Raw genomic sequence first — 69775 nt, 5'->3', positions numbered from 1 at the left:
ACACCTGGCAGCCTTCCTTCCCCGCCTCTGCAGGCACCTCCAGTTCACACCTCGCTGGGGGGCAGAGGCTGGGCAGCTCGTGCCCTGCACGGGACATCCTGCCACCAGGGCTCGGCGGGGGGTGAGGGGAAATGGGGGAACAAGCCCCGCCCCTCTAGGGCTTAGGCCCCGCCCCTGCCTGGCTGGAAAGTCTCTCCAAAGAAAGCAGGAGCAAGCTTAGAGAGATTCTGGGAACCTCGGGGGGGAGGGGAGGGAGGGGAAGAAACCTCCCGTCTTTGTTTTCGGGGGGGGGGGGGGTCTCTTCTTCCCCCATAGCTGTATCATTGCAGGGGCTTCCCTCCCCCATATCTGTGCGTGTCGGGGTGTCTCCCCTCCCCCATGTCCTTGTCTGGGGGATCTTCTCCTCCCCCAAAGCTGTGTCATTGTGAGAAGGCCCCTCCCCACAGTTGTGCATGTCAGGGGTGACTCCTTCTCCCCCACCTCTGTGTTTGGGGGAGGTCTGTCCCCCATGGATGAGATTTGGGGGTCTTCATAGCTGTGTCATTGTGAGGGTCTCCCTCTCCCACTGTCCGTATCTGGAGGTGTCTCTCCCCCATAGCTGAGTTTTGGGGGTCTCCCCCATTACCATGTCTATTTCTGGGGTGCCTCTCCTCACCATTTCTATGTCTGGGATGGGAGTAACATTCCCTCCTTCCAACAACTTCCCCCCCCCCCCGACCTCCTTTCTCACCCGCAGAACCTGCTGCAATAAACTGGCTTTGATGGATCCCGAATCATGGACCTGTGCAAGCAGAGATCTGGCATCGGAGCATAAAGGGAGCCGGGCTGACATGAGATGCAGGCTGGAAAAAAGCCAGTCACCTTACCACAAAATAAAGACTTTAGCCCTGAATGTGTAGCCTGGCCCATAGATACACTGGGTTAATGTAAGGGCCGATTCTAAACAGAGCTAGCTGAATCCAGGCAGCCACCGTTCACTGAAATCAGGGGGTGCCTGCCTGGGAAGGGGTTATCGGTTATGCCAACAGACTTCTACAGAGCTAGCTTCTCCAGGGTTGCACCAGTTATCCCCAGGTACCTCCCCAGGGTTGCACCAGTTATCCCCAGGTACCTCAGTACTGAGTTAGTCCAAAACACGGAATTGACTAGAGAAGGGCAGGGAATTGACCAGATTCCAATATCTGATCCACACCCCCTGCTGCAAAGGCAGCATGCCTGGCCCCAAACTCCCAATTATACCAGTTCGAACATGCTCCTGGTGGACAAATGGCTTGGGGTAGGGGTCCTAAAGGACGTACACTAAACCAAAAGGGGACGTGACACATTTGCCCAGGCTGGTGTGACCAGATCCTGCTGTCTCTTATCCAAGACCACTTTCCCATGTAGGCAAGGCCTGGGTGTCCTCATAGCAACTTGCACCTGTTTAAAGAAACCAGTTTAAAAGAAGATTTCAGTCAAACTTGGGTTTGCTTAAATCTTAGGCTGATTTAAGAGCATTGGTAAAACTCCTCCAGTTATCCTGGGATGAAAGTGCTTGTACTGCTGTAGGTATTCCCATGCAGGAAATGCTAACTGGTCTAAGACACTTGTGTGCCATATCACTGTAGCCACACTAGTGATTGTGTTGGACTACAGCTATCAGGAAAAGATCCCATCTCTATTGGAGAGGTTCGGCAAAGAGAGTAGAAAACATGGTTTAGATTGGAGTCAAGAGCTGTTTACTTCGCTTTGCAAACCCCAGCCTATAAGTACCCACGTAGGAAGAAAATACTGGATAATTGTTTCTTTGGTGTAGCAAAGATCTCTTAGGAGCCACAATCTGAAAGCTGAACAAATTCAGGATGGGGGAAAATAACTAGCAGAATGACTTTCCCACGCAAAAGTTTCAGGGGGGATTGCCATGGTAGTCTGAAACTGAAAAAACATTAAAAGCAGTGAATAGTCCTGCAGCACCTCAGAGGCTAATAAAACATGTAGATGGTGTCATGAGCTTTTGTGGGCACAACCCACTTCTTCAAGGGCATTGAGTTATAGGGGTCCATGGGGCCTGGGCACCAGGAATCTTCTTGGCCCAGGACTCAGATCCAGCAAAGATCGGGGCCAGGTCTCCCCCGATCCCTCCTGCTTCCCCCCCCCAAACTATTTAAAATGTTCCAGGGTCCCCCGCAGCCACCACCAGCAACACAATGGGGCTAGAGCAGTTGTCTCTATCAACCAGGTCCGCTTGTCCCTCTCACCCAGCTCTGCCTGTTCATGTCACCCAGATCTACCTGTCTCTGTCAACCAGGTCTGCTTGTCCCTCTCACCCAGCTCTGCCTGTTCATGTCACCCAGATCTACCTGTCTCTGTCAGCCAGGTCTGCCTGTCCATCTCACCCAAATCTACTTGTCCCTGTCACCCAGCTCTGCCTGTAGAAGTGGCTAATCTCAGCCCCAGGGCTGTTCCCCCACCCCCAGCACCACATGCACTTGAGGAGCTGAGGGTGGTGAGCCCCTTTGAGATGGAGCTGGGGTGTGGTCAGCCAGAGGGGGCCAGGGCGTGATGCTAGGCCGGGAGGACACCCGTGGGGCAGACACGTTCCCAGGCTGGCAAAGAGCCACAGGGCAGGGCAGGGGGAGCAGCTGGGCCTGTGGCTTCCCATGGGAAACCAGCTCCCCACAGCCAGCCAGGGAAACACCTGGGAGTCCCACCTACTGTGCCCATGTACCTCCACCCCCAACCCCAGCTGCACCATAAATCCCCCTAAATACCCCTAGGTCCCTCCCACTCTTTGCTCAGATAGGGCTAGTGGTCAAAGAGAGATAGGGCATGGGATAGGCCTGGGCTCAGATTCGTTAGCCCTGCAGTCAAGTGACTGAGAGGGAGATTTGTTCCCTTCTGGGCAGGGCCCATCCACACTGCCCTGGCCCTGCCCCAAGGATGGGCTGCCTGAAGGCACAAGGACCGGCCAGGACTCTGCTCTCAGCAGGCTGGTGTTATGCCAGGCAGCTCTTTGGGGCCGCTCTGTATTGCTCACTGTAAGCAGGGTCTGGCCCTATAGCTCATTCCCTCCTTTCGGCAGCCCCCCACCCCTCGGGCTCTCTGCACTCCTGCAGAATCCGAGGGACACAGGCCTTTGCCTCAGCACAGAGGGTGTGTGTGGTGGTATCTAGAGGAGCAGGCAGCAGCTGCCCCACAACCCAGCAGCTCTCTTGAAATGTGTATGGAACGGTTCTGCTCCACTCTGCCCCACCCCCATCCTAGAGCCAGGAGTTCTGCCCTCCCCACTGCCCTCCCAGAGCTGGGGAGAGAACCCAGGAGCCCTGGCTCCTAATTCCTGGCTTGATTTACTCCTCCAGCAGCTAGGCCAGTGCCCACCCTGCAGTAGCATGGAGCATCAGGAATGGGCGGGGGTGGGGGAGGTGTGCCGGATCACTAGGGCAGAGTCTTGCATTCCCCAGAGGCCTGGGAGGGCGGGGCGGGGGCAGGGGAGCGTAGCTGGCCAGGACCCTCAAAATCAGCACTTAGAGGATTTGGGCAAAGCAATCGCCTTAGCCCCATTGTTCTCTGAAAGCCAGGCAGGGGGATTAGCTGCTTAGTGCTGAATGGGACAGTCCATCCTCCTGCCCCCGTATCCCGGCTACAAGCAGGACGGGGGCACTGGCCGGGGGGTGGATCTGGGGGGAAACAAACGGAAATGAACCTGGCAGAGCTCAGAAGAAAGGTGCATCACCAGGTGGCTTGTGTGCGTGAATGACCCCCCACCCCACAGCTAGGCGCTCCCTAGCCATTCTATGCTCTGCACTGCTAGGGTGACTGTTAGTATATGTAGAATGGGTCTGGTGGTTGGGGCTGGGAGCCAGGACCCCTGGGTTCTCTTGAGGCTCTGGGAGGGAAGTGGGGGGCTGAGTAGTTAGAGCAGGGGGCTGGGCGCCAGGACTCCTGGGGAACTCCCCAGCTCTGGGAAGGGAGTGGGGGCTGGTGGCTAGAACCCTGAACTCTAGGGAAATCACTTCCCAGTACTGGATGCCTGTCCCCCATCCCTCTTTCTAGATCAGAGCAGATATTGAGTATTGCTTTGATGTTACTGTGTTAAGCTAGTGTCTAGAGCAGGGCTACTCAACTTTGGAAGCCCCAGGGGCCACAGTGATACTCATAGCACATGCAGTGGGCTGCAATTTAAGTGTTGTTGCATATACATGCATATATATGCAAATAGCTTCTTTCACACTGATGGGCATGAATCTGAAGACTACACAATGCGCAGGCCCTATTTAAGTCAGTTCTGCTGATATTAATAACATGCAGTATTTACCCAATTTCCACCCATACCACCGCACTTTTAATGAGCAATGACAGTCCAGGAATTGAACTACTAAAATGCATATCAAGAGAAGACCAATTATTGACTGCTTTTTTGTTTTGGCTCCCACCCATGGACTGTGTCGAGCCCCGCGTAAACCCAAACTGCTCCGTGGGCCACAAACAAATGGGCCGCGGGCTGAGTGTTGAGTAGGCCTGGCCTAGAGGTTTAAAGAGAGATCAGGGCCCCATCTTGCTGGACATTACCCAGACCCATCAGGATTCATGGCCCATCACCCCAAGAGCTCCTGGCATAGTCAGACAAGGGATGGGAGGGGAAGGAGAGGCATGGAGAGTGGACAGGCTGGGTGGGCCCAAGGCCCCTCAGCAGGCCATGGTAGAGCAGGCCAGCTCTGGAGCCCCTAACCTGTGGGCAGCTCTCTCTCCCCTGGGGCAAGGTCCCATGCTTTCAGCCAGGGGCTGGCCTGGGCTGGCAGTTTCCCTTCCCCTGGGAGGAGGGGAGAGGATGGGGGCTGGCTGTCCAGCCTCTTGGCCTGAGCCCCCCATGTGCTCACTCTTTGCAGGGCTGCCCATTTGTCCCAGCCCCTGAGCTCCCCCGGCAGCAGAAGGGCCCATAAAGCCGCCCGCTGGGAGGGGATGACAGGGGATCACAGCTCCATCCCAAGTGGGGAGGTGAGGAAGGAGACACTCACGGCAGGGAAGGGACTGGGCTTTCCCACAGCCAGACCCAACTCAGCCCGGTTCCCAGACACACACCTTCCCACAGCCAAGTGCCATCCACCAGGACCTGCCCTCACAGCAAGAATGTCCCCCCACAGCCACAGGGGGTGGGCGGGGGGTGGGAGGAGTCGGGGGAGCAGAATAGCAGCTGCTAGGCAGGCATAGATAGATAGATAGATAGATAGATAGATAGATAGATAGATAGATGGGGGTGTGAGGGGATAGACAGATGATGTGGATGGGGTAGCTAGCTAGCTAGCCATATTGCATGTATGAGGATAAATAGATTGTATGAGGATGGATAGATAGGTAGATGTGTGTACAGGGTTACATAGACAGAAGGATGATGGGTGTGTATGGGAACAGGAAGATGTATAGAGTCCTTCAAATTCACGGATATATGCTTAATATCTGTGGGTATCTGCCTCTGTGGATATGGATGCCAATATCTGTGGCTCATTTTTGCGGATATGGTTGTGGGTAGAAATTTTGTATCTAGAACCCTGCAAATTTGCTGATATTCACTTTATATCCATGGGCATCTGCACATGTGGATGCAGATATCTGTGGATCATTTTTGCAGATGCAGATGAGGATACCAATTTTGTATCAATGCAGGACTCTACAGATAGGGTGTACGGGGATAGATGGGAGTGTATGGGGTTATATTGTCCAATGGAGTGTGTACAAAAGGGTATCCAGAGGGGTGTGTTGTGTTGGGATCCTTTCAATAAAGCTCAGTACTCTCCTGCTTTAGTCTTGGCCTTCACAATATCATTTGGCAAGGAGTTCCACCGGTTAACTGAACATTGTGTGAAGAAATACTTCCTTCTTTTTTTAAATCTGATGCTGATTCACTTCATTTGGTGAATTCTAGTTCTTATGTTATAGGAAGGAGTAAATAATACATCCTTATTTACTTTCTCCACACCCTTTATAATTTTATAGATCTCTGTCATATCCCCCTTTAGTCACCTCTTTTCCAAGCTGAAAAGTACCAGTCTTAATTTCTCATCATATGGAAACTGTTTCATACCCCTAATACTTTTTGTTTCACTTTTCTGTATCTTTTCCATTTCCAACATATCTTTTTTGAGATGTGTGATCACCTCTGCCCATAGTGTTCAGGATGTGGGCATCCAATGGATTTATATAGAGGCAATATGAGATTTTCTTTGGTATTAGCTATCCCAGCGTTTTTAACATTGGTCACTTTTGGACTGCAGCTGCACACCGAAGGGGTGTTTTCCAAGAACTAGCCACAACAACTCCAAGATCTCTTTCTTGAGTGGTAATGGCTAATTTAGATCCCATCCTTTTGTAAGCGTAGTTGGGATTATGTTTTCTCATGGGCCTAATTTTGCACTGATCAACATTGAGTTTCATTTGCCCTTTGTAAGTTTGCTTGCCTTTCAACTCCCGAGCATGGTAACATCTATCTTGGTTAAAAAAATAAATTCACTGGTTGGTGAAACTCATAAGGGCAGGCGTGATGACGCTGAACTCCGTTGCAATGTTTGTATGCGTTCTGCATGGAGTCTCCTACACTCCTCATGTGAATCAAAAGTGAATCAGGAGTCACTCCTATGGAGTCACTAGGGGCAATTTGCTTCTCTCTCACCCCTAGTATGGATTGAGAGTCACTCCAGTGGGGTTAGTGGGGCTCGTTTTCCCCTCCCTCAACTCTGGTGTAAATCTGGAGTCACTCCAGTGGAGTCCATTGGGCCAATTCACGCCTCACGCATGCTGGTATGTATCAGAAGCGACACTCCGGTCAAATGAGTGTAACCCATTTAAGCCTCATCTTGGAACAAAGCCATCGCATGCCCATCAGTGAGTGCCAGCGTTTTTATATATGGTGCGGCCTTAGCGCCTAGATGAGTCGCCTCTGGCAGCAACTGAAAGACATCATCTCTCACTGTCATTAACTGGACGCTTTCAAAGGCAAGGGCTAGAAGAGTTGCTCCATTGACCGAGCCACATCTATGCTGGGGTCTAGGCAGGAATAGCTACTAACCCAGGCATGTCCGCGTGCATCTGTGAATGGGCAGGTCGGTTTGTGCATGGTGTGTTTGGAGCTGCTAGTTTGGCAGTGCCCCCCGAGAAAACTCTCGTCTCAGCATTCGGGATTTTTTGGGTACTTCCCCCATTCCCTTCCCCCCGGGACTCACACCTCAGCTTTATGACACTGGGAAGCCCAGCCGGTTGTGGGTTCCCGTGAGATGCGAGCAGTGGCAGGGCCACCACAAGGGCCAATAAATAGCTCACGCTGGCTGATGACCCCTTCCCTGCTTGCACTGGGAAGGGGGGCGATTGCTTCTGACCCACACTACAGAGGCTTACTGGCTCCAGGGGTTACTCCTGCTTTGTGCCCAGTGAAAGAGAGGGGAATTGGCCCTCTTGACTCCAATGAAGTTACTTCTGGCTTACAGCGGAGTAAGGGAGGGGGGAATTGGCTTCCTTATGCCAAATAAAGCCAGTCACATGCAGTAAGGGCCAGATCCCTCCACTGGAGTCAATGGGACCAAATCTCGTCTGGGGTCAATGGGTGTCTCTCCATTGGAGTCCATAGGACCAGATCTCAACTGGGATCAATGGGTGTCTCTCTATTGGGGTCAAGGGACCAGATTCAAGCCAGTGTCAATGGGTGTCTCTCCATTGGAGTCAATGGGACCAGATCTCAGCTGAGGTCAATGGGCATTTCTCCACTGGAGCCAATGGGCGTTTCTCCATTGGAGTCAATGGGACCAGATCCCAGCTGAGGTCAATGGGCATCTCTCCATTGGAGCCAATGGGACCAAATCCCATCTGGGGTCAATGGGCATTTCTCCACTGGAGCCAATGGGCGTCTCACCATTGGAGTCAATGGGACCAAATCCTATTTGGGGTCAATGGGCATCACTTCACTTGAGCCAATGGGCATCTCTCCATTGGAGTCAATGGGACCAGATCCCATTTGGGGTCAATAGGCATCTCTCCACTTGAGCCAATGGGCATCTCACCATTGGAGTCAATGGGACCAAATCCCATCTGGGGTGAATGGGCATCTCTCCACTTGAGCCAATGGGCGTCTCTCCATTGGAGTCAATGGGACCAGATCCCATTTGGGGTCAATAGGCATCTCTCCACTTGAGCCAATGGGCATCTCACCATTGGAGTCAATGGGACCAAATCCCATCTGGGGTGAATGGGCATCTCTCCACTTGAGCCAATGGGCGTCTCTCCATTGGAGTCAATGGGACCAGATCCCAGCTGAGGTCAATGGGCATCTCTCCATTGGAGTCAATAGGACCAGGTCTCAGCTAAGGTCAATGAGCCATAGCTTTAATCTGGCCACATTTGTACCAGCCCAGGGTTTGCCCTAAGCATTCCAAGGTGAACCCCAGCACAAACTCTCCCCCATGGTGACTTCCTGCCCCATTAGCTTGACAATGAGCCTCCCTCCAAGCCCTGCACTCTTGCATATTCAATGACTCTTTCTTCTGTCATGCGTGGGAGGATCCTGTCACCTCTGCTAATGACCACAACTGGCGCCTGCCAGGGCTGTTCCCATGCCAGGCCAGAACAGCTCCCCAGGCTCGGGCAAAGCCTCTGGCACTTCTTCCATTTACCCCAAAAGAGGAGCTGGGTTGGGGCAAAGTCTTAAAAGGTGGAATCACATGGTCCAGACAGGGAGTTTTCACTCCCTTGGGGACTGGTTGGAAATCAGACCAGGGCTGGGGATTTGATCAAAAAGAGGATTTCAACAACAGCCAGTTCTCTTGCTTAATTCTGCCTCCATCCCCGGGTTGCTTTTAACCCTCTAGTGTGTGTGGTAAAATCTATCTTGGGTAAAAAAATGTATTCACTAGCTGGTGAAACTTACAAGCGTAGATGTGGAGATGCTGAAATCCATTGCAATGTTTGTATGTGTTTCACATGAACTTTCCTACATGCCCCATGTGAATCAGGAGTCACTCTTGTGGAGTCACTGAGGGCAATTCACTTCTCTCTTATCCCTGGTGTGGATTGGGAGTCACTCCAGTGGAGTTAGTGGGGCTCATTTTCCCCTCCCTCACTTCTGGTGTAAATCTGGAGTCATTCCAATGGAGTCCGTTGGGCCAATTCACTCTTCATGCTGGCACTACATTCAAATGAGTGTAAATGCAAAGTGAATCTCCTCTTTCAGAGTTTTTGGGGCCTGCTCATGAGAATCACCCCATTGATGTGGGGAATGGGGAGAGGACACCAAAAGGGAAGGCTGTCCAGATGAGGAAGAAGGCATGGGCCATAGGACAGCCATGGAGGTTGGGAAGTGAGGAGGGGAGAGATGGCAAATTGTGTCTGGGGAATGCTGGGTGGTAGCAATAGGCAGGGAGAGGGAGCTGGGCAGTGAGAGTGGTTGGAAGAAATGGGGCTCAAGGACGGGGAGGGTATGAAAGTTGGGGTCAGGATTGTAGGGAAGCAGGGGAGGGGCAGGATAGGGTATAAAAGTTGGGGAAAGAGTTATAGGAAAATTGGGGGCAAAGGGCAAGGTAGGGTACAGAATTCTGGGCTCTGGATTGTAAGGAAGTTGGGGGCAGGACTGTAGGGAAGGGGGAAGAAGCAGGTTGGGGGAGGGAAATTGGGGGGACAGAGTTACGGGGAAGAAGGAGGGAGGGGGTTGGAATTTGGGAGCAGGGCTGTAAGGAAGTTGGTGGCAGGCTGGGGGTAGGGAAGTTGGGGGCCGGCTGGCTATGAGGCAGGGGGGACTGGGGCTGGGACGGGCAGGCTGGGCGCTGGGGCGGGCCCATTCGTGCGCCGCGCCGCGGGGGGGCGAGGGCAGCCACGTTCCGGCGGCCAGATCAAAGCGGGGGCGGGGCCGGCGGGCTGGACCTGCGGGGGCGAGCTGGAGGCGGACGCCGGTTTATAAAGGGGTCGCCGGGACCCCACGGCCCCCCCCAGCCCGGCCGCTACCATGAGCACCAGCGCCCAGTGGGACAGCAAACAGGACAGGAAGGTAACTCCGGAGTCCGCGCGCTTCGGGTCTGACTCCAGCCCGGGGGCGGGGTCCCCGCCCGGATCGCCCCGCTCTTTCGGGGTGTCTCTTTCAAAAGCTGCCCCCCTCCGTCCCCTCCCTCTGTTTTCCTCCTCCAGCTCCTGAAACCATTGATGGAGAAGCGGCGCCGGGACCGTATGAACCGTAGTCTGGAGCGACTCCGGATCCTCCTCTTGGAAGCCACCCAGGACGAGGTAAGCCGAATCGGATTTCCTCCTCGCATTTCCCCGCCGCTGCCCCAAACCGAATGATACATCGCATATTTCTCTTTCTTTCTTTCTTTCCCTCCTTCCCCCCTTTTTCCTTCTCTCTCTTCTTTTTTTGTTGTTTTTTTTTCTTGCAGAGACTTAAAAACCCCAAAGTTGAAAAGGCAGAAATTTTACAAAAAACAGTTCACTTTCTGAGGACCCAGCCTCCAGCAGGTATCCCCTTCGGCGCGCCTGCCCACTCCTCTTCTCTCGGCCTTAGAGCTGGGGGCCGTTGGCCAACCCAAGTTGGGCTCGGACAAGATACGACTACGGTGATCGGCTAGCAAGTGTGAAAAATTGGGTTGTTTCTTGGGAGGGTGGAGGGTGTAGCTTCCGAACCCCCTCATTTTGGGACACGCGGTCACTCTAGAATTGCCCTTTCCCTCCTGGCCATCGGGTGTTCCTTGTGGACCGATAGGGTGGGATTCCCACATGCTTTCACCTGATTTAGGTCTGGGCTGTAGCTTGTTCACAGCAGATGCTCAGCTGGGGCAAATTGGCCAAGCTCCTTTGGAGTCCTAGGGTTTCCCTGGCCTTGGTGTGGAACAGGAGTAACTCCACTGGAGTCAATAGGGTTGGTTGAAGTTCATGAACATAGTGTAGATCATGAGTAACTCTGTTGGCATTGGAGGGGTTGGTTCCCCACGTGTCTTGCTGTAGATCAAAAGTAACTGCTCTAGCATCAACAGGGTTGGGTTCCCTCTCCTCTTGGTGTAATCAGGAGTAACTCCATTGGCATCAAAGGGTGTTGGTTCCCCTGTGGATCGCCTTAGAGTAGATCAGGAGAACTTAGTTGATATCAACTGGGTTGATTCCCTTCTTGCTCAGCTTTGGTGTAGATCAGGAGCAAGTCATAGAATCATAGAACCGTAGAGCTGGAAGAGACCTCCGAAGGTCATCAAGTCCAGTCCCCTGCCCTAGGCAGGACCAAGTCCATTGACATCAATGTAGTTTTACACGAGGGTGAGTAAGCAGGGAGTCAGACCTATGGATGCTCATGGCATTGCTCCAGATTTACTCTGGAGCGAGAGGAGACCGGCTCCATTAGAGCCCATTGGGCTGGTTCTGCACTGCCTTCAGTCTGGATTTACACTGGTTGGAGTTTCTCCTCTTGCTCCAGTGTAAATCAGGAATACCCCGAGTTTAGATGCTCTGTGGGAGCCCTTACCTGGACAAGGCCTCTGGGACTGGCTCCATTGATGGCAGGAGGACTAGCTTGCTTGGGGAAGGGAAGGGAAGGAAAGTTTGGCCCAAGAGTTTTCCAATGGAGTCCCTGGGGAGCAGGGTTGGTGTGAATTTGATTGCAAGGCCAATAATCCTCCCTGATAATTGTGTGTGTGTGTGTGTGTGCTGCCCCCTGCTGGAGAGGACAAATCTGTGAGTGTCTCTGCTGCCCCCTGCAGGAAGGGCTTGGTTCTGGTGTGTATTGCCCTCTGCTGGAGGTAATGGACACTGGTATGTTTGTGTGTGCGTGCGCAAGTATCCCTGCTGGAGAGGACAAACCTCTGTGTGCGTGTGTGTTGGAAGAGGTGGGTTGTGGTGTATGTGTGTGCGCGCACGTGCATGTGCACACACAACCCAACCCCCTTGCATCCATTGCTCTCCCCACTGTGGCTTTTCAACCCTGCCCCTCCTTTTTTTGGTTTGCTGGGCTGCAGAACCAGACCCTGATCTTGGGCCGTGGCCGGGGCCGGCGCTAGGTAGGACTGAGCTGCTCAGTGTTGTGAGCGATCCGCCGCACTGAGCGATGCCGTTGCCTCTGACAGACCCCAGGGGTAGACAGAGCTACAGATTTCTCCCCTCGACCAGCTGCCGCCAGTCAGGAAGGTGGGAATAACGTACAGGAGAGCCCCATAGGAATAGGCAGCCTCTCCCCTGCAGCCTGGTAAGGCCTGTCAGTCTTTGCCAGACCCTGGTTGCCAGCAGCAGCTCATCTGAGCATTCTCTTTCCCCACCTGCTGTCTTTTAAATCTCACCACCGAGTATTTGCCCTGTGCTTTCTGATGGCCATCAGGGCCAGGCACACACACAAACATGTTGCTGTGAGACCGGCTCCAACTTTGGTGTCTGGGCCAGTTTTGCTGTTGATTTCAACTGGGGCACATCCAATTGGTAGGGCATGGTTTGGATTTTCATCACACCCCTGTGTAAATCCAGAGTCACTCTGCTTGAGTCACAGGGCGGACTGCCCTCTCTTTTACCTCATTGTAAATCAGGATGCTTTGGCCAGCTGCAGCCTGCTGCTTGAGTCCTGGGGACAAATGGCATAATCCAGAGTTAATCCACCATCAGTAACAAGCCATTGTAAGCAAGATCTTACTGAGGTCTGTAGCATATTTCCCTGAGGCCAGCTCATCGGGAGGTGCAAATTATCCAAGCTTTGCTGAGAAATTGGCATCCCTGGGTGGGGAACCACAGTATTCCCATGTGACCCTAACATCTGAGAGGCTAAGGAGCAGAACCCATTTACACCAGCTGAGACTCTGGCCCTGCGTACATTCCCCATTTAAAACTAGTTTTTGTCCAGGGCATCAAATGCCACTTATTTCTGGGACTCCCCAAACCCTGCCCTTAGCCCCATGAGTGGGATTTATCCATCCGCTGGCTTCCCTGGGGTGGAGGGTTGGGTGTCCCATCTGGAGCAGTTTGGGGATCGGAGACCACTCTGGGGCACTTGCCCTGTTGCCCCCTTTGTGCCCCTTGCTGCATGGCAGTTTGCTAATTAGCCCCCTTTGTCGTTGGCGGTTTTTGCAACACACCACAGAGCCGGTGAGACAAGAGGAGAGCCTTGTGCAGAGGTACCACAGCGGCTACCGGGAATGCCTGAGCCAGGCCACACACTTCCTCCGCTCCAGCCCAGGCATCTGCGTGGGCAAGAAGGCCTACCTCATGGAGCGCATCTGCCACTGCATGGAAAAAATCACAGCCCAGCCCCGGTGGGAGCTGCCCACCGGGGGCCCCTTCACCAACCCGGCCTACGGCAGGACAGCAGCCCTGCCCCGGCGCTACGCCCGCGACGCCTTGGCCAGCTGCAGCCTGCCGCTCGGGGATGCCGCCTGTGTCCTGCACCAGGCTCCGTCCTTCCCTGCTGGCCACAGACTGCAGACCCTCGCCCCCGGCCGGCCCCAGCCGGAGACCTGCAACAAAGAGGCGCGAGATAAGCTGAACACGTCACAGAACTCTGCCGGCCAGTCCCAGGAGCTCAATGTTTGGAGACCGTGGCCGTGAGGGTCTGGGAACTCCCCCCTGTAAATCCATAGAATGTATATTATATTTTCTATATATTGTATATGAGGAGGTTTATGGGGATGGGGTTTGGAGGGAGGGGGTTTGGATATATAGAGAGCCCTGCACAGTTACAAACTTTGGCTCTGGATCTGCAAATCTGAGCTGTGGATATCCGCACCCACATCGGCGGATGCAGCTCCCCGTGGATATAAAGCAGATATCTGCAGATTTGCAGGGCTCTAGATATATATTGTATATTAGGAAGTTTATGGGGGTGGGATTTTGGGGGAGAGGGTTTGGTGTGGGTTATTTTGTGTGTTTACTGCAACTTCATAGTATTTTCTTAAAAAACCCCATTAGGGTCCTGCTTCCTCCTGTTCCCCCTCTTCCAATGATTTTATTTCATTTTTAAGTGCTCGGGGCTAGTGTGGGTCGTTGAGAAATGTGGGGTCCTGTCTCTTTTTGTCCACCTCTGAACAAACCCTTAGTGACCAGCGGCTTAGCCAGCTAACCTTAGATGTTAAATAATAGCTAAGAAGATCGAGAGACTAGATCAAGAGCCAGAGCTGGGGGAAGGGAAGGGGAGAGGAGTGGGTTTTCCCCCACCTTGTGTATATATAACCCGTCCCCCCTTCCCCAACTGTGTATTTCTGAAAAATAAAAATTCTAACACAGACTCTTAACAAATCTTGGCTCTAATTGTGGGTTTGGCACAAAAGCTGTGGAGGGGAGGAGAGAGAATAATGTTCCCTCTAACCTTTTCCATCCATGTGTGGAATAAATTTTTTGTACATACACCAAGGCATGTGTGAATGTGCACCACTGTTAGAAACACAAACCTAGCTGCGGGTGCTCAGCTAATCAGCTAGGTAGGTTTGGAATCTCTCCTGAGTGGTCACCCAGGTGCTCAGCTTACAGGGAACACTGGAGGTGGATGAAAAGTTGGGAGAGGAGACACATGCAAAAAGAGGGGGTTTTGCACGGTGTGTGTTGAGCCTCTTTGTGTGGGGCATGCATAGAATCTACCTTGCTCCCCAATTGCCCTGGGTGAGTCTATTCCCCCCCATATCCAAGTCTCTGCCCCTAACTTCCCTGTACAGAGTTTACTCTCCCCATCCTGGCCTCTGCCCTCCCTCAAGGTCCCCTCCTTTTTCCCCACCCGTTTTGCTGTCAATATGTGGTACCTCTGCAGGGAATGGGAGGGGGGGTTTGAAGCTCACACTCTGTAGCTTGTTGAAGGGGAGCCGGGGCAATGGGGCAGGATCTGTCTATCAGCAGGCTCTTGAATACAGCGCTCACACAAAACCAGCTACTGTCACTGGGCACAGAAGGAGGCAAATTTCAACTGGTAACTGGGGTGCAGGTCTCGTCGTAAGTTCTGGGCCTGCAGCCTGAAGTCTGTTGCACCCAGGCCATTGGTGGTCATGGTCTAACCCTTCACTCTGTCCATGTCAATATGGAGGCACCCAATCTGAATCCCCCAACCCTCCCAGTTTAGGAAAGCCATCCATCCCCTGCCTCTCATTGGTTAGCATAGCTGCAGGGGGTGGGGCTTAGCTAAGTCACAGCCACGTTGGGTCACTGCTCAACTGCTAGTACCAGTTGCCTTTTCCGTGTTACAAGTGGGGAAACAGAGGCATGGGAGGGTGGGTAAAATGACTTGCCCAGTGGATGAGCTGGAATTTCGACACAGATCATATGAGTTTGCAGGCCTGTGTGCTACCCACTAAGCTGTACTGCTTCCCGCAGGCACCATGCTGTTCTTTTTGGAACAGGGAGGCTCAAATCTCACCCTCCCATGAGCAAGGCAAAAGGGTGAGATTTCAGCCTCCCTGTTCCATTTTTCGCACACCCATCTGTGTATGCTGACCTCTCCCCCAGCCCTGCTCTCCCTGTCTGGCCTGGCATGACAGGAAGATGACGGTGAAGGAGTGGCAAAGGCTCACTCATGCCTTGAGCATGGGAAACATCCTCATTTGGAAAACACAGGATGGAGAAAATAATTTCTAGAGCAGATCTGTGAGCAAGCCATCCTGTCTCGATGGGGAATTTACCAGAAACGGAGATTCCTTTGGGACTGGTTAATCACCCTCACCGTTAAAACTCACACCTTATAAAGTGAACATCTTTCTGGGATGCATGAACAGGAGTGTTGTGAGCAAGACACAAAAGGTCATTCTTCCGCTCTACTCTCTGCAGATTTGGCCTCAGCTGGAGTATTGTGTCCAGTTCTGGGCACCACATCTCAGAATAGATGTGGAGAAATTGCAAAAGATCCAAAGAAGAGCAACAAAAATGATGAAAGGTGTAGAAAACATGACCTGTAAGGGAAGATTGAAAAGAATTGGGTTTGTTTAGTCTGGAAAAGAGACGACAGTAGTTTTCAAGTGTCTAAAAGGTTGGTACAAGGAGGAGGGAGAGAAAAATTATTCTCCTTGACCTCTGAGGATGAGACAAGAAGCAATGGGCTTAAATTGCAGCAAGGGAGGTTTAGGTTGGGCATTAGGAGAAACTTCTTGTCAAGATGGTTAAGCACTAGAATAAATTGCCTCAGAAGGTTGAATCTCCGTCATTGGAGATTTATAAGAGCAGGTTAGACAAACACCTGTCAGGAATGGTGCTTTAATGGTGCAGGTGTCTGGACTTGATGACCTCTTGAGATTCCTTTCAGCCCTGTAATTCTATGCTTTCCAAGTTGAATTTGTCTGGTGTCAACATCAAGCTGTGGTAGACCTACCTCTGCCCATGATCAGCTTGTCCCATTGTAAATATTTGCACTCTGGGTACTTAAATATCTATTTCCCATGTAAAATAGATGGTAAGCCATGTTCCCAGTAATCTTGCTCATCCATGTGCAGAATAACTTACATCACTTCTTTACGTACCAAGTTGCCACCTCTGTTGCCTAGATACCACCCCTCACCTTACGGAAGGGGGGCTTACTTACTATCCTTCATGCTGTCAATCTCGACCCGGTCCTGAACCTAGGTCGGTATGTGCATTAGTTTTTGGGGAGTCTTTGTACCAAGACATTTCTTATTAAGATGTTCCGCTACTCCCCTTTGGCTTACAGTCTGTACCCAGTGCCTCCCTGTGTCCTTCCATGCTCGACCTAACTTACACAATTACACAGTTATCAGTAGGGCCTCTTTCTTGGCTTCTGGGTTACTGAACCAAAGTCTTGCTCACTAGATTGCAGCCCTGTTGCTGTTTTCATGTTACAGGCCTCTATTTAGGCCTGCTGACTCCATGTTACTGACCCTCAACTTACTACATCTCCTTGCTAATTAGCATAGCCACTGGCTGAACATTCTTTGCCTATTGCTCTGTCTCAGGTAGAGAATTTTCCAGCACCAACACAGAGTACATATAACACCACATACAGATATTATACAAGTACATGAATAGCATATTCAGAATCAGAAAAACAGAAGCTTTTATTTGACACCTCACATGGCCCCCTTTGTATAGACTTTGGGACAAACACCTCCCCCCCATAAGTGCAGCAATGGTTTGGCTTCTTTTAAAATCCAGTAAAGTGACAGTGTGAGAGGGACATGTGGGGAGTGTCTTTTTCCTTCTTAGTTGGGGGCTATATCAGGATTTTTTTTTCTGTGGGTCAGTGACCCACAACCCAAAAAAGCTTCCTCACCCCTGAGTTAGAGGAAATGCATGAGTGTGTGTGTGTGTATGCAAAAGCTGTGTGTTGGTCCAGAAGAGACACACCACAAACAGGCATGCACACAGGCTCGGACATGCCATTGTGTTTTCAGGTCTGTTTTAGTTCTGCAGGAAACCACATTGAGGCTATGTCTATACTACAGGGTTTTTTCAGAAAAAGGTATGCAAATTGCAAGCCACAATTTGTGTACCTTTTTCCAATTATTTTATCAGAAGAGGCTTTTCCAACATTTGGCCCTTCTTCCTCTTCTGAAAGAGCGTGTCCGCTTTTTTTGGGAACTGATCCAAAAAAATGGATGGCTGTGTCTACATTGGCACCCTTTTCCGGAAAAGGGATGCTAATGAGACAAGTCGGAATTGCAAATGCCGCGGGGGATTTAAATATCCCCCGCGGCATTTGCATGAACATGGCTGCCACTTTTTTCCATCTCGGGGCTTTGCCGGAGAAAAGCGCCAGTCTAGACGGGATCTTTCGGAAAATAAAGCCTTTTCCGGAAGATCCCTTATTCCTGATTTTAAGAAGAATAAGGGATCTTCCGGAAAAGGCTTTATTTTCCGAAAGATCCTGTCTAGACTGGCGCTTTTCTCCGGCAAAGTCCCAAGCCGGAAAAAAGCGGCAGCCATGTTCATGCAAATACCGCGGGGGATATTTAAATCCCCAGTGGCATTTGCAATTCCGACTTGTCTCATTAGCATCCCTTTTCCGGAAAAGGGTGCCAATGTAGACACAGCCGATGTGTTCCCTGGATGAGGCAGAGTTTTTCCAGGCTACCAGAATGTAGTGTACACATAGCTTCAGTTCTGTTAATCTAAATAGTCCGCTACTGAATACACCTCCCATCCCACCGAAGCAAAACCCGATAGTGATCCAGACAAAGTATTGTTTTTGTCTCTGATTTTCAACTCTTTTGGTACTGGGCATCATAAACACTGATAAATTCCGAGCGGAAATTAAATAAAACCTGAAAATGAAGTATAACTGACGACAGGTCATCTGTGCATATGGAAAACATCTTCTTGCTAATGTCATGAATTCACCAGTACGGCCCGCAGCAAATCCTACAACATAGCTAGCTCAGGGTCCACATTGCAATCGTGTTCTTCCAAAAGTAAATTGAAAGAACAGAGGGGTTTTTCCGGCATTGGTAATCCTCTTTCTACGAGGAAGAAGCCTTTTTCTGAAAGAGTTCTTTTGGACAGGGAAGAGGGAGTTCTTTTAAAAGAAAAGGAAAGAGGAGAAAGCTCAGGTGCCCTGGTGGCCACTCCGTCCATAGGAATCACAGCTTACACGTGAGATAGCGTTCACTCAGTGTGGACGCTATATTTCGAAAAAGCAGATCACTTTTTCCATGTGCTTTTGTATGTGGATGCTCTCTTTCAGAAGAAGAAAAAAGATTCTTCCAAAAGAAGCCTGAAGTCTAGACAGAACCTGAGAGGTGTGGGCCAGGGTATCTTCTCACCAAAAGAAAAGAATTTGGGATTTCCAGTGGATTGGAGAGGCTACCAACCGGCTCCACCCCTTCCACCCAAGGCCCCTCTTTCCTCCTCCTATATTCTCTTCCCTCATTCATTGGAGCCCTAAGCAGCCTCCGCCCCCTAGATGGAGGAGTTCTAGCAGAACCACCCCAAGCATCAGCCCTTCCGCCCCACCTGCCCTGACCTCTGAGCCACCCACTGACACAAGACACCTCTGGTCGCTGGGTTTCCCCAATCACTGTTCTCTCTGGCTGTGTCTAGATTGGCATGATTTTCTGCAAATGCTTTTAACGGAAAAGTTTTCCGTTAAAAGCATTTTCGGAACAGAGCGTCTAGATTGGCATGGACGCTTTTCCACAAAAGCACTTTTTGCGGAAAAGCGTTCGTGCCAATCTAGACGCGCTTTTCCGCAAAAAAGCTCCGATCGCCATTTTCGCGATCGGGGCTTTTTTGCGGAAAACAAATCTGAACTGTCTACACTGGCCCTTTTGCACAAAAGTTTTGTGCAAAAGGGACTTTTGCCTGAACGGGAGCAGAATAGTATTTCCGCAAGAAGCACTGATTTCTTACAGTAGGAAGTCAGTGCTTTTGCGGAAATTCAAGTGGCCAGTGTAGACAGCTGGCAAGTTTTTCCAGAAAAGCGGCTGATTCTGGAAAAACTGGCCAGTCTAGACACAGCCCCAAATTTTTCCCATCCATGTGTGGAATAAATGTTGTGATGTGCACCAAGGCATGAATGGATGTGCACCACAAATAGAAACACAGGCTGTCAGATGTGAGCGCTCTGCTAATCAACAGGATGGCATCTGAATCTTACAGCTTGCAGGAAACACTGCCCCCAACGCAGGGAAAGAGACAAGGCCTGGGAGCAGAGAAACAAAGCAGGAGCCAATTTCAGTCCCGTTTATTGGAGTCTAACGACCAGCGAGGCAGGCTGGGCAACACCTGGCTCACCAGGCTGCATCTAGTCCCAGGATCATGGTTTAATTTCAGGGAATTCCTCTCCTCGCTCGTTCTCCAGTTAGGAACATGCTGCTGGGTTTTCCGGATGGAGAGGAGAGAAAGGCTGGGGAAGTGGCGAGAAAGCCACAAGCAACAGGATCTCTTTAGCACAGGGGTGGGCAAAATCCACTCAGTGGGCTGAATCTGGCCTGCCTAGGGCTTTGGTCCAGCCCGTGAGGCGTTGCCTGGGAGCTGGAGCAGCGCAAGTCCTTTCAGCTGCTTCTATTTAAAGGGTTTGCGCCTTCCTCGCGGCTGGCAGGCAACAGCCACTGGGAACGCGCGAGCGCTTTAAATAGAAGCAGTTGAAAGAGCTCGCGGGTCCCTAGCTCCCAGGCAACATCCTGGCAGCGAGCCCAGGAGCAGCGAGCCCCTTAAATAGGACTCGAAAGGGCTCGCAGCTCCCGTCTCTGGCTAACGCGATGCCTGGGAGCCGCAGGGGAGGCACGAGCCCTTTCAGCTCCTGCTATTGAAAGGCTCCGCCCCATCCATTCGAGGCCCTGCCCGCGGCCCACGACCACTTCAGAAATGTTGGAAGTGGCCTCCGCTCAAAAGTTATTGCCCGCCCCGGGTTAGCAGAATAAAATCGAAATTAAAACAACCTGCTGCATTGCCTGGGAATTGCCCCTTGAGGCAGGGGAGAAAATCTGTAGCCAAACCATCAGGGCTACTGCAAGTGGGGAAAAAGGTCCCACCCCCATTGCAATTGAAGAGAAGGGCATCTGTGCACCAGAGAAACAAAATTTTGGGGTTCCCAGTGGGCTGGGGATATTGGTGTTAGTTGTAGAAACATGACTGGGTTTAGGCCCATCTGGAGAAAAACATCTGGCACGTCAGCACATCAGGGTGACAGAAGAAAAGTCAGATTACAACCGGCTTCATTTCAGGCTATTGTGTGTCTGGTCTACGGGGGCACATCTACACTGTGGCGCTAGTTTGGGATACTTCCGGTGTCCCAAAATAGCTATTCTGCACCTTGACAGTGCACCCGTTATTTTGAAATACCTTTCGAAACAATGGGCTCGCTATTCTGACGTCCCTGTAAACCTCGTTCCATGAGGGACGTTTTGGAACAGCGATTTATTTAGAAATTAACTCGAAATAAGCTACGTAATTCATGTTGCGCAAAGTGCATAGCTTATGTCGAGCTATGGGTGCAGCATAGATGTACCCTGAGTGTAAGGATGTATGCATTTATGAGAGTTTGAACGTGGTGTGTGACTGAATGAACGTGTGTGTGTGTGAGGGGAAGTGTGCAGTATTGTGTTAGTATGTATCTGAGGAGAAGTGTGTGTTTTTTATCTTAGCGTGTTTCTGAGCAGAAGTGTGAGTGTTTTGTGTTTGTGACTAGTTGACCTTGTGTGGTCCCCCCCAGTCTTACAGTTTCATAATTCCTGGACCAGAAGATGTCAGCTTCCACCGTGCAGAGGATCCAGAGAGACCCAATGTTCCCAGCAGAGTTTCTGCAGCCAGACCATATGGCCAGAGCCGTCCCATCCTTAGGATGAACTGGAGAGGCTGCCCCAAACCCTGCACTTTTGGGGCCCCATAGCAGCCACCCCAACTGTTTTATTAACAGAAGGGACCCAAGCAATATTGGGTTCCTGGCGTGGTGGCAACAGGGGTCGCACAGGGCAGTGGGAGCTGGAGCGGCCCAGCAGCCTGCTAAATTCTGCTGCACGATCGTCTCCTGGCTGCACGTGGCTTCTCCGAGGTGGCAGAAAGCAGGGCACTCGGCCCTGGGCTTCTCCATGGTGGAGGGGTTTGTCCTGGGCACTGGACCGGGGGAGGGATTGTCCCAAGCCCTTGCTTCCCATGGGACGGCCCTATGTGTGGCCCAAGTTGGAGGGGCAGCTCTGCAGTGGGGGATACCCTTGCAGGGCAGGGCTCTGTTTTCATGGAGTGAATAGACATTCTTGAAACTCTGGAGGCAGCCGTACAGCGCGTGTCCCTTCTCCTCTCCCTCCCACATAAGGCTACGATGGATCCCGTGCCCCCAGCCCCAGCGGTGGGAGCTGGGAAAGACTGCCCTGCCTTGCTTGTCCATCTCCCTCCCCCCCTTTGATCCAGTCTCTACAAGTGACAAAGTTGCTCCAAAGCGACCCCCTGAGTCTTGACACCTGGAGCCCCTGGGGCAGAGAAACAAAGGCCCTGCTGTGGGGGCAGGGGGCAGCGCCAAAGGGGAAGCTCCAGCACACGCCCAACCCCGGGGGGTCTGGGCCACATGGCCACGAAGAGGCTGGGGGCTCCAGGCTTTTCTCAGGGCCAGGCAGCAGCAGCGGCTCCAGAGAGCTAAGGGATAATCTAGAGTCAGATGGGAACCAGACACAGAGCCAGACACATCAGAGGGGGAGCCGTGTTAGTCTGAATCTGCAAGAACAACGAGAAGTCCTGTGGCACCTCATAGACTAACCGATTTATTGGAGCATAAGCTTTTGCAGGCACAGGGCTGGCCCGAGCCATTCATGTGCCCTGGGCCCCGGGAGCACAGCGCCGCCCCTGAGAGCGCGACGCATGAGCGGTCCCACCGCCAGGCGCGCAGCGCCCCCTGCCCCCGTGTGCCCGGCGCACGTGTGGCCCCTCCCCCAGGCGCGCAGCACATGCCTGGCTTTGCCCCAGGTGCCCGGTGCAAGCATGGTGCCACCCCGGGTGCGCAGCGCATGAGCGGTGCTACCCCCGCCTGGCCCAGCAGCCCCGCATGGTGCCCCCTACAATGGAGCTCCCCGGGTGGTAGCCCGGTCAGCCCGTAGCTTGGGCCGACTCTGCGTGGGCATCTGACGAAGCTTATGCTCCAATAAATCTGTTAGTCTATAAGGTGCCATAGGACTTCTCGTTCTTGCAGACACAGAGCCAGTGAGCCAACCCCCTGCATGCACAGACACAAATAAATGCATGCACACAGTGCATGTCCTCTCAGCACACAAACATGGCCCAAGCACCATCTGGACCCCCGATGTCCAGCCAGTTCGAACTAGGCACACTCCACTGGCCAAATAGACACATGTGGCTAGCGAGCTAGCCTGTTAGACACCACAGATCTAGACCATCCCCGACAGGTGTGTGTCTAACCTGTGCTTAAAAATTTCCAGTGATGAAGATTCCACAGCCTCCCTTGGCAACTTAGTCCAGTGCTTAAACCAACCTGACATTTAGGAAGATTTAACTAAAGTCCTGGTCTACGCTAGGGAGTTATTTTGAAATCCCCTGCCTTATTTCAAAATAATAAGCAGAACATCCACACTACCAAGCCCATTATTTTGAAATAACGGGCTGGTTATATTAAAATCTGTACTCCTGCTTTCCTTAGGGAATAAGCTTGTTTTGAAATAGTTATTTTTGGGAGTTATTATTTTGAAATAAGTTAATTTGAAATAATTTCCTAGCGTAGACATGACCTAAACTGCTGCAGTTTAAGCCCATTGCTTCTTGTTCTGTCCCCAGAGTTAACGAGAATAATTTTTCTCCTTCCTCCTAACAACCTTTTAGGCACTTGAATGGGAAGTGGGGGAGGGGAGCTTGAGGTTAGGAAGAGGGAGAATAGCAAAACAAGAGAGTAAGAAAAATAAAAAATGTGAAGAAAGAAAGAGAAAAATATTGGGAGGGATTAAAAAACCAAGGAAATTGAAAAAGGAAGACAAAAATGTGAGTTTTGGAAAAATGGAAAGAGAGACAAAGAATAAACAAACAAAAAACCAGGAAAATTAAGAAAAAAACCCAGAAAAGAAAAAACTGGACCGATGGAAAGAAAAACAAAAACTAAGAACACAAGAAAGAAATAAAGAGAAAAATAAAGCTAGAAGGAAGCGAATCAAATGGGAAAGAATAAAGGAAAGCAAGGGAAAAGAAAGGGAAAAGGAAAGGGGAAAAGCAAGACAAAATAGATAAAAGAGGGAAGAAAAACAAGAAAAATAAGAAAGCAAGAGAAAAATAGAAGATAGAAGGAAAGAATCAAGAGAAAAATAAATAAAATTAAAGGAAGAGAGAAGAAAAGTAGGAAAGAAAGAGGAAACTAGAAAAAGGATGAAGAAAGACAAAAACCAGAAAGAATAGGAAGGAACAAAATAAGAAAGATGGGATCAAGAGGAAAAATAAGGAAAATGGGAATGAACGAAAGAACTAAATAAGGAAAAAAACAGGAAAGAAAGAGAAAAGGAAGAAAGATAAAAATAAGAAAAATTTAGGAAGAAAAAAAGGGAAAACTGGAAGGAAGAAGAAAGCAAGCAGAAAAGCTGAGAAAAGAAGGAAACATTATGAAAAATTAGATTGAAAGAAAAGAAATATAGGGGGAAGGGGAACAGAAAAAATAGCCCATTAAATCATCTGCAGCTTCTGCAGCACAAGGCTGGGAGTTGGGGGTGGGGGAGAGAGAGAAATGCTGTTTTTTGATTGGACCATTATAGGGCCTAGAGAAGGAAAGGGTAAACATAAAATGCTATCAACTTGCATTGGCCGGGAATCGAACCCGGGCCTCCCGCGTGGCAGGCGAGAATTCTACCACTGAACCACCAATGCATCTGTTGTTAAACTTGTTTGACCTTTGTCCAGAGGTATTTCAATGTAGCCGTTTTTCTTCTTTTGTATGTATAGCAAGGCAGGCAGCTCCTTAGAACACAGGCTCCCTTTGCTGTCTTTTCCAACTGGCTATGCCCAGCTATTGTGCACTGCAAACTCTTGTCCCTGTACTTTCAAAAACTCCTTTCCAGCTTGGGTCCCTCTGTGTCGTTTCATTCCAGAAATACCATTCCTGGGGTTAACTGCTTTTCTCTAGCAAAACAAAGGCATATTGGCACCAGAAGGGGAGAAATTATGCAGTTCCCACTAGACAGGGGATGCAGGTGTCACTGGTATCAACTGGGACAGGTTTGGTTCCCCTGGGGAAAGGTATTTGCTGCAACAGAGCATTTGGAAGAAAATCAGTTCCTACCGGTTTTACTGGAATCATGTTTGCCTCCAGAAGCGATTGCCAGGAGGGGAGATTTAAGGGCTCTTAGGGCATGTCTACAAGGCAGGGTAAAAGTCAAAGATATGCAACTTCAGCTACGTCAATTGTGTAGCTGAAATTGAAATAGCTTAATCTGGTTTTTGGTTCCGGTATCCCAAAAAGCTCTGCCGCGTCCAAGGAAAGTGTCTGCTTTTCCGAAAAGAAAATTAGAAAAGCAGACAGGTTTTTTTGTCATCCCTGTACACCTCATTCTATGAGGAAGAAGGGATGTTCCGAAAGAGGGTTTTTTCCCCGACATTTGGCTCCGTGTAGATGTGTCAAATGTTGGAAAAGCCTCTTTAGGAAGAAAAGCGGAAAAATATATGCAAATTGCTCTTCCTCTGACTTCCCTTACTCCTCATAAAATGAGGGTTACAGGAGTCAGAATAAGAAGTCCTCCAGCTTGCCATTATTTCAAAATAATGGCTTGCTGTGTAAATGCTCTCTTTGATGCTGCTATGTAGACATATTCTTAGGGTGAATCTACACTGCACCCATAGCTCGAAATAAGCTACACAGTTTGAGCTATGGAAATTGCGCAGCTTATTTTGAGTGTATTTCAAAATAAACCGCTATTCCAAAACATCCCTTACTCCTTGTGAAACGAGGTTCACAGGGACATCAGAACGGCAAACCCGTTATATTTCAAAATAATGAGCTTACTCAAAAGACACAGAATAGCTATTTTGGGATACTGGAAGTTTCTGGAAATAGCACCACAACATAGACATACCCTTAGATCTTCTAGTGTATTTCTCACTAGTTGGGGTGGAGATGGAAGACATGTGGGGCGAGAAGAGGGGGGCTTTGGCTGAAATCACTGAACCCCACCCCCTCTACATTATAATAATAAAATACAATTGCTGTGACGCGCAGAGAAATGGGAGGCTTGTAGGTGTTTGAAGGAATGCGTGTATGTGTATGAAAAGACAGGTGTGTTTGTAATGATATGCTGGATGTTTTGCATGGATCTGACTTTGAGAGAACTATCTGTGATGACGCCGAGATTGGTTTCTCTAGATGGGAGCTGCAAAAGACATCCAATGAAGGTGTAAGAGAGAATATTGGAGCAGTAAATTATCTACTGAATGACAAATAACCTTCCCCCTGTGTAATGCATCTCTGCACAACACCATTAACCCAAACCTGATGGTGCAAACATGGAACAACACATGACACAGAACAGCATGACGCACCGAGGAGAAAAACACAGAGGGGGATAAGGCAATGACTCACATAACCGATGCTGCTTTCATTGCACAGGGCGACTTGAAAAGAGCCGCTAATGAGGGTGACTTGATACAACACTTGTTTTTGACCAATAAAAGAGGATAAGAATCAGGCATGGGAGTAGAGTATCAATTCCGCAGGCCCTGGAGGCTTGGCGGAGGGTAGGGGGCAAGGAAGTGGTGGAGGGGTTAAGAACATAAATTTGATGATTCTGAGTCAGACCAAATGTCCAGCTAGGCCAGGATCCTATCTTCTCACACTGGCCAGTGCCAGGTGTCCTAGAGGGAATGAATAGAAAAGAGAATCATCAAGTGATCCATCCTCTGTCACCCATTCCCAGTTTCTGGCAAATTTCTGGCTAATAGCCACTGATGGGCTTATCCTCCATTAATTTATTTAGCTCTTTTTTGACCCATGTTATACTTTTGGCCTTCACAACATCCCCTGGCAAGGAGTTCCACAAGTTGACTGAAGAAGTATTTCCTTTTGTTTATTTTGTTTCTTTGCTGCCTAATTAATTTAATTTAATCAGATGACCCCTCATTCTTGTGTGAAAATAGGTAAATAATATGTTTTTATTCACTTTCTCCAGGCCTGTCATAATTTGCTAGACCTCTATCATATTCCCCCTTATTCATCTCTTTTCCAAGTGGAAAAGCTCCAGGAGTACCTGACATTGGGGACTGTGAGCAGACAGGATACGGGGCTAGAGGGACCTTTGGTCTGACCCAGTCTGACCATTTGTCTGTTCTTACATTCATGGAGGATAGGCCCATCTGTGACTCTTAGCCAAGATGATCAGGGGTGCATCCCAGGTGCTGGTGTCCTCAAATTTCTTTCTACCTTATGCTGGGGATGGATGGCTCAAATTTGGCCTCCAGATTTTTGGGGGCCCTCTCAAATGGAGGGCGATATTCTTTCCAGTCTGGACAGTCTGTAATCATTGTCCTTGTTGTATGTATCCCTGGCTTGGCTCCCATTTGCTGCTGTTCTCTGCCTTTCCTAGGCTGCTGCTACTCTGAGAGGGAGCTGACTATAAGCGGGTGGCCTGGCCTTCTTTCTCAAGCCACAATGTTACTTGGAGGAGAGTCCAGAAAATGGGAGGAAAATTGAAACTTGCAGAGAACAGAGAATCCTAGAATAAACTACTGTGAACCAGCTGTGGAAACAGCTGTCAAATGAGGGCAACATTGACTCTTTAAGCAAGAGCATTGGTGGTTCAGTGGTAGAATTCTCGCCTGCCACGCGGGAGGCCCGGGTTCGATTCCCGGCCAATGCATAGTTGTTTATTTTGTTACATTTACCTGTTTCACACTTCGCAGAGCATCAGAAAGTTTAGTCAGGCCCAAACTACGCCCGCCTCGGCCATAAGGCTAGATCTACACTGGAAAGGTATCAGCAAAAGAAACGTAATTTGCAGTATGCAAATTACATATCTTTTACTGCTTTCCTGCTGAAAGAGGCTTTTCCAAAATTTGGCAAGTCTATATGGTGCCAAATTTCAGAAAAAAGTGCTCTTTCGACACATCCCTTGTCCCTCATAAAACGAGGTTTATAGGGATGGCGAAAGAGTGTATCCACTTTTTTGAACATTTTTCCAAAATTAGTCTAGATGTGCAGTCTAGACATAGTCTAAGAAAGTTCATCTCACTGCCTGTTTTGATGTATCCCAGTGTGACCCTTGTCTCTCCTGTGCATCTCTTCCCTCTCCCTGGCCTGGGAGTTTGTACCCAGCTACAGAATCCTACAGGTGATTAATATTTCACATCCTGTAGTGTAAAGACTTGAGGGAAATGGGGTGAGAGTTGACCAGAGAGACTCCTGGACAAGTTTTTATTTTGGGAGTAGGGATGAACCTGGGGGAGGGGGGGACCACCCCCTTTTGACCTATAGCTAATGATACCTTTGCGCCCTTACCTCCCCCTCCTGCCCTTCAGGCAGCAAAATTGGGCGGCTTTATAGCAAACTTGTCACTTTCAGCAGCTGGATCAAAGGAGAGGGGAATTGACACACACATGCCAGGCAGGCGTTCCCAGGCCCACACTGCTGGAGGGGGGAATTGGGAAACTGATGCTGGAGTTGCCAGGATGGGCGGTTGCAAAGATGACAAAAGGGTGTTTATTCCCCTCATCCCATGGGAACAGAGCCCTGGCTTACAAGAATATCCTCCACTCCAGAGATACCCCTCCAACTGCATTGGTTCATAGATTGAACGCAAGAAAAAGGAAATAAAAGGAAAGACAGAAGAAAAATAAGAAAGATAAAAAACTAAGCCGCTTGAATTTCCACAAGAACGCTGACTTCCTACTGTCTGAAATCAGTGCTTCTTGCAGAAATACGATGCTGCTCCCATTCGGACAAAAGTCCCTTTCGCGCAAAGCTTTTGCGCAAAAGGGCCAGTGTAGACAGCTCAGATTTGTTTTGCGCAAAAAAGCCCCAATCGCGAAAATGGCAATCGGGGCTTTCTTGCGCAAAACCACATCTAGATTGGCACAGACGCTTTTCCGCAAAAAGTGCTTTTGCGGAAAAAGTCTGTGCCAATCTAGACGCTCTTTTCCGCAAATGCTTTTAACGGAAAACTTTTCCGTTAAAAGCATTTGTGGAAAATCATGCCAGTCTAAACGTAGCCTTGGGGATAAGGAGCAGGATAAGGGGAAACAGCCCGTGAGATTTAACTATCCTTTGTAACTATTAAAATACTTGGCCTGTTATTTGGTGTTGAAATTACTTCCCTTTCTCCTCCAGGAAGAGATGATATTACAGAGTGTACCAGGTGAAAATACAGAGCGAAAGTAAATCAGAACCTTGTGGCTATGCCTTGGTTAGCGATTGAATTAGCAGGTGTTACGAAATAGGCAACAATTTTGCTACGGAGCCTCCAATTCTGCATTAGCCAGCTCATTTGCAAAGGAGCATGGCTAGGATACATGTTGCAAACCATTTCTTTGTAATGCTACAACCTCATTCCAACCCCTCCTTGATTTCCTTCTGCTGGGCATAAGCCCAGAAATGCCATCCCAGGTGTTGTCTTCTTCTCCCAGAGGAGACCAGGGCAACTTTGCCCCCAGAAAAAAAGATATTTTGGTGTTACTACTGGATTGAGAACTTGGAATCACTGGGCTGTGGGTATGCTGACTGGAGGGGGAGGGGAAGAGGAGGTATTTGATGAAAGGAAGCATGTGGGTGAGAGCTTCTGGCAAACAGAGGCTAGGGACACCATCCCTGCCCATCCTGGTTAACAGTCATTGATGAACCTATCCTCCCTGAACTTGTGTAGCTCTTTTTGTTATAGTCTCTGGCAAGGAGTTCCATAGATTGACTGTTGCATTCCCCCATTCTTCCTGGCTACACCTGCTTCCCTAGACTCCTCTGGCACCTTCTGGTCCCCTTGGACCTACTACCTCTCTGCATTCCCCGCCCCTGTCACTCTTGGAGCCACTTCCTCCCTGACTCACATCCATCCTCCCAGGTCTCCCACTGCCTTCCCTGTCCTCCATCTAGAGATTGCTCCTAGCCCCCCACTGCTTCCCCATCAATCCCCCATCATCCTGGCCCCTACTGCCTTCCGCCTCATGCCCAGGTTTGCCCCACTTCTTGTTTCTGGATTGGCACTTTCCCCTCGCCCATGGCATCTTGGGTGGTAACCCCCATAGCCTGTTAGATTTTTCCATTTGATTCTTGGTGGTTGAGATGGTGAAGGAGAGAAAAAGAGGCCAGGGTGACAAGTATCTTAGGCTAAAATCACTCAGGCTCTCCCCCTTCCAAAATAAGAGTAAAAGACAACTGCTGTAGGAGCCAGCTAAGCAGCCCAGAGAGAGGGGAGGCCCCAGGCCTGCATCAGGAAGAAAGGGGGGAAATAAGACGGGGCGATGGAAACTTAGAATGGGATAAGATGGTCTCATATCATGGAGATTGGAACATGAGAAAGGCACCAGAAAGCAAAGTCGGACACATCACCAATGAGTGCCCAAATTAGGCACATCCTAGAGGTGTGACTGCCATTCCCACAGCTGCCCTCCTTGCTCTGGATAAGAGACCTTAAAACCCAACATAGCGTCCCCTTTCGCTGTTGGCCTGGCACCATACAGGGTCAGAGGATGCCAATGCCCTGATATTAACCAAACCATCATGAGATTAGGGACTTAGTCTTAGTTAGGGTGACCAGAGAGTAAGTGTGGAAAATCAGGACAGGGTGGGAGCTAATAGGTGACTATAATATGAGAAAAAGCCCCAGGATAGCTGGTCATTCTGGTAGGTCACAAAACCCTCCCCCGACCATTGACTGTTCACACTTGCTGTCTGCTCCCTTCAGGAAAGCACAAGGATGGAAACTCAGCCTGACAGCGAAGGGTGCCCATTGTTAGAGCCCTGAAAATCCAGCTCGTTATTGAAGAGAGGGACGCAAAATTTGCATCAATGAGTATATGACAGAAATTAGCCAAGAGATTAGAAAAAAGAGATCAAGATAGAAAAGGCTGGCAGCTAAATAGATGGATCTAAGTCATCCCCCCTGGGTCTATCCACACCCCCTTCCACACACCTGCCTCCACCTACCCCTTTCCATTCAAACCCTGCAAATTTGCAGATACCCACTTTATATGGGTATATCTGCAGCTCATGTTTGTGGATATGGATACTAATTTTGTATCTGCACGTGGCTCTGGACCTTGTGGCCAATTCTGCAGGGGATTCATTATACTGAGGAAGATAGAAATTCTACAAATGAGAAAAACAAATGGCAAAAGAGAAAAACAAATGGCAAAAAGTAACACCCCTGCATTGGCCGGGAATCGAACCCGGGCCTCCCGCGTGGCAGGCGAGAATTCTACCACTGAACCACCAATGCAACTGTTGAGGCGATTTTCCCTTTGCCATTCTTCTTACAGATGTTTCACCTCTGTTTCCTCCCCCCTCTTTATTTTAGCGTTTTTGCTTTCAGCGCACCCGGTCTTATTAACCTCCTCCCTCTGGAACATCTGGGAGGCTGAGTGTTACAGCCAGAGCATGTGGACCAGGGTATAGACTGGCTGGATGGATAGGGGTTTGTACGAGCGTGAGGGTGTATGATGCTGGTGTGTATTACAAGGAGTGCATGGACGGATGGATAATGGGAATTTCTGAAAATGGGTACATAGATGGATGGCTAGAGGGAGGTACTCGAATAACTAGGTAGAGGATGAGTAAGGATCTAGGGTGCATGGATGGCTAGCTAGATGGAGGGTGTGTACAGATCACATAGTTTACAACAGAAATCAGCTAGCAGCTTAATAGATGGATCTAGGTTATAACCCAATGTAAAGTTATCCTTATTCATAGACACCTTCTATCAATCCACCTACCTCCTCCCTTTCTATACTCCCTCTCTATCCATCCATCCATCCATTCCCAGAAACACGCGCTGTCTATTCACCCCACCCTAATACACCCCCTCCATCTATCCTTCCATCCCATACCCCCTTTATCAATCCATATACCCCACCCAAAACACCCCCATCTATCCACCACCCCAGATCCCCTTTATCAATCCACCCCCCATCCGAATACACAGCCTCTCTCTAGCCACACAACCCCCCACCCTCATACCCCCTCTCTGTGCCTATCCACCCCTACTTCCAGCCCGCCCGCCCCCTACCCCTCGACTTTCTGGCTCCGCCATCTCCAAGCTTCCCACGCTGCGTGCTGGTCCCCAGGTGTCAGAGCCGGGGTAACCGCCCCCTCCCCGCAATTAGCAGATCCATCAGCTCCATCCCCGTTAGTTCCGGGCTGCTGGGGGCTTCTTCAGCCATAAAACCCCAAATGGCCTCTCCAGCTTTGAGCGGAGGGGTGAGAACTTCCTCGGGGCCAAGGCGCCGGTTGTCCCAGCCCCATAAACTCATCAGGCTGCCGCAGGTGAGACTTTCCCAGGGCAGACTTTTTGCTTTTGAAGTAGCACCGATCCAGATACACTCCTCTGTCCGTCCCCCCACCCCTCTGCCGGCCCCCAATCCTCTGTCCGTCCCCCCACCCCTCTGCCGGCCCCCAATCCTCTGTCCGTCCCCCCACCCCACTGCCGGGCCCCCCAATCTCTCCTCCCCCCACCCCACTGCCGTCCCCCGCCCCCCTCTGCCGGCCCCACCCTCCTCTGCCTTTCTAGTCTCACATGCCTCTCTATCTATCCATCCCTGTACAATCTCTCTCTCTCTCTCTGATGAAAAGAGAAACACTCCACCCCGGACCTGCCCCCAACTCTCTGCTCCCCAAGTACCCCACATGGGACTTGACCCTTCTTTGTCTGCTTAACCCCCTGGCTGTTCACACTTTCTCTACTGTAGCTTTCTAAGAAACCACGTAACCGCGCGGTCACCCTCCCTCACCCAGCGGACCCCTCACCCTTTCAGCAGGGGGCAGCGCACCGACACAAACTGGGCATTCACCGGGGAAAGCAGCACACTGCAGGATGGAGTCAGGGCTGAGCTCGGATTTACTGACTCCCATCTCCGTGCAGCCAAAAAGCGCCTCCTGATGGCTGGGGCTGAACCCAACCAGTCGGCCCAGTCCGCCCAGCTTCCATAGGGGGCAGGAAACAGTTGAGCTCCTGGGTTGGGGGAGAAACCAATTTTCTTCGCCCCCCACTCCTTCATGCCTCTCCCGCTCCAGCTCCATACACCCCATCCTGCCCACCTCTCCCTCACGCATTCCTGCCCCCTCTCCACTTCCCTCCTCCTTTTGGCCTCCTTGTGACAGGCACTCCCCTGATCATTTTGGACCGACTTGGCGGGTCCCCTCTCGGCCACGGTTTCAGCGCCAGGCGCTTGGTCCCATGCGTCCGTGCCAGGCATCTGCGCCATGCGCTTGGCACCACCATGCGCCCGAGCCATGCGCTTGGCACCAGCAGGCTTCCGAGCCATGCGTTTAGGTGACAAAATGCTCCCCCTCCCCTCCCCTCCACTCCCTCCTCCAGGCCCCAGCTTTCAGCCCGGCCGCGGGGACGGGGACGGCCCGTGCCAAACTCGGGACCAATTTGCTCTTCACACCTCTGGGATCTTTAGCAGCTTGGAGCCAAAACACCAACCCCAAAGAGCAAAGGGTGGACGGGAGGGGGCAGGTGTCTGGGGCGGGCGATGGGGAAGGAGGGGGTCGGCCGGCTCGCTGGGCACCTGCGGGGGGGGGGGAGGTGTGTGGTGGGTTATAAAAGAGCGGCTGGCTAGGCGGCAGCGCCTTTGTTTCGCCCGGAGACGGAGCAGGGCGCAGGGCCAGGATGGTGACCAAAGGCGCCTCGGAGCCCGCCGCCCTGAGGAAGGTGCGCTGGGGCCCCGAGGGATGAGAGGCGCGTTGGGGATGCCCCGGGTCACAAAGGGCGGGGTGTGAGGCAGGCAGCAGGAACTGGGGGCGGCAGGGGGAGCTCCGGAATGGGGTATTCAGGGGAAGAGGGGAGTGAATCTCTGGGTTGGGGACAGTGGAGGGCAATTTTCGTATGGGGTAGTTGGTGGGCAGCGGGGGTGCAAAGAGGGAGCGAGGCGGGGGCACAGCTGGCTCGCTGGGTGCACGAGGGCCCAGGCGGGGAAGGGGGAGTTCGGGGGCTCCGGGCCATGGCGGGGATAAGTCCGGGAACTCCGGGCCCTGGCCGGGGGAGGGGGAGAGGAGACCGGAGACTCCGGGCCCTGGCTGGGTGGCGAGTCCGGGGGCTCCGGGCGCCCCAGCGCCGCGGGGGGCTGAGGGGCTTTGCGCCTCCCTTGCGCTCTCTCGGCCAGATGCTGAAGCCGCTGGCGGAGAAGCGCAGGCGAGAGAGAATCAACCGGAGCCTGGAGGAGCTGCGGGTGCTGCTGCTGGACCGGACCCGCCAGCAGGTCAGTGCGCCCGGCCGTGCGCCCCCGCCCTGCCTTCAGCCCCTGCCCCGCTCGATTCCCCCTCCGCGTGCCTCTGCCCTGCCCCGTGCCCCTGAGGCCCCACAGAGCCTCCTGCGCCCGCCTGAGCTTCTGCCCTGCCCCGAGTCCCTGCCCCGCTCTGCTCCCCCAGAGAACCCCCTGCCCCACCCAGAGCCTCCCACCCTGCCCCGAGCTCCCAATCACACAGCCCCTGGCCCTAGACACCTTCCACCCAAAGCCCCGCCGCCAGTCCCGGACAGCTGCCTTCACGCAGCCCCCTGGAAGCCCACTCTACCGAGCCCCCCAACCCTGACTCCAAGCACCCCAACCACAAACTACAATCCACACATGACCTGCCCAGGGACCCTGCTGCACCCAGACAACCACTAGCCCCCCCAGTTCTCCAGCTAGAGTCATCTCTGCCCCCAAACTCCTCCACATTTCAGGTAGACACTCCCAGACCTGAGACCTCTACCCCCTGCTTTGCTTTGTCCCACCCAGCACCTGGCCAAAGTCCCCAGCCCCCACCCAGACAAATCTGCCCCAGCCCCTACTCAGACACACTCTGCCTGAAGGCCCTACCTCCATGCCCATGCAGAACCCCTGACACCTTCCACCCTGAACCCCGAGGCTCCCACTGCAGGACCCCCCAGCTCCCTTCCCTGCAGAGCTCACCCCGAGCCCTCCAAACTCCTGCCCCCAGCCTCATTCGTGACCTGGACACCTGCTACCCTCCAGTGCCTCCAGGCGGAGGGGCTTGGGTGGCGTCTGTTTGGATTGGACAGGAGGTTTAGGGTGGGGTTACCTGGAGGGTTGGGACAGGGTTTGTCTGGATGGGACAAGGGGCTCCTACCCAGACAACTCCCCCTGACTCCCCCACCCTCCCAGATAGCTCCGCCCCAAGCTCCCCATCCCACGTAAAACAGATCCTGCCTGAAACCGCCCAGTCAGCCCTACCCTGAGCTCCATGTCCCACCCAAACAGACCTCACCTCAAACCTCAGCAGACAGGCCCACCCTGAGCCCGCGTCCACATGAAAGAGACCTGGCCCAAACCCTTCAGTGGGCCCTGCCCTGAGCCCAAACAGACCCCACCCTAAACTGCTCAGACAGCCCTGCCCAGAGCCCCCATCCCACCCAACTATATCCCACACCAAGCTCCTTAGTCAGCCCTGCCATGACCCCCTGTCTCAGTCAAACAGACCCTGCCCAATTCCCCCAGTCAACCCCACCCCAAGCTCCCTGTCCCACCCAAACAAACCCTGCCCCAAATCCCTCAGACAGCTCCACCTGGAGCTCCCGTCCCACCCAAATAGTCCTCACTTCAACCCCCCCAGTCAATTCTGTCCCAAGACTCTGCCCCAACCCCTCCAGACAGCCCTGCCTGAGTCCCCTGTCCCACCCAGATGCCACCTCACACCCCTCAGACAGCCTCAATTGGTGCGCCCTGTTCCACCCAAACAGACCCCACCCCAAACCCCTCAGACAGCCCTGCTTGGAACCCCCTGTTCCACTCAAACAGACCCCACCCCAAACCCCTCAGACAGCCCTGCTTGGAACCCCCTGTTCCACTCAAACAGACCCCACCCCAAACCCCTCAGACAGCCCCACTTGGAACCCCCTGTTCCACCCAAACAGACCCCACCCCAAACCCCTCAGACAGACCCACTTTGAACCCCCTGTTCCACCCAAACAGACCCCACCCCAAACCCCTCACACAGCCCGGCTTGGAACCCCCTGTTCCACCCAAACAGACCCTGCCCAAGCCCCTCAGACAGCCCCACTCGAATCCTCCATCCCACCCAAACTTTGCCTCAAACCCCTCAGACAGCCCCATCCCAAATCCCACCCAAACAGATCTCACCTCAAACCCCTGAGGCAGTTCCACCCTGAGCCCCCCTCCAAATCCAAACAGACGCCACCCCAACCTCCAGGACAGCTCCACCTAGTGCCTTCTTTCCCACCCAAGCTGACCCTGCCCCAAATACCCCAGCCAGCCCTGTCCTGAGTCCCCTGTCCCACCCAGACATATCTGCCCCAATCATCCCAGACAGCCCCACTCCAAGCCTATAAAGTACCACCCAAACAGACCCCACCCCATTCCTCCAGACAGCCCCACCCAAGCCCTCTGCCCCATCTGGACAGACCCTACACAGAGTCCCACCCCTCTGTCCTGCCCCATCCCCCATCCCACACAGATTCCACCCAAAACCCCCAGACAGCCCCACCCAGCATCATCTGTCCCACCCCCCACTCTATCCAGAGAGATCCCATCCAGAGCCCCCCAGATAACCCCAAACTAACACCTCTGCCTCACCCGGACCCCCCCAAGGCCCGCCAGCACCCCAAATCTGTCGCTCCCTCCCCCAGTGATGCCCTCCCACCTTCCCCAGCCCTTCTCCATCCCCTACCCCCCCACCCTGGTCACCTCAGCCCCGTCTGTGGCCTCTTGTGTTGCAGACGCTGCAGAACCGGAAAGTGGAGAAGGCTGAGATCCTGGAGCTTGCCGTGCGCTACCTGCGGGACTGGAGCACCCCCGCTGGGCGGGGTAGGGTACTGCAGCCAGCGGGCAGGCACCCTGTGTGTGTGTGTCCCAGACTCACTCCCCGCCCCCTTGCCCAGCACTGCCTGCCCCCTTCACTTTGGTGTGAGTGTGTCTCTGCCCCCCGCATGCACCGCACTTACCGCCCCCTCTCCCCTGCTGCTCCCCCTCCCCCAGGAGCTGACCCGGCCGGGGAGGCTGACCCCCTGCAACGCTGCTACCTGCTGGGCTTCCGGGAATGCCTGCTGCAGCTCTCCGCCTTCCTCCGCGACACCCAGCCCTGCGTGCAGGGCCGCCTGCTCGACACCCTGCACCTCTACCTGGCCACCAAGTGCCGCCAGGCACCGCCAGAGCCCAGCCCGCCGGAGCCCGCCTGCAGGCTCCAGCCTGGCCTCCCGCCGCAGCCTGTCTGCCCAGTCTCCCCCAGCCCTTCCTCGCCCCCAGAGCCCCGTCACCGACCCTTCAGTCGCCCTGTGGGCCCGGAGACGTCCCAGAGACACACGGACGAGGCAGCCGCTTTGAAAGGGGAGCCCCCACAGCTGGCCGTCTGGAGACCTTGGCCCTAGGCATAACAACGTAGACACTGTATATTGCTTTGTGTATAGCACTGATCCTTCTCTTCCCGCCCTGTATATAATATAAAGTTTATCTGTATTGCCAGCGCCATGCCAGTCCTCTGCCCCAGCAGGCCCCGTTTCCTGGCCTGTGCCAGGAGTACAGCTTTTCACTAGAGCTAGGGAGGAATTTTTTCATCCGTAACAATTTTTTTTTCTGGTGAAAAAGGCAGATTCGGTTACACTGAAATGCCTCGTAAATCCAGGGGCTACTGCTGAACTCTTTGTTTCAGGGGGTATTTGTGTGTGTGTGTGAATCTGAAAGCAGCAAAATGATTCTTTTTGCTGTTCTCGAAGTAAGAGGTTTTGATTTTTCCATCTTTTCTCTATGAAAGTTTCCTTTGATTTTATTTTTAAAAAACCCTTTCCCCATGTTTCAATTCTGGAAACTGCGAAATGTTTTGTTCTGATGTTTTGATTCTTCCATGACAGCCAACATTTCATTTTGAAAATATTTTACATTTTATTTCCAAAAAATAACCCTCTCCCCCAAGTGTTTAAATAGGGTTGAAAATTATAAATAGGGTGAAATGTTTAATTCTTGATTTTAAAAAATGAAATGTTTTGATTTTTCAAGGAGAATCAATTTTTGTTTGGAAAACTTCCTGTGATTTTATTTTTAAAATTCCTCCCCAATGTTTAAAGATGGTGAAAATTCTGAAAATAGCAAAAATATTTCATTTTGAGGTTTTTGAAACAAAACGTTTTGATTTATGGGACTTCTTTAAAAATTTCCTTTGATTTTTATTAAAAAGATTTTCTCCTTCAATGTATAAATAGGTTTCAAATTCTGAAGATGGCAGAATGTTTCCTTTGAAAGGAAATGTTTTGATTCTCTGGGTAGGGCTAACTTTTTATTTGGAAATTTCCTTTGAGTTTATGAAACAACCCCTCCATGTGTAAATAATTTCAAAATTCTGAAAATAGTGAAATGTTTCCTTTGAGATTAAATATTTTGATTTTTTTGAATTTTTATTGAGATATTTTCTTTGCATTTATGAAAAGAACCCCACTCCCATGTTTAAAAAAGGGCAGAATTCTGAAAATGGCAAAATGTTTTTTTTTCTGTTGTTTTTGAAAATGGTTTGGTTCATCAGCAAGAACCATCTTTTAATTTGGAAATGTTCTTAGATTTTGTTTTTTTTTAAAACAAATATCTCCTATGAATTTAAATAGGGTTGAAATTATACATATGGTGAGATGTTTAATCATGGCATTTTGGAAATGAAAACTTTAGATTTTTCAGTGAAAAACAACTTTTGTTTGAAAAATTTCCTTTGTTTTTTTAAAAATCCCCCTCCCCAATTTTTAAATGTGTCTACACAAGAGGTGGAGAAATGGCTTTAGTTAAATCTGAGCAAATTTGTTTGTGGACTCCGTCTCGGAGGTTTAAATATCACTGTGAGGACTTGGTGCGCACGCAACAGGGCAAACATAATTTTTTGTGCCTGGATCAAGTCTAAATGGACAAGATGGAATTATTATCTGAGCTGTACAGTGGGCATACTAGGGCACCTAGTAGAGTAACTTATCACTATTATACAAGGTCTACACTTAAATGTTAAGTCAACACAGCTACAGTGTGCTGGTATAGATGTGGCTAGCTTGAGGAAAGATTTCTTCTATAGCTCTTCTACTACTGTAGGAATTGTCTACACCATGACATTACAATGGCATAGCTGCAGTGTTGTGCTTGAGTCCCCATGGTGTAGACATGCCAAGGGACTCTTGGCGGACTTGACAATTGAACGCAGATTTTCAGAGCATCTTATCCTAGTTGCTTATATCACCGTATTGTGCTAGGTGCCGGAGAAACCTGGAACAAAAAGACGGTTCCGCAAAAAAACCATCTTTGGTGACTAGCCACAACTCACCAAGTCCAGATGGCCTCCCATCTAAGCAGTCCTAGATTCACAGGCGAAGATTTGCAAAAGTAAGTAGCAATTGCAGATAACTGACAACAGGACTGGATTTTCAGAAGGCACTTTCTGGAAATTAGGTTCTTTGGGCCATAAATCAAGTTAAGGCAATCAAACATTTAGTAACAATAGGAAAATGAAGGTGCCAAAAATCACCGGCTGCTTTTGAAAATCTTGATCTTGGATTTTAAGATGGTTTTGGCTGGAGTGAAGGGGAATTTACGGATTTTTCTGTTAGTTGGCCAAACTGAAAAACTGGGGGCAAATAATAATTTTGAGTTGACTGCTGACTGATTTAAAAAAAAATTAGCCAAACTTACTCAAAAAGAAACCAACCTGAAGTCATCCAAAACCTTTTGTTCACCTTGGTTCCTTTAGGAGTTTTAAAAAAACTTTACAACTTAATAAAATAGAAATTAAATGTGGAATGAAAAGTGGGTTTGATTGGAAATGTTTTGTTTGGTCCACAAAACAAACAAATGTTTTGAATCCCCCAACTGAAAAAAATCATTGAATTTATCACAAATTGCCAAAATGTTCCAGTTCACCCCAATCTCCATTTTTGTTTGTTTTTGTTTTTTGTTGGGAAAAAACTGTCATCTGAAGAATTCTGCCTTACTTAAATTCTGATTAGCTAGCTCTTTCCTGCTTGGTACTTGCCAGAGAATTCTAGCTCCTAGCTTCCACAAAAAGCTTGATATTTTTAAAGTTAAGCAATGAGTCCTGGAAAGTCTTGATTTCTTTAGGAATCTCAATTATTTTTTCAGGTAAGTAGTAAAAAGTTGAGAAACTGATGGGATTTGAACCCATAACCTTTGAATTGCTATTTTGTATTTTAAAAGGCTAGCCCTTGATGACAAAACCACCTCCTTTGTGCTTAAAATTTTCTTTTAATAGATACAGGCCTCTGGTATCTGCCTGTCTGGAATGGTGCTTTCTATCAGACTCTATTAAAAGCTCTGTGTTTTATAAACTATAATCTTGAATTCCATCTGTGTAAACCACTCACCAGTTGTGTGCTTTGTGGTAGGATGCCAAAGCACAAAGAAAATTGTCATGGTCTTATAGAAGAGAAATATTTCCCCTCCCTGTTATGTACAAAAAGGGAGAGCTGTGAGTGGTGTAGTTTTTGTACAGTTGTATGTTTGTGTCTTGTGCTGTTTGTGTGAGGAGCTAAGGGGTAACCAGAATTTCTGTTTTGTTAGAAATTCTGCAATTTCAGGGGAAAAAATTCATTACAAATTGGAACACACACTACAAATAGAAATTCCCCATTAAAAGAAATTTTTTGGGGGAAAAAAACTCTTTTTCTTTCCATCAGAATATTTCATATATCCCTGTGAATGAAATTTAAAATACAAGAGCATTTTGAAAGTTGCTTCAAAATAAAAAATCAAAACTTTTCCAGGTGGATGGTTAGCAAGACGCTTTCTTTAATTGTTTTGCCCACGCAAAATGTCATTGAAAAGGACAAGTCCCTATGCAATATTTAGCTTTTGATGAATTGGCTAGTCTTCTGGTGGCAAACTGGTAGGTTGAAATTGTTCCTACTTGCTTTCTATTTGTCTATGGGGCTACATCTAGACTGCAGGCTTTTTGCACAAGAAGCTTTTGTCGGAAGAGATCTTCCGCAAAAACTTCTTGTGCAAGAGCACGTCCACACTGCAAACGCGCATCAAAAAAGCAATGTGCTTTTGTGCAAGAGAACATCCAGACTGCATGGACCAGGCATGTCCAAAGTCCGGCCCACGGGCCAATTGCGGCCCGTGTTCCGATTTAATACGGCCCCCGCTTCCTCCCCCTCTCTTGGCTCCCCGGCGCTCTTTTGAACTGGCGCACCCAGCGCGCCGCTTCCGGCCGCGCCGCCGCCGCCGCCCATGGCCTCCGCGGTCCTAGAGCCTGCCCTGTAGGGCACGTCCGCAGCCCCACTCGGCTGCGGGTTCGCCCTGCCCCCGAGCCGCCGTGAGGCCGGCGTGCCCTGCGCTCTCCGCCCGCCTCCGACCCTGCGGGCCCTCCGCCTTGGGGCTGAGAGTGCGGGGACGGCCCTCACATATGTTCACTTCTTCAAATCTGGCCCTCTTTGAAAAAAGTTTGGACACCCCTGGCATGGTCGCTTTCTTGAAAGTAAGCTCTGATTGCTATGCACAGAATGGCCACCAGGGCACCTGTGCTTTTTCCTTTTTCCTCTTTTTGCACAAAACCCCCCTCTTCCCCGTCCACATACACCTTTTTGCGAAAGAACTCTTTCGCGAAAATGCTTCTTCCTCATAGAAAGAGGAATACCAATTGCGCAAAAACCCGTCTGTTCTTTTGATTCTCTTGTGCAAAAAAGTGCTTGAGGTGTGGACACTGTAGTGTAGACATAGTCTGGGTTTCTCTCCATACAGCTGTGACTATCTCTCTATATTTGAATGTGTGTGTGCATCTCCCTGGATTTGTGTGTGAGCTTTGAACCTGCCTTGAGCCCAGTGTGGGAAAACAGTGCCCTATGTGGAAAGCTAATCCCACCACTGACACCAGCAGAACTCAGCTACATGGTGCCCATCTGACTTTGTGCAGGCTCAGCGCTTTGCTGGGTTCCTGCTTCACCCCATCAGTCCAGGGATGCTTGCACCCAGAAGGGACCTGCAGTGACACACAGCAGGACAGAGTTGGGTTTACTAGTCAGCTGAAAGCGGGAAGTCCTTAGGGTAACTTGGAGGAAACAAGGTTAAGACATCAGCTGCCTTGGCCCATCTCTGTCAGTCCCAGGTGAAGGCCAGCTCTTAACATCCTCTTGGTCCACCACTGTCCCTTTTCCATTGAGTTCATGTGTTCCACCTGTCCGTGTTTCCCATCCTTAGATGTTAATCAAGCCATACGTGGGGTGCCAGTTGTCTGTCCAGATGGTCCACTGGTCAGTTACGGCCTCATTTATCCCACTCCAGCCAGTTCCGAGACCCCCAACACCTCCTGTCTCTTGCAAAAGCAGGTTTCACCCCATGGCGAACCAGTCCTAGGCCTGGTGCACCCTCCTTGCCAGCATAGTTTCGCCAACCTAAGTAAACAGCACTAGGAAATCTACCCTGGACATAGCTAGGTGGATTACTACACTGACGGGAGAGTTGGTTAGAGTGACCAGATAGCAAGTGTGAAAAGTTGGGACTGGGATGGGGGGGTGATAGGTGCCTATATAAGAAAAAGCCCTGAATATCATCAGGACTGTCCCTATGAAATCCTGTCCCTTAAACTGCAGGAAGGGAGGTTTAGATTGGATATTAAGAAAAGCTTCCTACCTGTCAAGTTGGTTTAACACTAGAATAAATTGCCGAGGGAGGGTGTGGAATCTCCATCACTGGAGATATTTAAGAGCAGTTAGACACACACCTATCAGGGATGATCTCGAGGTTGTGCTTGGTCCTGCAGTGAGGACAGGGGACTGGACTTGATAACCTCTCAAGGTGCCTTCCAGTTGTAGTATTCTATGATTCTATGAAATTGGGACAGCTGATCATCTTAGTGTAGATAGCTGGGCTGTTGTGTGTTTTAAATGTAGACAACACTTCATCAAGTAAGTCCCTGATAGGCATATCCTTTACAGAAGCCCATGGAAAATTCCTACTTTGTCATATGCTGGTGAAAGCACAAACTCCAGCTATGATTGGTGAGAGGGCTCACTTGGGCTACGTCTACCAACTGTTTTTGCACAAAACCCGCAGAGCATCCACATCTCAAGTGTGTTTTTGCGCAAGTAAATTTACAGTAAATCAACAGAACAGAGGGGTTTTTGCAGTGTAGGTATTCCTCTTTCTATGAGGAATAACTCCTTTTTGTGCAAGAGTTCTTGTGCGAAAAGGTGTGTGTTGACGGGCAACAGGGGGGTTTTGTGCAAAAAGAGCCAATTGAAAAAAGCACAGGTGCTCTGGTGGCTATTCTGTGAATAGCAATCAGAGCTTTCTTTCAAGAGAGCATCGATGCAGTCTGCTTTTGTAGTGTGGACGCGCTCTTGCACAAGAAGTTTTTGTGAAAGATCTCTCGAGGAAGAAGGGATCTTGCGCAAAAGGGGGGTTTTGTGCAAAAAGGTGCCATCTATACACAACACTTTTTTGCACAAAAACTTCTTTCACAAAAAGGCTCGGAAGAGAATATGCAAATGAGAGTGCAACATATGCAAATGAGCGCTCCATTTGCATTTCCTCTCCCTAAAAAAGTTTGTAGTGTAGCCGTAGCCCAGGTGTGTGGGTTACATGTTTGTTTGTGTTATTGTTCATCATGTAGTTTGTATAATTAATGCTTCATTTGCTAATAAAAATAATTGGTAAAAACTTGTCAAAAGTCTTTCTCTTGCTCCTCTGCACTCACCTCTCTTGGGATCCAGGGGGGGAGGGGAAGGAGGGGAAATCAGAAAAAACCTGTGAAATTTCAGCCCAAAAGAACATAGTGGGTCAGAACCCTGTCTTCTGACATTAGCCAATGCTAGGTGCTGCAGAAGGGATGAACAGAAGAGGAAATCTTAAAGCAATCCCTCTCCAGTCACCCATTCCCAGCCTCTGACAAACAGAGGCTAGGGACACCTTCCCTGCCCATCCTGGCTAATAGCCATGAATGGACCTAACCTCCATGAATTTATCTAGTTCTTTTTTTTAACCCTGTTATCATCTTGGCATTCACATCTTTTGGCAGGCAGTTCCACAGGTTGACTGTGCATTGTGTAAAGAACTTCTCCCTTTTGTTTGTTTTAAACCTACTACTTATTAATTTCATTTGGAGACCACCAAGTTCTTGTGTTATGGAAACAAATAAATAACTTTTCCTTATTCACTTTCTTCTCACCAGGCATAATTTTATAGAACTCAGGGTATGTTTACACTGCAAGGCTATTTCGGGATAGCAGAGGTACCCTGAAATAGCTACCCTGCGTCCAAGGAACACGCCCATTATTTTGAATTTTTTTTCAAAAAAACAGATGTGTTATTTTGCGATCCCTGTAAACCTCATTGCAGGAGGAATAAGGGATGGCTTGAAATAGTGCTTTATTTTGAAATTTGTCACTGTGTAGATGCGCCAAATTTGGAAATAGCCTGTTTCAAAATAAAATCAAAATAAGATATGCAATTTGTGTAGCACAAACTGTGTATCTTATTTCGATTTTAGAGTGCAGTGGAGACGTTCCCTCAGTCACATCCCCCCCCCTTAGTCATCGCTTTTCCGAGCTGAAAAGTCCCAGACTTATTAACCTCTCCTCATATGGCAGCTGTTCCATGCTCTTAGTCATTTGCGTTGCCCTTTTCGGAACTTTTTCCAATGCCAAGATATATTTTTGAGATGTGGCAACCACATCTGTTCAAGATGAGGGTGTACCATGGATTCATACAGAGGCAATAAGATAGAGATTAAGACAGAGACTATATCTTTTTAAACGCTTCCTAATATTCTGTCTCCTTTTTTGACTGCCACTGCACATTGAGTGGACGTTTTCAGAGAACTATCCATAGTGACTCCAAGATCTCTCTCTTGAGTGGTAACAGACAATTTATTCCCCATCATTCTGTACGTATAGTTGGAATTACGTTTTCCAATGTGCATTGCTTTGCATTTATCAACATTAAAATTCATCTGCCATTTTGTTGCTCCGTCACCTTGTTTGTGTGTCATTGCATGTGTGGGTCAATACATTGGCATGAGAGTCTGCATGCACATGTATGAATGCATGCATGTGTCATTGCATGTTGCATGTGTTTGCATGGGCATGTTCGTGCAGGTGCATGCTTGGGGGCTTTTTTTCCTAAAGGGGCTGAAAGGGAAATCTGATTCACTCAGCTAGTCCTGCTGTTGTTGTATGAGTCATGCCGGGCGTCCTGCCTGCCAAATAGAGTGATGGGGCCTGGTGGGGAGGCCATGTGGAGGTCTACAAACCCCCAACCTCATGTGTGACTGTCATGGATTCAGAGGTTGGGCCCTCTATCTCGGAGCTTGCAATATCTCTTGCTATGCCTTCTCTTGCTGGCGCTGGGCCCACACACACGGAGGGAGCAGCACCACCCTGATCTCTAGACTGGAGTTACTCTGAGCCAGTGAAAGCAGAAGAGTTTGAGTGTCTGAACACACAGGAGGCTTTCAAGCCAAGCATCCCTTAGCTGCTCTTTCATTTCCCAGTCCAGAAGCCTCTTCCTTCCAGTCGAGCATCATTTATCACTTTCCCATGAGCCCTTCCTCTGTCCTCAGTCCCAGGTAAATCAGCCAGCTGGGACCTTCATCTTCTGTCCTTTGTTCCCCACTGGCTGGGGTTTTCCTCTTTTCTTTGTAGAGGAACACTTCCAAGCTGAGGTGGGCTTCTCAGTCACCAGTCGCTATGCCCCCTCTCCGTCCCCCACCTCCAGGCTCTTGTCCGGGCTCCCAGTTGCTAGGCAAGGTCACCACCGAAGTACCAGAGGTAACCCGAAATAGCTGCCCTGCATCCAGAGAACGCATCTGCTATTTCAAAATAATTTTCGAAATAACGGACACGCTATTTCGGCATCCCTGTAAACCTCGTTCCATGAGGAATAAAGGATATCTCGAAATAGTGCTTTATTTTGAAATTTGGCACTGTGTAGATGCCCCAAATTTCAAAATAGCCTATTTTGAAATAAAACCAAAATAAGATAATCAAATTGCATATCTTATTTTGATTTTAGCATGCAGTCTAGATGTACCCTCACTCTCTCTATTTATATCTAGCAGCTATCTCTTCAGTGGGGCATCTGTACACACGGGCTGTGTCTAGACTGGCCAGTTTTTCCGGAAAAACTTGCCAGCTGTCTACACTGGCCGCTTGAATTGCTGCAAAAGCACTGACGATCTCATGTAAGATTGTCAGTGTTCTTGCGGAAATACTATGCTGCTCCCATTTGGGCAAAAGTCCTTTTGCGCAAAAGGGCCAGTGTAGACAGCCCAGATTTGTTTTTCGCAAAAAAGCCCCGATCGTGAAAATGGCGATCGGGGCTTTTTTGCGGAAAAGCATCTGTGCAATCTAGATGCTCTGTTCCGAAAATGCTTTTAACGGAAAACTTTTCCATTAAAAGCATTTCTGGAAAATCATGCCAGTCTAGATGTAGCCACGCTGTATTTGTGGCTCCGGGTAACTGCCCCACTGGCCTATGTGTTACCAATTCACCTCTATGAAGCCTCTGGACAGTAGGTACAGGAGTTGTAGGGCTGTAACAGGGTGCAACTCCTCACCCCGGTGCCTCCTGCTGGGCACTAAGGGAAATAGCTCAGTTCAGCCCTGGAGTGCTTCCTTCGGGCCAGTGTCATATCTACTGTATCCTGTTTGGCTATGTCTACATTGCAAGGTTTTTGCGCAAAAACCCATGGAACGTCCACACCTCAAATGTGCTTTTGTGCAAGTAAATGACCAGTAAAATGGCAGAAGGGAGGGCTTTTTCTGGTGTAGGTAAACCTTTTACAAGGCATAACTCCTTTTTGCGCTACAGCTATTGCGCAAAAAGGCAAGTGTGGATGCTTCAGAGGGGTTTCTTGCACAAGAAACCCCTATGGGAAAAAGCACAGGTGCTTTGTGGACGCAGTGTGGACGCTCTCTTGTGCAAAGGCACATGGCTTTTGCGATGCGCTTTGAGGTGTGGATGTGCTCTTGTGCAAGACGTTTTTGCGCAAAGACTCTTGTGCAAGAAGCCTTCAGTGTAGATGTAGCCTTTATGTCGAATGGTTCTGCCACCTTTTATTAGGCCCCACGTCCTTTCCAGTTTGTGGTGCCCTCCCCTCTGGGTAGTGCCCTGCCCCTCCCCCTCAGGAACCCACAACCCCTTATACCCACCTTGCCTGAGTGACCCACTGCCAGTCTTCATCTAGCTTCTGCTCCTTGCAGGGGCAAACTACCGTCTGAAATGACAACGAGGAGTTAGGGTTGCCAGGTATCCGGTATTTACCCGGACAATCCAGTATTTACCCGGACAGTCCGGTATTTTCGCCTCCTGTCCAGTTAAAAAATTCAGAGAATACTGGACACCTAAGATGTCTGGCATTTTCTGATTTTTTCCCTGGTCAGGAGATAAAAACGGCAGGCACCTGGCAACCCTAGACACATTCAGGTAATTGGGCAAGATGGGAAATATCAAAGGGGGAAAAGGAGTCAACATCATTATAGAAGAATTTTGGTTCTACTGAGATTTGAACTCAGATCACTGGATTCAAAGTCCAGAGTGCTAACCATTACACCATAGAACCTCTCCTTAAAGTCTGGTTTGAAGAATCGCCTACAAAGGTGAGTTCGTCCCAGGTTTTGTGGGGGCCAAATTTGGCACTGGGAACCTACTCTGGTGCCATTAATTCTGTGTGCAGTTCAGGACATCCTGTTTTAAAGAAGCCCTATTAGAACTTGAAAACGTCCAGAGAAGGTCCATGAGATCTTGCATGATCTAAAAATAAAAAAGGAGTCATATTTAATATGGAAAGTAGGACAAATTACAAAAGATGAATATAGGCAAACAACACAGGAATTCAGGGGCAAGATTAGAAAGGCAAAGGCACAAAATGAGCTCAAACTAGCTACGGGAATAAAGGGAAAAAAGAAGACTTTTTATAAATACATTAGAAGCAAGAGGAAGACCAAGGACAGGGTAGGCCCACTGGTCAGTGAGGCGGGAGAAACAGTAACAGGAAACTTGGAAATGGCAGAGATGCTTAATGACTTCTTTGTTTCGGTCTTCACCGGGAAGTCTGAAGGAACGCCTAACATAGTGAATGCAGGTGGGAAGGGGGTAGGTTTAGAAGATAAAATAAAAAAAGAACAAGTTAAAAATCACCTAGAAAAGTTAGATGCCTGCAAGTCATCAGGGCCTGATGAAATGCATCCTAGAATACTCAAGGAGCTGATAGAGGTATCTGAGCCTCTATCTATCATCTTTGGAAAATCATGGACACAGGAGAGATTCCAGAAGACTGAAAAAGGGCAAATATAGTGCCCATCTATAAAAAGGGAAACAAGAACAACCCAGGAAACCACAGACCAGTTAGTTTAACTTCTGTGTCAGGGAAGATAATGGAGCAATTAATTAAGGAAATCATCTGTAAACACTTGGAAGGTGGCAAGGTGATAGGGAACAGCCAGCATGGATTTGTAAAGAACAAATCATATCAAACCAATCTGATAGCTTTCTTTGATAGGATAACGAGTCTTGTGGATAAGGGAGAAGCAGTGGATGTGGTATACCTAGACTTTAGTAAGGCGTTTGATATGGTCTCACATGATATTCTTATCAATAAACTAGGCAAATACAACTTAGATGGGGCTACTATAAGGTGGGTGTATAACTGGCTGGATAACCATACTCAGAGAGTAGTTATTAATGGTTCACAATCCTGCTGGAAAGGTATAACAAGTGGGGTTCCGCAGGGGTCTGTTTTGGGACCGGCTCTGTTCAATATCTTCATCAACGATTTAGATATTGGCATAGAAAGTACGCTTATTAAGTTTGCAGATTATACCAAGCTGAGAGGGGTTGCGACTGCTTTGGAGGATAGGGTCATAATTCAAAACGATCTGGACAAATTGGAGAAATGGTCTGAGGTAAACAGGATGAAGTTTAATAAAGACAAATGCAAAGTGCTCCACTTAGGAAGGAACAATCAGTTTCACACATACAAAATGGGAAGCGACTGTCTAGGAAGAAGTACGGCAGAAAGGGATCTAGGGCCTCTGAGTATAGTGGACCACAAGCTGAATATGAGTCAGCAGTGTGATGCTGTTGCAAATGTAAGCGGGGGAATGGTCCCGCTTTTGTGGGGAACTTTCCTGGCTTCTATACCACCCTGGTGAAATGGACCAGTGAAAGGATCTGAGTCCCCGCTCCCACTTCCTTTACCCCATGGCTTCCTGATCCTGAGGGCTCCCCCTCCACTCTCCTGAGTAGCAGAGCTCTCGAAATCCCAACAAAGCTGGGCCCAGGTTTCCTGGGGCTTAATCCCCGACCTTGTAGTCACTAGGGGCAGGAGTTAGGGTGTCCCCACTCCGAGGTGCTCTCTTTACACTGCAGGCTTTCTTGGCCCAGTGGTCACTTCATAAGGTTCAAAGCAAATACAATTTATTAAACATCAACTGATTAAAGAGAAAAGAATAAGAAAAAATGAGAATGGTTAAATGAGAACACACAGCCCTGCTCTGTAGCACAGGGACATCAAAACAGCAGCCTGCAGAGTGTAAGGACAGTTCACAGTCTCTTCCTTAGAGGCCCCTTCGAGGCCCTGGATGTGCTGCAGGGGGGCTGCCGGCTGGACACGCTTGCTCTGGCCGTGACCACACAGCCTCAATCTCTAAGTGGCCCGACCCCTCTCCCAGTCCAGAGCCTCTCCCCACACTTTGCAGGTCCCAGCTGCTCACCACATCCAGCTGCAGGCTGTGCTGCTTGGCCTGTCTCTAGCTCCTTGCATTGCTTCTCTGTTCCTTTTGGCTCTCTGAGCACTGCCAGTCTGCTGCTCAACACAGGGTCTGCGCTCCTTGAGCTGTGTGTGTCTGGCTCTGTTGCTGCAAGACTTCTTCGGCACACAGCTTGCACTGCTCTTAGCTGTCTCTCAGCTCTCTCCTTGCTCAGAGAGACCCTGAACAATCCCAGCTCACAGGGAGGACGGGTCCTGGCCTCTTGCTTTTCTCACTGGCCTGTCCAACTTGTCAATCAGGCTGAGCTAGAGTGTTGGCTGCTTTCCATTGTCTCTTGGGTCTGTCAGTCTCATGGACCCTTCCCCTTTTGATACTGGGAGCTGGCAAGCCAAAAAACTCCCACAGAGTTTAAGTAAGGGGCTAACAGTCCCCTTACACAAATAAAGCAAACATGATTCTGGGATGCATTAACAGGTGGGTTGTGAGCAAGACATGAGACGTCATCCTTCCGCTCTACTCTGCACTGGTTAGGCCTCAGTTGGAGTATTGTGTCCAGTTCTGGGCACCGCATTTCAAGAAAGATGTGGAGAAATTGGAGAGGGTCCAGAGAAGAGCAACAAGAATGATTAAAGGTCTAGAGAACATGACCTATGAAGGAAGGCTGCAAGAACTGGGTTTGTTTAGTTTAGAAAAGAGAAGATTAAGGAGGGACATGATAGCCGTTTTCAGGTATCTAAAAGGGTGTCGTAAGGAGGAGGGAGAAAACTTGTTCATCTTGGCCTCTGAGGATAGAACAAGAAGCAATGGGCTTAAACTGCAGCAAGGGAGGTTTAGGCTGGACATTAGGAAAAAGTTCCTAACTGTCGAGGTAGTCAAACACTGGAATAAATTGCCCAGGGAGGTTGTGGAATCTCCATCTGTGGAGATATTTAAGAGCAGGTTAGATAAATGTCTATCAGGGATGGTCTAGACAGTATTTGGTCCTGTCATGAGGGCAGGGGACTGGACTCGATGACCTCTCGAGGTCCCTTCCAGTCCTAGTATTCTATGATTCTAAGGCCTGCAACAATGGTTAAAGGCACGGAAGAGTAGTGTGGACAATGTACCTAAGGAAGTGCTACTTACTCCTTCCCACAACAAGAGAATTAGAGGTGACCCATTGAAATGAAATGACTGCAGGTTTAAAACACACACAAGGAAGCAGGTCGTCACTCAGTGCATAGTCAGCCTTTGGAACTCCTCTCCAAAGGATGTTGTAAAGGCTAAAAGTACAACAGGTTGGGGGGAAAAAAGAGCTAGATAAATTCATGGAAGACAGGTCCATCAATGGCTGTTAGCCAAGATGGGGTCCCTGGACTGTTTGCCAGAAGCTGTGATAGGGCAAAAGGGGAGGGCTTACTTGATGCTTCCCTGGTCTGTTCATTCCCTCTGTGGCACCTAGCTTTGGCTACCGCTGGAAGACAGGAGAAGAGGGTAGAGAGCTTGACAGTCTGGCTGCTCTTATGAGATTTCCTGGCACAAACAACACAAACCTAAAAAACAACAAATAGTCTAGTAGCAGTGGTTCCCAAACTTTTCGGCAGCACGCCCCCTTTTTGATTTTTGAGAAGCCCTCACGCCTTCCCACCCCAGCAAAACCTGTTGAGCAAAAAAAAAAAAAAAGGAACTGATCAGGGCCAAATAACAAAAATAGCAAAACTTGGAGGGGGGGGGGGAGTTTGACTGGGGGTGGCCGGGTCGCTTCGTGCCCCCCCCCGAATTTCTTCACCCCTCCACAGTGGGGCACCCCCCCTTTGGAAACCCAATATCATGAGCTTTCGTGGGTACAACCCAAACCTAGAAACAGCACTGGATTCAAATTCAGTAAAATTGCACATACACATAAAATGGGAAATGACTGCCTAGGAAGGAGTGCTGCGGAAAGGGCTCTAGCATAGGTGGCAAGTTATATGGGCCCATGGTGTCTAGGAATATTCCTGGCTAGGCTGGGCTCCATCAAAACCCACCACCCTCCTGTCCCTTGCTATCCCTTATGCTCCCCTTGTGTATTCTTGAGCCCTGACTCTGCCCCAGGGCAATTTAGCATCTCCTCTGTCAAAACTACACAGAAAACTGGAGGGTGAAGAACACCCTGGCAGGTGCAGTCATTACAAGTGTTTTGGAAACCTTCTAGATATCTGGTTCTATGGTGTAATGGTTAGCACTCTGGACTCTGAATCCAGTGATCTGAGTTCAAATCTCAGTAGAACCTTGTGACTATCAATTTTTGGAGCATTTTCCATATTTCCTGGCCTTTGGTACAAACTATTCTTTGTTTCACAGAAAGAATTTTACTTCCACGAGTCATTGACTTGGCTCTGAAGTTTGCAGCCTTGTGATTCTGTTCACTTTCATTTTCTCTCCTGTTTTCATTTCCTTTTGTCTTTTTGTCTCATTTTGGGACAGCAACAACCAGTTTTCTCAGTTATAAACAATGGGGCCTACCTCCTAAAGCAGGGATGGTCAACCAGTTAGGGTATGTGTAAGCGGGGGAATGGTCCTGCTATTGTGGGGAACTTTCCTGGCTTCTATACTACCCCGGTGAATGGACCAGTGAAAGGATCTGAGTCCCCGCTCCCACTTCTTTTACCCAAAGGTTTCCCGGACCCTGAGGGCTCCCCTTCCACTCTCCTGAGTAGCAGAGTCCTCGAAATCCCAACAAGGCTGGGCCCAGGTTTCCTGGGGCTTAATCCCTGACCTTGTAGTCACTTGGGGCAGGAGGAGGGTGTCGCCACTCCAGGGTGCTCTCTTCACACTGCATGCTTTCTTGACCCAGTGATCATTTCATACAGTTCAAAGCAAATACAATTTATTAATCAACAACTGATTAAAAAGAAAAGAATAAGAAAACATGAGAAAGGTTAAATGAGAACACACAGCCCTGCTCTGTAGCACGGGGACATCACAAACAGCAGAGTGTAAGGACAGTTCACAGTCTGTTCCTTATAGGTCTCAGGGCTCTCTCAGGCCCTGGCTGGGCTGCAGGGGGGCTGCAGGTTGGACACGCTTGCTCTGGCAGTGACCACACAGCCTCAGGCTCTAGGTGGCAGGACCCCCTCCCAGTTGGAGTTACAATCCCTCTCCAAGTCTGGCCTGCAGAGCCTCTTGGCTGGTGGCGTGTCCCTGCCCAGAGTCTTTTTTCCCCCTTTTGCTAGTCCTAGCTGCTCACCACACCCAGCTGCAGACTGTGCTGCTTTGCCAGACTCCAGCTCCTTGTGTTGCTTCTCTGACCCCTTTGGCTCTCTGGTCACTGCAGGTCTGTTGCTCAGCACAGGGTCTGCGCTCCTTGGGCTGTGTGTGGGGCTCTGTCAGTGCAGGTCTGCTGCTCAGCGCAGATTACACTCCTTGGGCTATGTGTGCCTGGCTCTGACACTGCAGGTCTGTCTCTCCTCACAGCTTGCTTTTCCTGCTGCTCTTCTCAGCTCTCTCTCCTTTTCTCCCAAAGACCCAGAAAATCCCAGCTCACCTGGAGGAGCTCACCTGGAGGAGCCTCTTCCCATTGTCCCTGGGGTCTGTCAGTCTTAGGGGCCCTGATTTCTCATGGACTCTTCCCTTTTTGGTACTGGGAGCTGGCCAACCAAAAACTCCCACTGAGTTTTAGTAAGCGGCTAACAGTCCCCTTACATATGTCTACACTACAGAGTTTTATCAGAAAATGACTGTTTTTCTGACAAAACATGAGTTATGTCCACACTGCAGTCGTGTTCTTCCGAAAGTAAATGGAAAGAACAGGGTTTTTTACTGATGTTGGTAATTAGGGTTGCCAGATGGTTTCAACAAAAATACTGGACACACTTGACATTACATCACAATCTACATTACATCTTATTTAGAAAATACCAGACATTTATATATTCTCATTTATATTTTCTCAATTTGTTTCTCAAACAGAAAGCTCAAATACTGGACTGTCCGGTTCAAAACCGGGCACCTGGCAACCCTACTGGTAATCCTCTTTCTACAAGGAAGAAGCCTTTTTCCAAAAGAGCTCTTTTGGAAAAAGGTGTGTGTGGACAAGGAAGAGGGAGTTCTTTCAAAAGAAGAGGAAAGGGGAGAAAGCACAGGTGCCCCGGTGGCCACTCCATGCATAGTAATCACAGCTTACATGTGAGAGAGCGACCATTCAGTGTGGACACTATCTTTCGAAAAAGCAGATTGCTTTTTCAATGTGCTTTTGTGTGTGGACGCTCTCTTTCAGAAGAAGTTTTTTTGGAAGATCTCTTCCAAAAAAAGGTTCTTCTGAAAGATCTATCTATCTATCTATCTATCTATCTATCTATCTATCTAGATAGATAGATAGATAGATAGATAGGCAGGCTGTTACATCCTTTTTCAGTAAAGGGATGTAAATTAGACATGTCAATATTGCAAATGAAGCCAGGATTTTTTGCAGAGTACAGGATCTTTCGAAAAAGGGTTTTATTTGCAAAAGATTCCCCTCTAAACTGTCGGGGGGTTTTCAAAAAAGCTCTGTTTTGAAAAAAAGCGGCAGCCACCATTATGCAAATGAAGTGCCGGATATTTAAATCCCGGCTTCGTTTGCAATATCGATGTGCCTAATTTACAACCCTTTACCGAAAAACGGATGTAGTCTAGACACAGCCACAGACAGATAGATAGATAGTACCCAAAATGTAGTGATAAAAATAACATTCAGGACATTTTGGACAAAAACAATAAAAAAGTCTCTAGCTACTTAAAAAAATCACAGACAATCCATACATCTTCAGAGAACTTGACAAGGAACAAACATGAAATAAAAAAAAATCCCTTTTAAAATACAGTAATATTCTCTCACTAAAAATAAGCATCCCCACCATGTCTTTTAAATTTAACACTACTGCCATATTATGTCCTGTGAGTTTTTGAAAATTAAACTGAACTGAGAAGTAAATTAAAAGTGTCTGTTTCACTCCAGCTTGTTGATCTATGGTGTGGTTTCCTCGGTTTTTTTACTTATGAAGATTATGGCTTTTTGATAGTTCCAAAAATTCAGGTCTGTCCCAGACTGCAAATATGAGCGGTTCAAAAACAATAAGGGAGAGACTCATATCTCAGAATAATTGCTTCAGCCTGGCAAACAATAGCCTTTGCATTTTCTTTAAAGAAACACAGTGTAAACCAGGCACATGCTGATTCTTTTTTTGCCCTGGAATTTAAATATGACATTTGTGTCAGCTGCCTTATTCTGCATCCATGAAGACTTTGAGTTTAAGGTGCTTCAGCTCCCAACCCCCCAGAGTCAGGAACCAACAGCCCCTCACACTCTAAGCCAATGCCTGGGTCTCACCAGAGCCGCCACCACCACAGCCACACGCTTCTCCCTCTGGGTGCTAGGTGCATGCACAGAGTGGCCGTGAGCAGTCCAGGTGCGCGACTCCAAACTAGCAAGAGCCTAATTTCTTTGAGCAGAGCTGCAAGCAGCTCAAGAGCTGCGGGTTGGCCACCCCGTCCTAAAGTGATTAATACAGCAGAAATAAAAAGATCCCATCCAAAACAGATAGGTGGAAACAAAGAAAGAAAGAAAATGAAATGACAGATTATATGTCGATAGATGGATTAGACATTATTAGAAAAAGGTGGTTAGCTACATAGATTGATCAATGCCATCAGAAATAGATAGATATAAGCCACGAAAGAAAAAAAGGTAGTGAAGACAAATTATACGTGATCAGTAGAATTGATGTCTTTAGATACAAAGATGGATAGATACTATCTGAATTAGGTATATGGCAAGGGTATTTTGAAAGAAGTTATTTCGGAATAATAATTCCCAAAATAACTATTTCAAAATAGCATGTCCAGACTACAGGGAAGCCTCAAAATTAGTCTGAGGCCGTCTCCTCTAATACAGTCTCCAGATTAGCCACTCAATTGACTCTTACAATAAGCAATTTCCTCCTTCCTTGTCTCTTCCTTGTCCCCTTGCCTCCACCTTCTGTTCAATGTAGCTGATTTGTTAGTTTGTCATTTGTTTACTTTTTTCATTGTATCTCTCTGTTTTATAATGGTCATGCCAATTCACTTTCAGAATATGATTTGAAGAAATGGGTCTTCCGCATGAAAGCTCATCACCTAATAAACTATCTTGTTAGTCTTTAAAGTTCTACATGACTGATTTTTTTGTTTTACCAAGATCAGACTAACACGGCTACCTCTCTGTTACTTTTCCTCTAATGTGGATGCACTCCCTGAATTTAGTGTCCCAGGAAGCACTGGGGCGTAATTACTTTGAATGGCCCCGGGGAGGAGCTATTTCAAAATAGCAGCAGTGGAGCAAAACAACAATTTCGAAATAGGCGTTATTCTTCCCGAAATGAGGGTTTATTATTTCAAAATAAGAGGCCTGTTATTTTGAAATAACGGGCTTGCCTTGTTATTCTGAAATAAGAGGAGTTATTTCAAAATAACGCTGCAGTGCAGACATGCCCATAGAGAGAGAAAATTAAGAAAGAGACTCGATGCCAGGAGAAAAGGAACTATAGTTTCCATCAGAAAGAGAGTGCTGTGAGGGAGAAAAAACTGAAAGATTAGCTTCAGAGTGAGGAAAGGCCGGGTAGTGGGAGAAGCAGACACCTACCATGTACCTGATTAATGCCATACTGCCGAGCCACTGCCAAGAGCATCTTCAGCAGTGAGGCCAGTTTCCTGTCATAGTCACTCACTGGATTTCTGTGGCTGTTATGTGCTTGGCCATAGTGGAAAAAGCCATGGGTCACCATCTGAGCGGCAGCAGCGTGGCTGGGCTGTGGGCCCAAGGTGGGCCTTTTGTCCCTCCATCTCATCTTTGTTGCCTGGTGGGCAGGGGATTGTCAGGGGGAGCTGAGAGATGTAGGACTCTGTGGTTAGGGCTGTGAATTGGAGCACTGCTTGTGTGTGCATTTCTTGCTTGCTTTGCATTTCCAAAGGCATTTCTGACAGAGATTTTGTGGCCTTGTTTGCAGGGGAGTTTCTAGTTTTGTGTTGCTCTGTATCATGCTGTTTCCTCTTCCATCCAATCTTTTAAAAAGCACAAACACAAGCACAGACAAGAGAAATACAGACAAGCTAGATGAATTGTGTCTGCTCATGGAAGTGCTGGCTTTTTAGAAACCCTTAAAAACAAATTCCCAGGAGCACTCAGACAAGTCACTCATTCTTGTGTAGGTCTTCTAGAAAACACTTTTTTGTGAGCCCGGATAGCTCAGTCGGTAGAGCATCAGACTTTTAATCTGAGGGCCCAGGGTTCAAGTCCCTGTTCGGGCGGTTTCCCTTTTTGGACAAACCCTTCAGCCTTTGGGCTGGGTTGGCAGGAGCTGCATAGTTTCTGGCCATGGCTCCTTGCTGCCGGATTACACGGGTCTCTATGGGTGTGTGGCAGAGAAAAGGCAGGGGAGTAGATTGCTTTTATTGGACCAGGTTCTGCTGGAGAGAGAGACATGCTCACACATGGACCCAGAGCTGCTCTTCGGACCCATGGGCTGTGTCTACATTGGCCCCATTCCGTAATAGGGATGCAAATGTAGCACTTTGGAATAGGCAAATCCGCGGGGGATTTAAATATCCCCCACGGCATTTCCATTAACATGGCTGCCGCTTTTTTCCTGCTTGTAGATAAGCCGGAGAAAAGCGCCAGTCTGGACGCGATCCTCCGGAAAATAAGCTCTTTTCCGGAGGATCTCTTATTCTCTTGAAAGTAGGAATAAGAGATCCTCCGGAAAAGAGCTTATTTTCCGGAGGATCGCGTCCAGACTGGCGCTTTTCTCCGGCTTATCTACAAGCCGGAAAAAAGCGGCAGCCATGTTAATGCAAATGCCACGGGGGATATTTAAATCCCCCGCGGATTTGCCTATTCCAAAGTGCTACATTTGCATCCCTATTACGGAATAGGGGCCAATGTAGACACAGCCATGGAGTTTAATAAAACACATGATGTCAGCTCCTGCATGCTCGCTATTGCACAAGCAGGAAGTCAAGCTACATAATCACAGGGGCCTTAGAAGCAATGATTTCAAAGGGTGCAGATAATTCATCAGGGTCTAGAGATGCAGCTACTCAAGACAGAAGAGAGGGGCCTTATAGGAGTTCTGGGGAAGGGTGCAGGGTGTGTAGCTGTACCCCTGGCTTGAAGTAGTAGCGAACACCCAATATATGGGTTCCAGCATCAGCACCCCATTATAAAAGTTGTTCCAGCGCCCTTGGTCTAGCAGGCCTAGAACTCCCTCGTGTTGGAGAATGGAATTCCATTTCCCGTGAGAAATACCACACTGTGGCATTTACTTTTGTTCCAGAGATGAAATACTGATTTTTGTTTTGTGGAAAAAAAATTTGGGGCGGAGTGGGGGTGGGGGTTTGTAGGCAGGGGAATGAATAAGTAGCTGTGGGGATAACTTGTTTTATCCTTGGCTGGGGACATTGTGGGGGAAAAACTGAGTTTGGGTCACCCTGAAATGAGAAAGGTTGGGATATTTTGTTGAACGCTGAAAGCTTGGGAAAAAGTAACAACCAAATCACCCCAAACCTCAGTGACAACTAGCGGTTTTCAGATCAAGGTTAGAGGGTTTTTCCTAACAGATCTTCTCTCATCCAGACAGGAAAGAATTCAGGGAAGCTCTCCAGGCACAGTTATCCAGGAGGCTAGACCAGATGGTCACAAGGGTCTATACAAAGCCTAGAATCTGGTCCCAGCAGCATATCAAGCCCATTCTGTTATTTAAGTGGTGATATTAACCAGGGGATGGGAAATTCCACCTACCCCCCCAGCCACAACAATTGTTAATAGAAATCTTGTCTAAGGCAAAAAGCCCTTGATTGCCTGTTCCATTCATTCCTTCTGGGGCACTTGACCTTGGTCACTGTTGGAAGACAGGAAGGACACTGGTCTCAATGCAGAGGCGACCCATCAGGGGGAGTCCAGGGGCCACACGAACCCCCCCTTGGGATGCTCCCCCTCTGCCCAGCTTCTGCATCTCTCCTCCTCTGCTTCACCCCTCCCCAACCTTCCTCTGCCTACCATTGCTCCCCCTCCACCTTGCCTTTTCCCCCAACGGAGGCGGCCCCTCCCTTGCCTCTGGCCAGTGAGTGTGAGGGGGGCTGGATTCCTCCTGCAGGCAGCAGCCCCACCTGTGCTACAGACCATCCTTGCTATAGGTCCAAGATATGTTCCAAAAAACTTGGACTTGTAGCGAAATGACTTAAAGCAGGGAATTTTTTCCCATAGCTGACTTCCATTGGCGCAGGTTTTTTTTTTTTTTTGCGCGACTTCAGAGTGGGGAATAGGAGAACTTTTAACGCATCAGTTTCTACGAATGTCAACAACTTAAGTGTGGAATGGATGTATATCGGGGCAATGTATAGCGGGGATGCCCTGTAGTCCTCCCGCAGCTCCTGGGCAGCCCCTCCTGCCCATGGCCCATGTGACTCCTAATGTCTCCACTCCACATGCCACCCTTGGCTAGATGGGCCTTTGGTTTGACCCAGTCTGGCTGTTTTTATGACTCAGAGGAGCTGGGTTCTTTTTCCTGGATCTGTGGACAAGCCTTAGCACTATTAGAATCTGTGCTTGCTGGGAATGGGGGATCTTCTAGCAGGTGTTGGGGGGGGGGAGATCAACAATTGAAACTTGCCTGAAGATGAAGCTTGGGCCTGATATTATGGTGGGTCACCTGTGATGATTCAGGAGGTTTCTTCCAGTTCTACGCACTTGTCAGAGTTCGTGAAAAAACAGTGAGCGAAAAAATCCCTTTTTAAACTCTCCAAATTTTATTTTTGAACAGTTTTTTTATGTTCTAAAGCAATCCCCCCTCCCCACTCCAACAATTGGGAAAAGAAGCAACAAACAACAAAGCAATCAGTGAAACACTGGAAAATGATCCCTTGCCATTTTTAAAGAGTAATTTTATTTTAATTTTTTGGAGCGCCAAACTCTGCCCCCACCCTCCCATAAACAATTTCCCCTGAAAATTTCTAATCTAAAAAAAAGACTCTTTTTCATTTAAAAAAAAGAGAAAGGTTTAAACAAACAAGCAAAACATTCTACTGGCTCTACTAGTTTTGGGAAAGCCACTCTGAAAGGCAGGAATATGAATGCAAAGAGAAAGTGAAAAGAAAGGCAGTGCCAGGTGGAAATGAAAATAAAATCTGGTCCAGAAAAGGAGGAGAAAGGAAACAAAGCCTCACTGACTTTTGAACTGATATTCACAGAATCCAAAATTTTCCACCTTAGGACTAACTCAACAACCCAGTTGGATTTGCAACTGGAAATTTATTTCTATGAGGGATTGAGAACCTGATTTGGGAAATCAAGTCAGAGGATGCTGGAAGGGGGAGGATGGAGGAAAAGATGAGGGGAGTAAACTTTTGGAAGCAGCTCTCCTGTACACCCCCAAACACAGCTAGTGAGAGGGGCATGGGCATCAATAAACACACAGATTTGCCTTGCTGGAACAAGAGCAATGGCAGCTTGGCTTGGGGGAGGGTTAAGCCATGGAAAGAGACCCAGTTGAGACTCAGAACATGTGGATTCTGGTCCCAACTCTGCCGTTGGCCTGCTTCATAATGGAGAAGCTGGGGAGAGCTGGGGTTTGGTGCTCAAGCCATCACCAGGGCTGTGTCTACACTGGGCCACTTATTCCGGAAAAGCAGCCGCTTTTACGGAATAAGCTGCGAGCTGTCTACACTGGCCCCTTGAATTTCCGGAAAAGCAGTGATGATTTACTGTAAGAAATCAGCTGCTTTTCCGGAAAAACTATGCTGCTCCCGCTCAAGCAAAAGTCCTTTTTCCGGAAAACTGTTCCGGAAAAGGGCCAGTGTAGACAGCACAGTAGTCTTTTCCGCAAAAAAGCCCTGATCACAAAAATGATGATCGGGGCTTTTTTTCCAGAAAAGCACGTCTACATTGGCCACAGATGCTTTTCCGGAAAAAGGGCTTTTCCAGAAAAGCATCCTGCCAATGTAGACGCTCTTTTTCCGGAAATACTTCTAACGGAAAACTGTTCCGTTTTAAGCATTTCCGGAAAAAGGTGCCAGTGTAGACACAGCCCAGCTGTTTAGTAAAGCTGGGGATACCTGACTTCCAGATAAGGGTTATGATAAAGTAATAGGTGCTGAGTGGCACAGGTAGGTTGAATGACTCCAGATTCTAGTCCAGAATTACCCTGAACTCTCCTGAATCTACATAGACACGTGGACTCAAAATTCAATGGGCACACTAGGCCCCAAATCTGCCTCTCGGGGCAGCTGATTTTATTGGCAGACTGCAATATTTGTGCTCATCTGGAAAACACCAAGCATAAATGTCACAGCCTTTCTGGAGTCTAGAAGGGCAGATCCCCAGCTGGTGTCAATGGGCGTCTCTCCATTGGAGTCACCAGATCCCCAGCTGGAGTAAACTGGCCACAGCTCCATAGGGCAAAAGCAGGCAGATCCCATTGAAGCTGCACTGATTTATCCCAGCCCAGTGCCCCGCTGGAAGTCCTGAGCTGCCCCTAGAACTGGCTCTCCAAGTAGGTGCACAATGCATCTCTGATATGGGCAGCCGCCCCACCAGCCTCTCCCTCTGCCTCTGGCGTCTTCTCAGGTTGCTCAAAGCTGGCGCCCAGCCGCCGCGCCTCAACGCCCCAGGCCTCGTCGAAGACCTCGTCCTTGCGCTCACAGATGTTGTGGAGGATGCAGCAGGCCGAGATGAGGCGGGGCAAGTTGTCCACGGCGCAGTCATTGCGTGTGGTCAAGCAGCGCCAGCGCCCCTTCAGCCTGGCCACAGCTTGCTCCACTGGCTGCCGGCACCGGCTCAGGGCCTCATTGAACTGCTCCTGGGCCCCCTCTGGTTCCCCGGGGTAGGGAGTCATGAGCCAGGGCAGGAGAGGGTAGGACACGTCCCCCAGAATCACCATGGGCACAGCCAGCCCGTCAATGTCCAGCGTGTCTGGGGGGAAGAGTGCTCCCTCCTGGCCTTTCTTGAAGAGGGTGGATTTCCGCAGGATCCGGGCCTCATGAGCTTTCCCTGGCCAGCCGGTGCTTATATTGATGAAGCGGCCTCGGTGGTCCACCAAGACCTGTAGGGCCATGGAGTAGTACCCTTTGCCATTGATGTACTCTGAGGCCTGATGCGGCGGGCACTGGATGGGCATGTGGGTGAGACTGAGGACCCCGGCACAGTGGGGGAAGCCCAGCTCCCGGAAGCCAGCTGCAACTTCCCGGGCATCACCCACCTCGATGGTGCGGCGCAGCAGCACCCGCTGGATGGCCCGGCACACCTCCAGCACCACGGCGCCAGCCGTGGAGCGGCCCACCCCAAACTGGTTGCCCACCGAGCGGTAGCAGTCGGAGGTGGCCAACTTCCAGAGGGTGATGGCCACGCGCTTCTCAACACTGAGCGGGATCCGCATGCGGGTGCGCTGGCGCTGGAGGGCAGGCGCCAGCTCGGCGCACAGCCCCACAAAGGTGGCCTTGCGCATCCGGAAGTTTTCTAGCCATTGCTGGTCCGTCCAGGTCTCCAGCACGGTACGGTCCCACCACTCGGTGCTGCGAGGCCGGACCCACGGGCGACGGCCGGCGGCACGCTGGCGGGGTCGAGGCACTGGAACAGGGACCGGGGCCTCCTCGGGTGACTCGTTTCCTGATTCCTCCTCCTCCTCCTCTTCTTCCTCCTCCGCTTCCTTCAGCCGCCTCTCCAGCGCCTGCAGAAAAGCCCAGCCTCTCCGGGCCGAAGCTGCCGCAGAGGCCTCGCTGCGGGCCCGCAGGTAACCCATCATGAGAGTGCCTGTCTGCACCAGGGAGAGAATCACCGCCTGCCTCCGGGATGCCTCCATGCCGGGAAGGAAGAGGCCGGCCTGCAAATGACTTGGACCCGGTTCAGCTCCCTGCCCGGCCCCCACGCTTCCCTGAGGCTCGGAGCTGGAAATCTCCCACAATCCTAAGCTCCGAGACCGGCCCACAATGCAGCAGGTTTGGGAGCCCAGCCAGCATGCACTGCTCCAGCTGTCTGTCTGATGGAGCCACACAGCCCCAGTGTGGATGCTTGGCAGAACTGCACCCGGAACTGGCCAGATCATTAGGGAACTTGTCTTATATACGGCCCTGTCTTCTCCCCCTTCTGGAGAATTGTCTTCCAATTTGTCACACTTGCTATCTGGTCACTCTAGCTGCTGAATTCACACTTGTGGCTGTAACACACCCAACTAGACACCAATGGTTACACTCCTTTCTTATGGCTAGGGTTGCCGGGTGTCTGGTTTTGAACTGGACAGTCCGGTATTTGAGCTTTCTGTCAGGGAAACAAATTGAGAAAATCCTGGACATAAAAATGTCCAGAATTTTTTTATTAAGTTTTTATTATTATCATGAGTAACAGTACGTAGTTGCGTACTGCCTGGCTGGTAGACATGCTCACACTGCATGTCTACCAGCCTGACAATACACAACTACGCAGTAGAGAGGAAGGGAGTGGGGCCGACCTTGCGCAGGATGGGCAGCACTCCAGGATCTGCGTGCACCCGGGCCAGCCCCGCACTCCGCCAGCTCGTTCTCCCCTTGCCAGCCCTGCTCCCCCCGACCCCCTCCTGGCCAGCCCCGCTACTCTCCTGGCCGGTTCCCCCCCTCCTCCCCCCGGCCCGATCTGAGATCAAGTGTGTCTGGTATTTTTTTAAAACCATCTGGTAACCCTACTTGTGGCATTTTAGCCGGTCCAGAGAATTTCCTGACACAAGGCCTGACATAAACTGTGTCACCAGCAAGGGTCCACCCGCACCATGGCAAAAGGTGTGGGCTGAACTTTGAGGAAAACCACTACACAGACCTGGTCACCCAAGGAGGCTCTATCGTGATTTCATCTTAAGTAAAAGCCGGCTCTTCTATGCAAGTTTGTAACCCGTATCCACAATACGCTGGTTCTTGTGCACTCTCGATGGTTCTCTCGTACTCCATGACTTGATCTCAGGCCTGTGTATCAATGTGGGGGAGCAGAAAAGATTCCTAGGTCCTGGGGATGAAGATCTAACAAGATCCAACTGCTGGAAGCTGGAAGGAGACTGACTCAGGCTGGAATCAAAGGGGCAAATTTTTCACAGCGAGGGGAATTCGTGGTGGGGAAAATTTTCCAAGTGGCAGTTTTTCAATGCGGGGAGAATGGGTTGTTGTTTTTTTTTTCATCTTAAAAGATCTGTTCTGGTTCCAACAGGAATTAATTCAGGGAAGACCTTGTGTTATACAAGAAGCCAGACACTATCATTGAAGAGTTCTCCTTCCATGATCCCTGAATCTTGAAATCCTGAAACCTGGTTTCCAATAGGCTATTTTCTCCTTTTGCTTTGACGTAATGTTCTTAATTTAATTTGGTTGCAACCTTTCCTTCCTCTCTGTCTCATATATTTAATAATTATTTGAAACAGGGCATCAGAGAATTATTGGCTACAACTGTCCTCTATCCACGGGGCAAGACACGCCTAGGGATGGAGAAACTCAGCCCTGATGAGTTTCCGCTCACATTTTTCTAACCGATCACAGCTTTTTTAATCCCCTTCCCTTCCTGTGGTTATGGGCTTGCAGAGAAATTCTTATCCACAGGTTGGTTCTGTTTCCTTATACCCAGGGGAGCTGCCAGCCTTGCTGGACCCTTGAACACGGTGGGGAGGGCGGTTGGCTCCATGTTCCCAGAAGTGATGGGGCCTCAGGTGGAAATGAGGGGTGGGAGCTGCCTGCCCTCAGCGCTGCCTGGATCACAGCAAATCCTCCCAGCTCTCAGAACCACCTGGAGTGCACTGGGCAACTCTCCAGCAGTGATTTAAAGGGACCAGGCCTACAGGTTCTGCCACTGCTGCAGAAGCAGCAGCTGGGAGCCCTGGGCCCTTTTGAATCACCAGGCTTCAGATCAGTTGTCCCTTTTGCCCCCTGTCCTGTCATTGGGCCTGCTCATGTGGTCTGTTTGGGAGGGGTGAAGAAGGGGTGTAAGTGCCCAAGAGCAAAAGAGATTCAGCCAAAACATCTCGGCTGTGTCTAGATTGGCCAGTTTTTCCGGAAAATCAGCCGCTTTTCCGGAAAAACTTGCCAGCTGTCTACACTGGCTGCTTGAATTTCCGCAAAAGCACTGACGATCTCATGTAAGATTGTCAGTGTTCTTGCGGAAATACTGTGCTGCTCCCGTTCGGGCAAAAGTCCTTTTGCGCAAAAGGGCCAGTGTAGACAGCTCAGATTTGTTTTACGCAAAAAAGCCCTGATCACGAAAATGGCGATCGGGGCTTTTTTGCGGAAAAGCGTGTCTAGGTTGGCACGGACGCTTTTCTGCAAAAAGTGCTTTTGCGGAAAAGCGTCCATGCCAATCTAGATGCTCTGTTCCGAAAATGCTTTTAACGGAAAACTTTTCCATTAAAAGCATTTCCGGAAAATCATGCCAGTCTAGACGTGGCCCTCCAGAAAGAGGAAAGAGGCCTGGAACAACTCTGAGCCTTAATTCACTGCTCTAGTCTCTGCTATATCAGTGTTTCTCAACCACTGGTACAAGCACCCTTAGGGGTACTTGAGAGAAGTCTGGGTGTTACGTCAACACAACTGAAATTTGGAGAAAACTGAATTTTTGTTTTATGGTTTACAGTGCTTTATTATTTTTGTACTTTTTACACCCAAAAACGTAATTGTCTGCCCGGCTACGATTAAGTTGTTTAAACAAATTTGTTGGAATGGTAGAAAAAAAATGTGTGTCTGAAAGCTGTTGGTACTGGGGATACTTTTTTTTAAGGGGGTACTTATAATTTTTTTTAAAGGGTTACTTTATAAAAAAAGGTTGAGATGCACTGTGCTACATTCATCAGTAGGCCGGACTTCGCCACATGTAACCTGAGCCTGCATTGTACTTTTCAGCTTGGGAAAGCACAGCTCAGGGGGAATATGATAGCAATCTGTACAATCATGCTGGTGGGAAGAAAGTGAATAAAGAAGAGTTATTTACTCTTTCACAAATTTTGGTGGATGTTGCCTCATGTTTGTGTTTTCTTTTTTTGGGGGGGGAGGGGAAGGCAAATCCCTAAATGTGACACCATTTGTTTTAAATTGCCAATGAACTGAAGGAATCTCTGTTGATTCTGCTTGTCTCACAAATTCTTCCAAGCAGGGACTACTTTTTCATTCCTGGTTTGTTCAACACCATAGGCCTGGCCCAAGACTAGACCTAGTAGGCCAGTTATAGATGATTGTTTTTTGCTCAGGGACAGGAAGATTAAAACTGATTCATAGCTTTAAAACCAAACCAAAAAGGTCCCACTGAGATTTGAACTCAGATTGCTGGATTCAGAGTCCAGAGTGCTAACCATTACACCATGGAACCTGAGATCTGTATTACTCCTTGCACATTTCCAATGAAGGTCAAAGACTGGCTACTATCTGGTTGCTTCTTGTTTTAAAATCTGGGAAATGGGTGAGTTCCTCAGATCTGTTTCACAGTGTTCAGAGTGTTTACTCAGGCCTGTATGCAGGTTGGTACGAAGGGTATGAACACACCCCTCCCATGACCTCCCATTGTCCCCCACAGTAGAGCTGATGCTGGACAGGCAGGGGACAGCTGGGGCTGATTTCCCACCCCCTCCCCCAGGAGTGGGGCCAGTGTGGGGCCATTCCTGTGACTACACATAATAGCTAACAGACTGGGCCATGGGCCCCCTAACCCAGCCATCTGATCCACGTGTGCAGACCGTGCACATATGTGACATTCCAAAGGCCCCTCCCTGTGATGCATGTATCTGGAAAATGCCACACACACCTGTGTGTCTGACTAACAAAACAAACAACCAATGTTGGCTATGCATTTAGCCAATCCAGTGTATAAGCAATGTCATGCAGTTGGGCACATGTTACCAGTGCTTTTCTGAGGGGGCTACCCAGTTTCCTCCCTGCCTGAGCCAGGCAGCCCCGGCCCCCAGAGCAACCGCCCAACATGTGGCCACGGCCTCAACCCCTGGCAACAGCTGCCCGCCCACCCACCCATATTGAGTAGGAACATTCACTTAGGCCCTCAAATCTGCAGCATTTGTTTTTAATGTTAGTCTCTGCCTTTTCCCCAGAACCTTTCAGTTAAAAATACATTGGATGGCTATAATAAAAACCCACAATGTTATAAATATGCTGCTATTGATTGTTTACTAGGACTTGTTCTTTCCTTTCCTTATATAAAATAAAGACGTTTCCAAAACAATCTCATTTTACACACATTTTTTTCTCAGCTTCAGAACCCCCCCCCCCCAACGTTTTCTTTATTTCTCCCTTCATCTAGTTCAAAACAAAATCCAGTAAAACCCAGATATTTCCCTTTTGAGAGGCAGAAATGAATTAAAAGTTCATCTAGTTTGGCATCCTGCCTCTGGTGGTGGCTAATTCCAAATGAGTAAGAAAAAGGTGAAAAATTGTCATGGTACCTATGATTAAGGAAGGTCCCAACATGTAAAGGGCCTTCAGTATGATTGTGTGAGGATAGAAGTCTGTGCTGGCAGAACTGGGACCTAAGTATCCTGGCAACAATCACCAGCCCACACACCATGCGGCCGCAAACCCCGATGCAGCAACCCACCTGCCCACAGCTCTAACCCCCAGTGGCAGGACCCCTCTCGCCTGTGGCTCTAACCCCCCGGTGGCAGCAACCTGTCTGCCCACGGCTCTGAACCCCAGCGGCAGAAACTCACCCACCTCTAGCTCTAACCCCTAGCACAGCAACCTGCCCGCCACACAGTCTTGGCCCCGCCAGCAGCCACCCCCCAAAGCAGCCCCAGGCCTGACCCTGTCCCTGCCTGCCACATGGCCCCACCATGGGAGCAGCTACACCACTTACTTTCCAGGTCCAGCAGGAAGGTGAATGCTGCTGAGCAGCTCTGGGAAGGAGGTGGGCGGGCTTAGAATTTTGTATGAGCAGGTGCACACCTTAGAGGGAACACTGTTGGGGACTATAGAATAGTAGAGTAACCAATGAGAATTCATGAGGATAATCGACTATTCAATTCACCGATATTTAACAACCCTAGAAGCAACCCACAATCGCACTGAGATTTGCAATCAGATCACTGGATTCAGATTCCAGAGGGTTCACCATTACCCCATAAAACCAGGCACAGACATGTAATTCCATCAATGACAATTTTGAATGAGATTACGCCTGTGGTCCCAGCCAGCTCCTAATACAATTAGCTGGAATATTTAACCAAAACTTGTTGGGAGCAGAGTAGCTTTGGTAGGCACTGGCGAGTCTGGAGTAGGGTAGGGAGTAGGGGTGTTGGATAGGGAGCAAGAGCTAATCCGTGCAATGGAAGCACATTTCTGTTTTCAAAAAAAGGGGTTTTTTTCATTTTTTGTAGAAAATTTGTTTTTTCAACACCCTCTTCCCCAAATCATCCAAAAAGGGAATTTTCCTGCACAGAGTTTCCATGGACAAAACATTTTGTCTGTTACTTTCAGGAATACTGAGTGTAATTTTTTTTTTGTATTTTCTTAATGGAAAAAATGTGCTTTGAAAATTGTTTCCCATCTTGATTCCAGGGACTAGAATATTGTAAACATAGGGATGGCCAGACCGGGTCAGACCAAAGGTTCATCTAGCCCAGTATCCTGTCTTCCAACAATGGCCAATGCCAGATGCCCTAGAACTGTGATCACCAACCTGTTGATCGCGATCGACTGGTCGATTGTGAGGCGTTTGGGTACCCCCAACCCCATTTTTCCCCCACTCCCAAGAAGCCCCACTACCTACCTCTAGTGTAGTGCCGGCTTCCCGCGGGGTGGATGGAAGTCCTGGCTGAAGCCTTCATCACTTCCAGGGGTTCTGGAAGTGCGCGGGCTGCTCCCCTCCCACAGCTCTGTTGCGTGCTGGGGGAGGGGGCATCGGACCTGGAGGGGGATTGCGGTGGCTTCCCTGTGCCGCCAGCAACGGAGGGGTGAGTCCAGCGCAGGGGTTTCCCTGTGTCATGGGAGTGGGGGTAGGCTCGGAGAGGTTGGCTGGGCCAGGCCGGGCCGGGCTGCGGGAGGGGGGTTTGGCCTTGGGGCGGGTGCCCGCAGGGCTTTGGCCCCGCCGCGGGGGGAGAGGGGGCTGGGCCCTGCCGTGGGAGAGGGGTTTGGCCCCAGGGCAAACACCCGTGGGGGTTTGGCCCCACCGCGGGTTGGCCGCGCCAAGGGAGAGGGGGTTTGGCCCCGGGGCAGGCGCCCATGGGGGCTTGGCCCCTCCGCAGGAGAGGGGATTTGGACCCGGGGCAGGCAACCGGGGCAGGTTGACCCCGCCGTGGATTGGCCGCACCACAGGAGAGGGGGTTTGGCCCCGGGACAGGTGCCCGCTGGGCTTTGGCTGCACTGCAGGAGGCACAAGCTGACTTGCCTCGGGGTGGGGTGAGGTGGAGAATCCTGGGAGGAGGCGATAGCGGTAGTGGAGTGCCCCCACTGCCCCCTGTTCCCTCTCCCCACTCCCCAGCCTCAGAAACCTGTCCCCACTGGCACCCTGTGCCCTGCCCTCCCAACACCCTGTCCCCTCTTGCTTCCCCAGCTGCAGAAACCTGTCCCCACTGGCACCCTGTCCAAACAGGTTCCCTGCCCTTCTTGGAAATAAAGACAATGCAGAAACTTTTTGTGTTTGACATAATATTTTATTTGAAAATGAAGCCTGGCCAACAAACCCCCAATTGGAGCCAAACCCCCATCTGGCCACAGCATCATGACACTCCTGCACTTCCCTTTCCCCCAGACCCTAGATCTCAGCCCATCATACACTGGAACCCCCTGCCCTGAGCCCCTCACATACCCCAACCCAAATTCCTGAATCCTCACATCCAGAAGTCTGTGGCTTGCTTAGTACCTTAACCCTACATCTGACCCCAACACTGCCTGGCCTGGCGCCCGCTCCCCCAGCCAGTGTTCCCTTATCCACTTCCTCCTGCATCCAAATTTCCTTCCAGAGCTTGCAGCTCTCACCCCTTCCTGCACCCAAATCCTTCATTCCCACCCCGGAGCCTACACATCCTGTCTCAACCCAGTGAGGATACATCTAGGCTGCAGGAGTTTTTTAGGATTCCAGAGATACCGCAGAAAAACTCTTCTGCATCCAGGGATGCGTTTGTTCTTCCACTTCTTTTAGTGGCAGAGCAAACATGATCTTTTGGTCACCCCTATATTCCTCTTTCCATGAGGAATAAGGGGGCTTCCAAAAGAAGGTTTTTTTCTGACATTTGGTCAAGTCTAGACAGGCCAAATATTGGAAAAACTTCTTCCTACAGAAGAACTGGGGGGGAAAAGCAGCAGTGTAAGGGTTGGGGATAGCATGTGATAGAGAGGAGGAGAACAGAAAGGGCAGGGCTTCAAGGAAGGGGTGGGGAGGTAGATCTTGGCTTGCTCTGTCATTTAAAAAGTGATCTTGGGTGTAAAAAGGTTGGAGACCACTGCCCTAGAAGGAGTGAACAGAACAGGGAATCTTTAAGCAATCCCTCTCCAGTCAGCCATTCCCAGACACTGCAGTATAGATGCACCCTTAGTTTTATGATGGTGCCAGATCCCAATGCAGTTAGCTAGTATATTTAACCAACACAAGTTGGGGGGCAGGGTGGCTTGGATAGACGGTGCAATGTCTGAAGAGAAACAGGAAAACACCA

At 49.5% G+C, this 69775-nt stretch overlaps 2 protein-coding genes and 7 non-coding genes across 11 annotated transcripts; 5 read left to right on the top strand and 4 right to left on the bottom strand.

Annotated features, from left to right (window-relative positions):
* Positions 1-9795: 9795 nt before the first annotated feature.
* LOC102450385 (transcription factor HES-7.1) lies at positions 9796-14191 on the top strand. Its single transcript, XM_089772495.1, is given in 5 exon segments — positions 9796-10000; positions 10138-10233; positions 10383-10509; positions 10512-10559; positions 13052-14191. Coding segments are annotated over 5 exon segments (777 nt in total). The 5' UTR covers positions 9796-9958; the 3' UTR covers positions 13516-14191.
* A 9921-nt stretch (positions 14192-24112) lies between these two features.
* TRNAG-GCC (transfer RNA glycine (anticodon GCC)) lies at positions 24113-24183 on the bottom strand. The gene has a single exon. It is a non-coding gene; the product is annotated as a tRNA-Gly (tRNA).
* A 2907-nt stretch (positions 24184-27090) lies between these two features.
* Positions 27091-27161, top strand: TRNAG-GCC (transfer RNA glycine (anticodon GCC)). The gene has a single exon. It is a non-coding gene; the product is annotated as a tRNA-Gly (tRNA).
* Positions 27162-30657: 3496 nt separating this feature from the next.
* TRNAG-GCC (transfer RNA glycine (anticodon GCC)) lies at positions 30658-30728 on the bottom strand. The gene has a single exon. It is a non-coding gene; the product is annotated as a tRNA-Gly (tRNA).
* Positions 30729-33046: 2318 nt separating this feature from the next.
* Positions 33047-42466, top strand: LOC142819639 (transcription factor HES-7-like). 3 transcript variants are annotated; one of them, XM_075908009.2, is made up of 3 exons: positions 33047-33161; positions 33613-33708; positions 36186-42466. In XM_075908009.2, the coding sequence occupies exons 1-3, from the start codon at positions 33120-33122 to the stop codon at positions 36831-36833; spliced, it is 786 nt and encodes a 261-aa protein (XP_075764124.1). In that variant the 5' UTR covers positions 33047-33119; the 3' UTR covers positions 36834-42466. The 3 variants fall into 3 exon arrangements, with proteins under 3 accessions (XP_075764124.1, XP_075764123.2, XP_075764125.2); XM_075908010.2 differs by lacking the exon at positions 33047-33161 and having other exon boundaries at positions 33176-33708; positions 36186-36273; positions 36445-42466; XM_075908008.2 differs by lacking the exon at positions 33047-33161 and having other exon boundaries at positions 33175-33708.
* Positions 42467-46933: 4467 nt separating this feature from the next.
* On the bottom strand, positions 46934-47005 carry TRNAQ-UUG (transfer RNA glutamine (anticodon UUG)). The gene has a single exon. It is a non-coding gene; the product is annotated as a tRNA-Gln (tRNA).
* A 4328-nt stretch (positions 47006-51333) lies between these two features.
* TRNAQ-CUG (transfer RNA glutamine (anticodon CUG)) lies at positions 51334-51405 on the top strand. The gene has a single exon. It is a non-coding gene; the product is annotated as a tRNA-Gln (tRNA).
* A 4960-nt stretch (positions 51406-56365) lies between these two features.
* Positions 56366-56438, top strand: TRNAK-UUU (transfer RNA lysine (anticodon UUU)). Its single transcript has one exon. It is a non-coding gene; the product is annotated as a tRNA-Lys (tRNA).
* An 8977-nt stretch (positions 56439-65415) lies between these two features.
* Positions 65416-65487, bottom strand: TRNAQ-CUG (transfer RNA glutamine (anticodon CUG)). The gene has a single exon. It is a non-coding gene; the product is annotated as a tRNA-Gln (tRNA).
* Positions 65488-69775: the final 4288 nt, after the last annotated feature.

The sequence above is a fragment of the Pelodiscus sinensis genome, chromosome 22 (assembly GCF_052426305.1).
Source record: "Pelodiscus sinensis isolate ZL-2025 chromosome 22, ASM5242630v1, whole genome shotgun sequence".
Lineage (NCBI taxonomy): Eukaryota > Metazoa > Chordata > Testudines > Trionychidae > Pelodiscus > Pelodiscus sinensis.
The sequence above is the reverse complement of the archived record's forward strand: the minus strand, read 5'-3'. Positions and strand labels throughout refer to the sequence as shown.

Excerpts from the sequence above, each read along its gene's own strand:
- LOC142819639 (XM_075908008.2), top strand. The coding sequence starts at position 33,271 with ATGGGGTATTCAGGGGAAGAGGGGAGTGAATCTCTGGGTTGGGGACAG. Across the intron at positions 33,709-36,185 it reads TGGACCGGACCCGCCAGCAG|ACGCTGCAGAACCGGAAAGT; the intron begins GTCAGTGCGCCC and ends CTTGTGTTGCAG.